The 72,089-nt window shown below is 38.2% G+C and overlaps 1 protein-coding gene and 1 long non-coding RNA gene across 9 annotated transcripts; both read right to left on the reverse strand.

Moving 5' to 3' along the window:
- Positions 1-19,537: 19,537 nt before the first annotated feature.
- On the reverse strand, positions 19,538-38,775 carry LOC147871068 (transcription-associated protein 1-like). 8 transcript variants are annotated; one of them, XM_087341280.1, is made up of 10 exons: positions 38,592-38,775; positions 38,022-38,119; positions 37,437-37,522; positions 36,945-37,166; positions 36,399-36,598; positions 33,431-33,520; positions 29,147-29,279; positions 25,257-25,718; positions 24,976-25,151; positions 19,538-20,462 (listed from the first exon to the last, which is right to left on the reverse strand). In XM_087341280.1, the coding sequence occupies exons 2-5, from the start codon at positions 38,032-38,034 to the stop codon at positions 36,548-36,550; spliced, it is 372 nt and encodes a 123-aa protein (XP_087197406.1). In that variant the 5' UTR covers positions 38,035-38,119; positions 38,592-38,775; the 3' UTR covers positions 19,538-20,462; positions 24,976-25,151; positions 25,257-25,718; positions 29,147-29,279; positions 33,431-33,520; positions 36,399-36,547. The 8 variants fall into 8 exon arrangements, with proteins under 8 accessions (XP_087197406.1, XP_087197408.1, XP_087197407.1 ...); XM_087341282.1 differs by lacking the exon at positions 37,437-37,522 and having other exon boundaries at positions 36,399-36,595; positions 37,017-37,166; positions 38,592-38,774; XM_087341281.1 differs by lacking the exon at positions 37,437-37,522 and having other exon boundaries at positions 37,017-37,166; positions 38,592-38,774.
- A 1,555-nt stretch (positions 38,776-40,330) lies between these two features.
- LOC147871069 (uncharacterized) lies at positions 40,331-42,870 on the reverse strand. Its single transcript, XR_015532824.1, has 2 exons — positions 40,866-42,870; positions 40,331-40,770 (listed from the first exon to the last, which is right to left on the reverse strand). It is a non-coding gene; the product is annotated as an uncharacterized LOC147871069 (long non-coding RNA).
- Positions 42,871-72,089: the final 29,219 nt, after the last annotated feature.

A 72,089-nucleotide genomic window follows, 5' to 3' on the forward strand; every position in this document is an offset into this window, starting at 1 on the left:
TCAGGGTTATTCTAAAGTCAATTATTCAGAGGCATATATCTCTCGATATGTTGGAATCTGAGAGACACCAACTCATGTCACTATGAGGACATTTACATATCAACTTCATGTCAGAGTCACGACAATGTACGAAAAAGGGTTTGAAGGATAGAGACATTTGAATTTTTCGAGATTATTCGAAAGTCAATTTTTGAAAAGGCAAATATCTCCCGATCTGTAGGAATCAGAGAGACAAACCTTATGTCACATTGAGGGAACGTATATGTCAACTTCATGTCAGAATCTCGTCGATGTATGTCCAAGGGTATGGACGATAGAGACATTTAAATTTTTAGAGATTATTCGAAAGTCAATTTTTAAAAGGCAAATATCTCCCGATCTGTAGGAATCTGAGAGACAAAACTTATGTCACTTTGAGGGAACGTTTATGTAAACGTCCTGTCAGAGTCACGTCAATGTATGTCCAAGGGTTTGGTGGATAGAGACATTTATATTTTTAAGATTATTCGAAAGTTAATTATTAAAGGGCAAATATCTCCCGATCTGTAGGAATCTGAGAGACAAAACTTATGTCACTTTGAGGGAACGTATATTTAAATGTCCTGTCAGAGTCACGTCAATGTATGTGGAAGGGTTTGGAGGATAGAGACATATAAATTTTTAGAGATTATTCGAAAGTCAATTTTTAAAAGGCAAATAACTCCCGATCTGTAGGAATCTGAGAGACGAAACTTATGTCACTTTGAGTTAACGTATATGTCAACTTCCTGTAAGAGTCACGTCAATGTATGTCCAAGGGTTTGGAGGATAGAGACATTTAAATTTTTAGAGATTATTCGAAAGTGAATTTTCTAAAAGGCAAATATCTCCCGATCAATAGGAAGCTAAGAGACAAAACTTATGTCACTTTGAGGGAATGTATATGTCAACTTCCTGTCAGAATCTCGTCAATGTATGTCCAAGTGTTTGGAGGATAGAGTCATTTTAATTTTTCGAGATTATTCGCAAGTCAATTTTTTAAAGGCAAATATCTCCCGATCTGTAGGAATCTGAGAGACAAATCTTATGTCACTTTGAGGGGACGTATATGTCAACTTCATGTCAGAATCTCGTCAATGTATGTCCAAGGGTTTGGACGATAGAGACATTTTAATTTCTCGAGATTATTCGAAAATCAATTTTTAAAGGCAAATATCTCCCGATCTGTAGGCATCTGAGAGACAAAACGTATGTCACTTTGAGGGAACGCATATGTCAACTTCATGTCAGAATCTCGTCAATGTATGTCCAAGGGTTTGGATGATAGAGACATTTTAATTTTTCGAGATTATTCGAAAGTCAATTTTTAAAAGGCAAATATCTTCCGATCTGTAGGCATCTGAGAGACAAAGCTTATGTCACTTTGAGGGAACGCAAATGTCAACTTCATGTCAGAGTCTCGTCAATGTATGTCCAAGGGTTTGGAGGATAGAGACATTTTAATTTTTCGAGATTAATCGAAAGTCATTTTTAAAAGGCAAATATCACCCGATCTGTAGGAATCTGAGAGACAAAACTAATGTCACTTTGAGGGAACATATATGTCAACTTCCTGTCAGAGTCACGTCAATGTATGTCCAAGAGTTTGGAGGATAGAGACATTTAAATTTTTAGAGATTATTCGAAAGTCAATTTTTAAAAGGCAAATATCTCCCGATCTGTAGGAATCTGAGAGACAAAACTTATGTCACTTTGAGGGAACGCATACGTCATCGTCATGTCAGAGTCACGTCAATGTATGTCCAAGGGTTTGCAGGATACAGACATTTTAATTTTTCAGGGTTATTCTAAAGTCAATTATACAGAGGCATATATCTCTCGATATGTTGGAATCTGAGAGACACAACTCATGTCACTATGAGGACATTTACATATCAACTTCATGTCAGAGTCACGACAATGTACAAAAAGGGTTTGAAGGATAGAGACATTTGAATTTTTCGAGATTATTCGAAAGTCATTTTATGAAAAGGCAAATATCTCCCGATCTGTAGGAATCTGAGAGACAAACCTTATGTCACATTGAGGGAACGTATATGTCAACTTCATGTCTGAGTCACGTCAATGTATGTGCAAGGGTTTGGAGGATAGAGACATCTTAATTTTTCGAGATTATTCGAAAGACAATTTTTCAAAAGGCAAATATCTCCCGATCTGTAGGAATCTGAGAGACAAAACTTATGTCACTTTGTGGGAACGTATATGTCAACTTCATGTCAGAATCTCGTCAATGTATGTCCAAGGTTTTGGACGATAGAGACATTTAAATTTTTGAGATTATTCGAAAGTCAATTATTAAAAGGCAAATATCTCCCGATCTGTAGGAATCTGAGAGACAAAACTTATGTCACTTTGAGGGAACGTATATTTAAACGTCCTCTCAGAGTCACGTCAATGTATGTCCAAGTGTTTGGAGGATAGAGACATTTATATTTTTAGAGATTATTCGAAAGTCAATTTTTAAAGGCAAGTATCTCCCGATCTGTAGGAATCTGAGAGACAAAACTTATGTCACTTAGAGGGAACGTATATGTTAACTTCATATCAGAATCTCGTCAATGTATGACCAAGGGTTTGGACGATAGAGACATTTTAATATTTCCAGACTATTCGAAAGTCAATTTTTAAAAGGCAAATATCTCCCGATCTGTAGGAATCTGAGAGACAAACCGTAAGTCAATTTGATGGAACGAAAATATCAACCTCATGTCAGAGTCACGTCAATGTATGTCCAAGTGTTTGGAGGATAGAGACATTTAAATTTTTCAGAGATTATTCGAAAGTCAATTTTTAAAAGGCAAATATCTCCCGATCTGAAGGAATCTGAGAGACAAAACTTATGTCACTTAGAGGGAACGTATATGTTAACTTCATATCAGAATCTCGTCAATGTATGACCAAGGGTTTGGACGATAGAGACATTTTAATATTTCCAGACTATTCGAAAGTCAATTTTTAAAAGGCAAATATCTCCCGATCTGTAGGAATCTGAGAGACAAACCGTAAGTCAATTTGATGGAACGAAAATATCAACCTCATGTCAGAGTCACGTCAATGTATGTCCAAGTGTTTGGAGGATAGAGACATTTAAATTTTTCAGAGGTTATTCGAAAGTCAAATTTTAAAAGGCAAATATCTCCCGATCTGTAGGAATCTGAGAGACAAACCTTATGCCACTTTGAGGGAACGTGTATGTCAACTTCATGTCAGAATCTCGTCTATGTATGTCCAAGGCTTTGGAGGATAGAGACATTTTAATTTTTCGAGATTATTCGAAAGTCAATTATTAAAAGGCAAATATCTCCCGATCTGTAGGCATATGAGAGACAAACGTTATGTCACTTTGAGGGAACACATATGTCAACTTCATGTCAGAGTCTCGTCAATGTATGTCCAAGGGTTTGGACGATAGAGACATTTAAATTTTTAGAGATTATTCGAAAGTCAATTATTAAAAGGCAAATATCTCCCGATCTGTAGGAATCTGAGAGACAAAACTTATGTCACTTTGAGGGAACGTATATGTAAATGTCCTGTCAGAGTCACGTCAATGTATGTCCAAGGGTTTGGAGGATAGAGATATATTAATTTTAAGAGATTATTCGAAAGTCAATTATTAAAAGGCAAATATCTCCCGATCTGTAGGAATCTGAGAGACAAAACTTATGTCACTTTGAGGGAACGTATATGTCAACTTCATGTTTAATCTCGACAATGTATGTCCAAGGGTTTGGACGATAGACACATTTTAATTTTTCGAGATTATTTGAAAGTCAATTTTTAAAAGGCAAATATCTCCCGATCTGTAGGAATCTGAGAGACAAATCTTATGTCAATTTGATGGAACGAAAATATCAACCTCATGTCAGAGTCTCGTCAATATATATGCAAGTGTTTGGAGGATAGAGACATTTTAATTTTTCGTGATTATTCGAAAGTCAATTTTTGAAAAGGCAAATATCTCCCGATCTGTAGGAATCTGAGAGACAAAACTTATGTCACTTTGAGGGAACGTGTATGTCAACTTCATGTCACAGTCACGTCAATGTATGTCCAAGGGTTTGGAGGATAGAGACATTTTAATTTTTCGAGATTATTCGAAATTCAAGTTTTGAAAAGGCAAATATCTCCCGATCTGTAGGAATCTGAGAGACAAAACTTATGTCACTTTGAGGGAACGCATACGTCATCGTCATGTCAGAGTCTTGTCAATGTATGTCCAAGGGTTTGGAGGATAGAGACATTTATATTTTTAGAGATTATTCGAAAGTCAATTATTAAAAGGCAAATATCTCCCGATCTGTAGGAATCTGAGAGACAAAACTTATGTCACTTTGAGGGAACGTATATGTAAATGTCCTGTCAGAGTCACGTCAATGTATGTGGAAGGGTTTGGAGGATAGAAACATTTTAATTTTTCTAGATTATTCGAAACTCAATTTTTGAAAAGGCAAATATCTCCCGATCTGTAGGCATCTGAGAGACAAACCTTATGTCACTTTGTTTTAACGTATATGTCAACTTCATGTCAGAATCTCGTCAATGTATGTCCAAGGGTTTGACCGATAGAGACATTTTAATTTTTCGAGATTATTCGCAAGTCGATATTTCAAAAGGCAAATATCTCCCGATCTGTAGGCATCTGAGAGACAAAACTTATGTCACTTTGAGGGAACGCATATGTCAACTTCATGTCAGAGTCTCGTCAATGTATGTCCGAGGGTTTGGAGGATAGAGACATTTTAATTTTTCGAGATTATTCGAAAGTCAATTTTTAAAAGGCAAATATCTCCCGATCTGTAGGCATCTGAGAGACAAAACTTATGTCACTTTGAGGGAACGTATATGTCAACTTCTTGTCAGAATCTCGTCAATGTATGTCCAAGGGTTTGGACGATAGAGACATTTAAATTTTTCGAGATTATTCGAAAGTCAATTTTTAAAAGGCAAATATCTCCCGATCTGTAGGCATCTGAAAGACAAACCTTATGCCACTTAGAGGGAACGCATATGTCAACTTCATGTCAGAGTCTCGTCAATGTATGTCCAAGGGTTTGGAGGATAGAGACATTTAAATTTTACTAGATTATTCGAAAGTCAATTTTTAAAAGGCAAATATCTCCCGATCGGTAGGAATCTGAGAGACAAAACGTATGTCACTTTGAGGGAACGTATATGTCAACTAAATGTCAGAATCTCGTCAAGGTATATCAAAGGGTTTGGACGATAGAGACATTTAAAGTTTTTCGAGATTATTCGAAAGTCAATTTTTAAAAGGCAAATATCTCCCGATCTGTAGGCATCTGAGAGACAAAAATTATGCTACTTTGAGGGAACGCACATGTCAACTTCATGTCAGAGTCTCGTCAATGTATGTCCAAGGGTTTGGAGGATAGAGACATTTTAATTTATCGAGATTATTCGAAAGTCAATTTTTAAAAGCAAATATCTCCCGATCTGTACGAATCTGAGAAACAAAACTTATGTCACTTTGAGGGAACGTATATGTCAACTTGCTGTCAGAGTCACGTCAATGTATGTCCAAGGGTGTGGAGGGTAGAGACATTTAAATTTTTAGAGATTATTCGAAAGTCAATTTTTGAAAAGGCAAATATCTCCCGATCAATAGGAATCTAAGAGACAAAACTTATGTCACTTTGTTTTAACGTATATGTCAACTTCATGTCAGAATCTCGTCAATGTATGTCCAAGGGTTTGGACGATAGAGACATTTATATTTTTAGAGATTATTCGAAAGTCAATTTTTAAAAGACTAATATCTCCCGATCTGTAGGAATCTGAGAGACAAACCTTATGACACTTTGAGGGAACGCATATGTAAACTTCCTGTCAGAGTCACGTCAATGTATGTCCAAGGGTTTGGAGGATAGAGACATTTATATTTTTAGAGATTATTCGAAAGTCAATTTTTAAAAGACTAATATCTCCCGATCTGTAGGAATCTGAGAGACAAACCTTATGACACTTAGAGGGAACGTGTACGTTAACTTCATATCAGAATCTAGTCAATGTATGACCAAGGGTTTGGACGATAGAGACATTTAAATTTTTCAAGACTATTCGAAAGTCAATTTTTAAAGGGCAAATATCTCCCGATCTGTAGGAATCTGAGAGACAAAACTTATGTCACTTTGAGGGAACGTATATGTCAACTTGCTGTCAGAGTCACGTCATTGTATGTCCAAGGGTGTGGAGGATAGAGTCATTTAAATTTTTAGAGATTATTCGAAAGTCAATTTTTGCAAAGGCAAATATCTCCCGATCAATAGGAATCTAAGAGACAAAACTTATGTCACTTTGAGGGAACGTATTTGTCAACATCATGTCAGAATCTCGTCAATGTATGTCCAAGTGTTTGGAGGATAGAGACATTTAAATTTTTAGAGATTATTCGAAAGTAAATTTTTAAAAGGCAAATATCTCCCGATCTGTAGGAATCTGAGAGACAAAACTTATGTCACTTAGAGGGAACGTATATGTCAACTTCGTGTCAGAATCTCGTCAACGTATGTCCAAGGGTTTGGACGATAGAGACATATTAATTTTTCGAGATTATTCGAAAGTCAATTTTTAAAAGGCAAATATCTCCCGATCTGTAAGCATATGAGAGACAAACCTTATATCACTTTGAGGGAACGCATATGTCAACTTCATGTCAGAGTCTCGTCAATGTATGTCCAAGGGTTTGGACGATAGAGACATTTAAATTTTTAGAGATTATTCGAAAGTCAATTATTAAAAGGCAAATATCTCCCGATCTGTAGGAATCTGAGAGACAAAACTAATGTCACTTTGAGGGAACGTATATGTAAATGTCCTGTCAGAGTCACGTCAATGTATGTCCAAGGGTTTGGAGGATAGAGACATTTTAATTTTACGAGATTATTCGAAAGTCAATTATTAAAAGGCAAATATCTCCCGATCTGTAGGAATCTGAGAGACAAACCTTATGTCACTTTGAGGGAACGTGTGTGTCAACTTCATGCCAGAATCTCGTCAATGTAAGTCCAAGGGTTTGGACGATAGACACATTTTAATTTTTCGAGATTATTTGAAAGTCAATTTTTAAAAGGCAAATATCTCCCGATCTGTAGGCATCTGAGAGACAAACCGTATGTCACTTTGATGGAACGAAAATATCAACCTCATGTCAGAGTCTCGTCAATATATATGCAAGTGTTTGGAGGATAGAGACATTTTAATTTTTCGTGATTATTCGAAAGACAATTTTTGAAAAGGCAAATATCTCCCGATCTGTAGGAATCTGAGAGACAAAACTTATGTCACTTTGAGGGAACGTAAATGTCAACCACATGTCAGAGTCACGTCAATGTATGTCCAAGGTTTTGGAGGATAGAGACATTTTAATTTTTCGAGATTATTCGAAAGTCAATTATTCAAAGGCAAATTTCTCCCGATCTGTAGGAATCTGAGAGACAAAACTTATGTCACTTTGAGGTAGAGTATATGTTAACTTCATGACAGAGTCACGTCAATGTATGCCCAAGGGTTTGGAGGATAGAGACATTTTAATTTTTCGAGATTATTCGAAAGTCAATTTTTGAAAAGGCAAATATCTCCCGATCTGTAGGAATCTGAGAGACAAAACTTATGTCACTTTGAGGGAGCGTATATGTCAACTTTATGTCATAGTCACGTCAATGTATGTCGAAGGGTTTGGAGGATAGAGACATTTAAATTTCTAGGGTTTATTCGAAAGTCAATTTTTTAAAGGCAAATATCTCCCGATCTGTAGGAATCTGAGAGGCAAAACTTATGCCACGTAGAGGGAACGTATATGTCAACTTCATGTCAGAATCTCGTCAATGTATGTCCAAGGGATTGGACGATAGAGACATTTAAATTTTTAGAGATTATTCGAAAGTCAATTTTTAAAAGGCAAATATCTCCCGATCTGTAGGAATCTGAGAGACAAAACTTATGTCACCTTGAGGGAACGTATATGTAAATGTCCTGTCGGAGTCACGTCAATGTATGTGAAAGGGTTTGGAGGATAGAGACATTTAAATTTTTCGAGATTATTCGAAAGTCGATTTTTAAAAGGCAAATATCTCCCGATCTGTAGGCATCTGAGAGACAAACCTTATGTCACTTAGAGGGAACGCATATGTCAACTTCATGTCAAAGTCTCGTCAATGTATGTCCAAGGGTTTGGAGGATAGAGACATTTTAATATTTCGAGATCATTCTAAAGTCAATTTTTAAAAGGCAAATATCTCCCGATCTGTAGGAATCTAAGAGACAAAACTAATGTCACTTTGAGGGAACGTATATGTCAACTTCATGTCATAGTCACGTCAATGTATGTCTAAGGGTTTGGAGGATAGAGACATTTAAATTTCTAGGGTTTATTCGAAAGTCAATTTTTTAAAGGCAAATATCTCCCGATCTGTAGGAATCTGAGAGACAAACCTTATGCCACTTAGAGGGAACGTATATGACAACTTCATGTCAGAATCTCGTCAATGTATGTCCAAGGGTTTGGACGATAGAGACATTTTATTTTTTCGAGATTTTTCGAAAGTCAATTATTAAGAGGCAAATATCTCCCGATCTGTAGGAATCTGAGAGACAAAACTAATGTCACTTTGAGGGAACATATATGTCAACTTCCTGTCAGAGTCACGTCAATGTATGTCCAAGGGTTTGGAGGATAGAGACATTTAAATTTTTAGAGATTATTCGAAAGTCAATTTTTAAAAGGCAAATATCTCCCGATCTGTAAGAATCTGAGAGACGAAACTTATGTCACTTTGAGGGAACGTATATGTAAATGTCCTGTCAGAGTCAAGTCAATGTATGTCCAAGGGTTTGGAGGATAGAGAAATTTTAATTTTACGAGATTATTCGAAAGTCAATTATTAAAAGGCAAATATCTCCCGATCTGTAAGAATCTGAGAGACAAACCTTATGTCACTTTGGGGTAACGCATATGTTAACTTCATGTCAGAGTCTCGTCAATGTATGTCCAAGGGTTTGGAGGATAGAGACAGTTTAATTTTTCGAGATAATTCGAAAGTCAATTTTTGAAAAAGCAAATATCTCCCGATCTGTATTAATCTGAGAGACAAAACTTATGTCACTTTGAGGGAACGTATATGTTAACTTCATGTCAGAGTCACGTCAATGTATGTCGAAGGGTTTGGAGGATAGAGACATTTAAATTTTTAGAGATTATTCGAAAGTCAATTTTTAAAAGGGAAATATCTCCCGATCTGTAGGAATCTGAGAGACAAAACTTATGTCACTTTGAGGGAACGTATATGTCAACGTCCTGTCAGGGTCACGTCAATGTATGTCCAAGGGTTTGGAGGATAGAGACATTTAAATTTTTAGAGATTATTCGAAAGTGAATTTTTGAAAAGGCAAATATCTCCCGATCAATAGGAATCTAAGAGACAAAACTTATGTCACTTTGATGGACCGTATATATCAACTTCATGTCAGAATCTCGTCAATGTATGTCCAAGGGTTTGGACGATAGAGACATTTTAATTTTTCGAGATTATTCGCAAGTCAATTTTTCAAAAGGCAAATATCTCCCGATCTGTAGGCATCTGAGAGACAAAACTTATATCACTTTGAGGGAACGCATATGTCAACTTCATGTCAGAGTCTCGTCAATGTATGTCCAAGGGTTTGGACGATAGAGATATTTTAATTTCTCGAGATTATTCGAAAGTCAATTTTTAAAAGGCAAATATCTCCCGATCTGTAGGAATCTGAGAGACAAAACTTATGTCACTTTGAGGGAACGTATATGTCAACTTCCTGTCAGAGGCACGTCAATGTATGTCCAAGGGTTTGGAGGATAGAGACATTTAAATTTTTAGAGATTATTCGAAAGTCAATTTTTGAAAAGGCAAATATCTCCCGATCTGTAGGCATCTGAGAGACAAACGTTATGTCACTTTGAGGGAACGCATATGTCAACTTCATGTCAGAGTCTCGTCAATGTATGTCCAAGGGTTTGGAGGATAAGGACATTTTAATTTTTCGAGATTATTCGAAAGTCAATTCTTGAAAAGGCAAATATCTCCCGATCTGTATTAATCTGAGAGACAAAACCTATGTCACTTTGAGGGAACGTTTATGTCAACTTCATGTCATAGTCACGTCAATGTATGTCAAAGGGTTTGGAGGATAGAGACATTTAAATTTCTGGAGATTATTCGAAAGTCAATTATTAAAAGGCAAATATCTCCCGATCTGTAGGAATCTGATAGTCAAAACTTATGTCACTTTGAGGGAACGTATATGTAAACGTCCTTACAGAGTCACGTCAATGTATGTCCAAGGGTATGGAGGATAAAGACATTTTAATTTGTCGAGATTATTCGAAAGTCAAGATATGAACAGGCAAATATCTCCCGATCTGTAGGAATCTGAGAGACAAAACTATTGTTACTTCGAGGGAACGCATATGTCATCGTCATGTCAGAGTCACGTCAATGTATATCCAAGGGTTTGCAGGATACAGACATTTAAATTTTTCAGGGTTATTCGAAAGTCAATTTTTCAAAGGCATATATCTCGCGATGTGTAGGAATCTGAGAGAAACAACTCATGTCACTAGGAGGTCACATATATGTCAACTTCGTGTCAGAGTCACGACAATGTACGTCCAATTGTTCGGAGGATAGGGACATTTGAATTTTTCGAGATTATTCGAAAGTCAATTTTTGAAAAGGCAAATATCTCGCGATCTGTAGGAATCTGAGAGACAACACTTATGTCACTTTGAGGGAAGGTATATGTCATAGACATGTCAGAGTCGCGACAATGTAAGTCCAAGGGTTTCGAGGATAGAGACATTTTAATTTTTCGAGATTAATCGAAAGTCAATTATTAAAAGGCAAATATCTCCCGATCTGTAGGAATCTGAGAGACTTAACTTATGCCACTTTGAGAGAACGTATATGTCAACTTCACGTCAGAGTCTCGTCAATGTATGTCCAAACGTTTGGAGGATAGAGACATTTGAAATTTTGGAGATTATTCGAAAGTCAATTTTTAAAAGGCAAATATCTCCCTATCTGTAGGAATCTGAGAGACAAAACGTATGTCACTTTGAGGGAACGCATATGTCAACTTCCCGTCAGAGTCACGTTAATGTAGGTCCAAGGGTTTGGAGGATAGAGACATTTAATTTTTCGTGATTATTCGAAAGTCAATTTTTGAAAAGGCAAATATCTCCCGATCTGTAGGAATCTGAGAGACAAAACCTATGTCACTTTGAGGGAACGTATATGTCAACTTCATGTCAGAATCTCGTCAATGTATATCCAAGGGTTTGGATGATAGAGACATTTTAATTTTTAGAGATTATTCGAAAGTGAATTTTTAAAAGGCAAATATCTCCCGATCTGTAGGCATCTGAGAGACAAACCTTATGTCACTTTGAGGGAGCGTATATGTCAACTTCCTGTCAGAGTCACGTCAATGTATGTCCAAGGGTTTGGAGGATAGAGACATTTTAATTTTACGAGATTATTCTAAAGTCAATTTGTAAAATGGCAAATATCTCCCGATCTGTAGGAATCTAAGAGACAAACCTTATGTCACTTTGTGGGACCGTATATGTCAACTTCATGTCAGAATCACGTCAATGTATGTCCGAGGGTTTGGAGGATAGAGACATTTAAATTTTTCGAGATTAGTCGAAAGTCGAGTTTTGAAAAGGCAAATATCTCCCGATCTGTGGGAATCTGAGAGACAACACTTATGTCACTTTGAGGGAAGGTATATGTCATAGACATGTCAGAGTCGCGACAATGTAAGTCCAAGGGTTTGGAGGATAGAGACATTTTAATTTTTCGAGGTTATTCGAAAGTCACTTTTTCAAAGGCATATATCTCGCGATGTGTAGGAACCTGAGAGAAACAACTCATGTCACTAGGAGGTCACGCATATGTCAACTTCATGTCAGAGACACGTCAATGTATGTCCAAGGGTTTGGAGGATAGACACATTTTAATTTTTCGAGATTATTCGAACGTCAATTTTTAAAAGGCAAATATCTCCCGATCTCTAGGAATCTGAGAGACAAAACGTTTGCCACTTTGAGGGAACGTATATGTCAACTTCATGTCAGAATCTCGTCAATGTATGTCCAAGGGTTTGGAGGATAGAGACATTTGAATTTTTCGAGATTATTCGAAAGTCAATTTTTAAAAGGCATATATCTCCCGATCTGTAGGCATCTGAGAGAGAAACCTTATGTCACTTTGAGGGAACGCATATGTCAACTTCATGCCAGAGTCTCGTCAATGTATGTCCAAGGTTTTGGAGGATAGAGACATTTTAATTTCTCGAGATTATTCGAAAATCAATTTTTAAAAGGCAAATATCTCCCGATCTGTAGGAATCTGAGAGACAAACCTTATGTCACTTCGTGGGAACGCATATGTCAACTTCATGTCAGAGTCACGTCAATGTATGTCCGAAGGTTTGGAGGATAGAGACATTTTAATTTTTCGAGATTATTCGAAAGTCAATTTTTAAAAGGCAAATATCTCCCGATCTGTAGGAATCTGAGAGACAAAACTTATGTCACTTTGAGGGAACGTAAATGTCAACTTCATGTCATAGTCACGTCAATGTATATCCAAGGGTTTGGAGGATAGAGACATTTAAATTTTTAGAGATTATTCGAAAGTCAATTTTTAAAAGGCAATTATTTCCCGATCTGTTGGAATCTGAGAGTCAAAACTTATGTCACTTTGAGGGAACGTATATGTCAACTTCCTGTCAGAGGAACGTCAATGTATGTCCAAGGGTTTGGAGGGTAGAGAAATTTAAATTTTTAGAGATTATTCGAAAGTCAACTTTTAAAGACAAATATCTCCCGATCTGTAGGAATCTGAGAGACAAAACTTATGTCACTTTGAGGGAACGTATATGTCAACTTCATATCAGAGTCTCGTCAATGTATGTTGAAGGGTTTGGAGGATAGAGACATTTTAATTTTTCGAGATTATTCGAAAGTCAATTTTTAAAAGGCAAATATCTCCAGATCTGTAGGCATCTGAGAGACAAAACGTATGTCACTTTGAGGGAACGCAAATTTCAACTTAATGTCAGAGTCACGTCAATGTATGTCCAAGGGTTTGGATGATAGAGACATTTTAATTTTTCGAGATTATTCGAAAGTCAATTTTTGAAAAGGCAAATAAGTCCCGATGTGTAGGAATCTGAGATACAAAACTGATGTCACTTTGAGGTAACGTATATGTCAACTTCATGTCAGAGTCACGTCAATGTATGTCCAAGGGTTTGGAGGATAGAGACTTTTTAATTTTTCACTGTTATTCGAAAGTCAATTTTTGAAAGGCATATATCTCGCGATGTGTAGGAATCCGAGAGAAAAAACTTATGTCACTTTGAGGGAACGTATATGTCAACTTCATGTCAGAGTCACGTTAATGTATGTCCAAGGGTTTGGAGGATAGAGACAATTGAATTTTTCGAGATTATTCGAAAGTCAATTTTTGAAAAGGCAAATAAGTCCCGATGTTTAGGAATCTGAGAGACAAAACTGATGTCACTTTGAGGGAACGTATATGTCAACTTCATGTCAGAGTCACGTCAATGTATGTCCAAGGGTTTGAAGGATAGAGACATTTTAATTTTTCACAGTTATTGGAAAGTCAATTTTTCAAAGGCATATATCTCGCGATGTGTTGGAATCTGAGAGAAACAACTCATGTCACTATGAGGTGACGTATATGTAAACTTCGTGTCAGAGTCACGACAATGTACGTCCAAGGGTTTGGAGGATAGGGACATTTGAATTTTTCGAGATTATTCGAAAGTCAATTTTTGAAAAGGCAAATATCTCGCGATCTGTAGGAATCTGTGAGACAACACTTATGTCACTTTGAGGGAAGGTATATGTCATAGACATGTCAGAGTGGCGACAATGTAAGTCCAAGGGTTTGGAGGATAGAGACATTTTAATTTTTCGAGGTTATTCGAAAGTCACTTTTTCAGAGGCATATATCTCGCGATGTGTAGGAATCCGAGAGACAAAACTTATGTCACTTTGAGGGAACGTATATGTCAACTTCATGTCAGAGTCACGTCAAAGTATGTCCAAGGGTTTGGAGGATAGAGACATTTTAATTTTTCGAGATTATTCGAAAGTCAATTTTTGAAAAGGCAAATATCTCCCGATCTGTAGGAATCTTGAGAGACAAAACTTATGTCACTTTGAGGGAACGTATATGTCAACTTCATGTCAGAGTCACGTCAATGTATGTCCAAGGGTTTGGAGGATAGAGACATTTTAATTTTTCACTGTTATTCGAAAGTCAATTTTTGAAAGGCATATATCTCGCGATGTGTAGGAATCCGAGTAACAAAACTTATGTCACTTTGAGGGAACGTATATGTCAACTTCATGTCAGAGTCTCGTCAATGTATGTCCAAGGGTTTGGAGGATAGAGACAATTTAATTTTTCGAGATTATTCGAAAGTCAATTTTTGAAAAGGCAAGTAAGTCCCGATGTGTAGGAATCTGAGAGACAAAACTGATGTCACTTTGAGGGAACGTATATGTCAACTTCATGTCAGAGTCACGTCAATGTATGTCCAAGGGTTTGAAGGATAGAGACATTTTAATTTTTCACAGTTATTCGAAAGTCAATTTTTCAAAGGCATATATCTCGCGATGTGTAGGAATCTGATAGAAACAACTCATGTCACTATGAGGTCACGTATATGTCAACTTCGTGTCAGAGTCACGACAATGTACGTCCAAGAGTTTGGATGATAGGGACATTTGAATTTTTCGAGATTATTCGAAAGTCAATTTTTGAAAAGGCAAATATCTCGCGATCTGTAGGAATCTGTGAGACAACACTTATGTCACTTTGAGGGAAGGTATATGTCATAGACATGTCAGAGTGGCGACAATGTAAGTCCAAGGGTTTGGAGGATAGAGACATTTTAATTTTTCGAGGTTATTCGAAAGTCACTTTTTCAAAGGCATATATCTCGCGATGTCTAGGAATCTGAGAGACAAACCTCATATCAGTGTGAGGACACTTGTATGCCAACTTCTTGTCAGAGTCACGTCAATGTATGTCCAAGGGTTTGCGGGATAGAGGCATTTTAATTTTTCACGGTTATTCGAAAGTCAATTTTTCAAAGGCATTTATCTCGCGATGTGTACGAATCTGAGAGAAAGAACTCATGTCACTATGAGGTCACGTATATGTCAACTTCGTGTCAGAGTCACGACAATGTACGTCCAAGGGTTTGGGGGATAGAGACATTTTAATTTTTCGAGATTATTCGAAAGTCAATTTTTGAGAAGGCAAATATCTCCCGATCTGTAGGCATCTGAGAGACAAACCTTATGTCACTTTGAGGGATTGTATATGTCAACTTCCTGTCAGAGTCACGTCAATGTATGTCCAAGGGTTTGGAGGATAGAGACATTTTAATTTTTCGAGATTATTCGAAAGTCAATTTTTGAGAAGGCAAATATCTCCCGATCTGTAGGCATCTGAGAGACAAACCTTATGTCACTTTGAGGGATTGTATATGTCAACTTCCTGTCAGAGTCACGTCAATGTATGTCCAAGGGTTTGGAGGATAGAGACATTTTAATTTTTCGAGATTATTCGAAAGTCAATTTTTGAAAAGGCAAATATCTCCCGATCTGTAGGAATCTTGAGAGACGAAACTTATGTCACTTTGAGGGAACGTATATGTCAACTTCATGTCAGAGTCACGTCAATGTATGTCCAAGGGTTTGGAGAATAGAGACATTTTAATTTTTCACTGTTATTCGAAAGTCAATTTTTGAAAGGCATATATCTCGCGATGTGTAGGAATCCGAGAGACAAAACTTATGTCACTTTGAGGGAACGTATATGTCAACTTCATGTCAGAGTCACGTCAATGTATGTCCAAGGGTTTGGAGGATAGAGACAATTTAATTTTTCGAGATTATTCGAAAGTCAATTTTTGAAAAGGCAAATATCTCCTGATCTGTAGGAATCTGAGAGACAAACCTTATGTCACTTTGAGGGAACGTATATGTCAACTTCATGTCAGAGTCACGTCAATGTATGTCCAAGGGTTTGGATGATAGAGACATTTTAATTTTTCGAGATTATTCGAAAGTCAATTTTTGAAAAGGCAAATAAGTCCCGATGTGTAGGAATCTGAGAGACAAAACTGATGTCACTTTGAGGGAACGTATATGTCAACTTCATGTCAGAGTCACGTCAATGTATGTCCAAGGGTTTGAAGGATAGAGACATTTAAATTTTTCAGAGTTATTCGAAAGTCAATTTTTCAAAGGCATATATCTCGCGATGTGTAGGAATCTGAGAGAAACAACTCATGTAACTATGAGGTCACGTATATGTCAACTTCGTGTCAGAGTCTCGACAATGTACGTCCAAGGGTTTGGGGGATAGGGACATTTGAATTTTTTGAGATTATTCGAAAGTCAATTTTTGAAAAGGCAAATATCTCGCGATCTGTAGGAATCTGAGAGACAACACTTATGTCACTTTGAGGGAAGGTATATGTCATAGACATGTCAGAGTCGCGACAATGTAAGTCCAAGGGTTTGGAGGATAGAGACATTTTAATTTTTCGAGGTTATTCGAAAGTCACTTTTTCAAAGGCATATATCTCGCGATGTGTAGGATTCTGAGAGACAAACCTCATATCAGTGTGAGGACACTTATATGCCAACTTCATGTCAGAGTCACGTCAATGTATGTTCAAGGGTTTGCAGGATAGAGGCATTTTAATTTTTCACGGTTAATTGAAAGTCAATTTTTCAAAGGCATTTATCTCGCGATGTGTACGAATCTGAGAGAAAGAACTCATGTCACTATGGTGTCACGTACATGTCAACCTCATGTCAGAGTCACGACAATGTACGTCCAAGGGTTTGCAGGATAGAGAACTTTTACTTTTTCGCGGGTATTCGAAAGTAAATTTTTCAAAGGCATATATCTTCCGATCTGTAGGAAACTGAGAGACAAAACTCCTGCCGTGTCTTCAAACTGTTGGTAACGTATCTGAAACACGCATGTCATTGCTAAATGTACCTCTGACTTTTCTTCACGGTGGTACTGTCTTGTCTCAATCTCGTACGTCTTAGGTAAATGTACTATTGTCGTGTCTTATGGAATTCATCGGAATAAAGTATAAATATCACAAAACAACGCACTTGCATACAGCACACCAGCTCAAGGAACACAATACATCATCATACAGTAGCGTATGACACAATAAATTGCCATTTGAAATATTATAAATTCTGTGTGATGTGTGACTAATTTTTGTCTTAACAAACAAAATACGAGCTACAAAACATGCATGATGTGGGTGGGTGCGTGTTTGGGTTAATCTTCTTATGGATACATAGATTGGTAAATACATGAAGGGATGGATAGATATGTAGATGGGTAAATAGATAAATAGGCAGACACATAGACAGGAGACAGAGAAAGAGATACACAGAGAGAGAGAGAGAGATAGAGATATTCAGATAGATAGAATAGATAGGTTATATAGGTAGAGAAACCGAGATATCTAAAGCCGGCCTGATAATCTTTTATACTCGTACTATTCTGTGGCCTGAGTGAACAACCGTCTGTCATCAAATGTTATATGAGTAAGGATCGCCTTTCACTACATCCTCGATGTTAATTCTGAAAATACCTAAACCCCATCTCTAATGAGTATTTGTATTCATAACATATTAATAATATAATTGGCTTCTTTCTCTAACTAACGAAAGTAAAATATTTAATCCAAGAATGTATTCCACACATACTCAAGTGTAACCACTCATGTAGCCAAAAATCTATTATGTCATATGAAAAAAGTAACGCAGTCCTAATACACGCCATGTGGGACGCTTGGCTGGAGAGGCAGTTATTAAGTACAAATTTATTTCTGCAGTAATTTTTAACTAAATTATGATATCAATCTTATACCGCATTGAATCAAAGAAGCTACTCAGGCACCTAGTCTACAAATTATGTCTACCGATGTTCATTCCCATGTTCACAGCACCTGTTACTACTAGACACTATATTATCTTCACATCAAATTTTATGTCTTCCCTTCGGGGTTTTCTTTTTCAGACCCAAAATCCGTATTCACTTGTAATTTCTAAGTCATCCCCGATTTTTACCACGATTAATACTTTATTTCTTGATCCTCTGCAAGTCCGCGGTTCAACTACCGACAGCGACACAATCAAGTTCGGTCCAATTCAATAATATACACAGAAGATACCGTGAATTTTTCCTTCGGGTAAAACCGGCTGGAACGTGATGCTGTCCACGTATCTCCATCTAGCTAGCTGTTAAAGATGCACGTACCTAAACCTTCAATAACCCATACGCCTTCATGCCGTAGTGCGTAATTAAACACGGGCGCAACTTATCTTTAAAAAGAAATTAGTCTATCACGTGTAAGTAATAAGATGAGAAAGAACGAGAAGATGAAGATTTGCAATTAGTTTTCCTTCAAGGATGGAAATAAGGACTTCATTAGATAAAACCTCTCAACTACGGGATACTGGCAAAAACTAAGCTACAAACTACTACGACTACTGCAACATTGAAGAGATAAATTTCACCCACCAGCGATGAACTGGAGGTTTCTCAGATGACGTCGTCGCTGGACATGGCAATCGTCCGTTGTTTCTCGTGTCGTCTGCTACAAGTTCACTCACGTTTCAGAGCTACGCGCTGCCTCCATTCACAAAGCAATGAGCAATTTTAGTTGACTTCTTTTTTTTGGGGGGGGGGGAGGCTCTCTATGATTTCTGTATTATTTGATTTATAAATAATATGAGCGACGTTCTTTGCAAATGACTTGACAATGCGAGATTTCATAACTCTGAAAGAACAAGGGAATTAATAGAAAGTGTCGGATGCAAAGTTGTATTTTTGCCACCAAACTCGCTAGATTTAAATCCAATTGAGAACTTTTGGTTTGTCATCAATGCACACTTTAATTTGCTAGTACGCTACTATATAATTAATAATTATAATGTAACAAGTCATGGAAATTTTAGCTGCTGTTAAAATCTGATCTCATTGAAAGTCAACTCATATGCGAAAATTTAAAGACGAAATAGTGACATGTCGTTCTTCTACCTGTTATAAAGGGAGATGGAAACAGAGGTATACAAGCAAGTGTTACAGTTTTCGATGTTTCTACAATCGGAAAAAATAAAAGTACAAGTTATTTATTTATTTATTTATTTATTAAATAACATCTTGAACATATAACAATCTGAAAACTTCATTTAAAATCTCAGTTTCGGCGTTTCAATTATTTCGGCTTCAAAAAGCCTGTATTATTTTATTCACATGTTATTTGTATGTGATTTCGTTGTCCACTACGTCTCGTCCCTAATTTCAGTGTGAATCTCCCATCAATCCACACTTTAATGTCATAGTACTGATGCCTACGATACTATAAAATCTCAATCACTTTCACTGAATGAACTTTGTCTGCGTCAGAGGTGGTTAAATTTGGACTGTACGTCTGTCCTGCAATATGATTGTAATCTAAGGGCAAAGCTATGTAAATAAACAACGATAATGTAGTTTTCAGCCCCATGAAATTTTCCAAATTTAAAATCTTCCCCGCTTTATAGTTTGTGTTAGCAGACGCTTAAGTCACCTCAAAATTACTTAACTTGAAAAGCTAGCCGTTACTCAGATCATCAAAACAGAAAATCCCCACTTTTTAAAATCCTCAATATCTTCTATATATGCTTTAGCAAATCCCACCACTGCAACTTAACGCATGGTCTGTGACCTCACACCCTCAACATTTCTAATATTGTGGGCAAACTAACTGCGTCTTTGCTGGATTCCGCTGATATTCCGTTGCAGCGCAGCGGCTGGACTGCAGGGTCGATGATGTTGTTAGTGGTTAAGAATGCATGCAGCTACAACTCTACTCTAACCCGTCTATCCTCTGAGGGTAGGAAGAAGGCGAAAAAGAAGAAAAGAAAGAAGAAGACGAGTAAATAGAAAGAATCTGAATTCATTTTGCTCAAGGGATGGAACAAGCAAAACATTAATTGGAGACTCAAAATTAAGGAACATTGGAAGGAGTTTAACCCCTGCACCCCAGGCGTTAGTCGTGTGTTAATTTAAAATTAAAGTAATTCGTTTCACTCGCCAGCAAAGATGGTAGAAACGAAATATGCCGGAGAGATGACCGCCGACACTGGAAACACGACAAGAGTGCAGCGTCCGGGTGGTAGCGGCTGCGGAACTCCGGGTTCCTCGGAGCGTGTAGACGCAACCGCACGGGTGAAAATGCCATGAAGATCCTCCTCTGAGTCTCGGAACCACGAAGATTCACTTGCCTTTCCCCTGAAACGAGACAGAATGTCCCATATAATGACAAGAATTTATATGTAGGGTCTGAAGCTCCATATTATTCATATTAACATTAATTACGATGAGAGCAAACCAAATTTAAACGTAACAGTGTGTTGTTCATTAATATTTACAACTTTTATTTATCAGACTAGAAGACAAAAGATTCTAAATTCATGGTCAACGTTATTTTGATTAGAACATACAAACAGCTTGGTTGGAAGTTATCTCCTAAACACAACACACTCTTTTCTGAAATGCTAGACTAATTATAGAAAAAGCACTCATTAAAAGCAGCTTCGGGGGGGGGATGCGGGTATTATCTGTCCCGACACTACGCCTCGGCCTCGCAAGATAGAAATTTGTGCCTTACATCTTCAATCTGCGCGTAAATTGTTATCTCCTGTTCTCACTGTGGTGATTGTGATGATTAATTTTACCGACGTTTAGGAAATGATATTGCTACCTCCATCATAACAGCGATGATGGTGGGCCCTTATGATGACGCAACATCACAAAAGACATTCATAAAACATTTTTCGGTTATGATTATTTGCTCCCAAGCGATTTTGGACCTTACGGGATAACATTTATAAATAACCGTTGCCATGGTAACGCTGCTAAGAGATGTTGGGTCTAATCGGATAATTCTTATGATTATTATTGTTTACTACTTTACATTTTTGCCGTCATTCTTAGCGGGCAATTTATTAGTCTTAAAATTTTGTCCGTTATACCCCATAAAATGGCATGATTCTTCTAAAATATGAACTTGAAATTACATTGAATAAAGCGATAGCTGTCTACATTTAATGTGTCTTAAAATATGCTTCAGAATACTAAAAAGGACGAGAAAGATCTCTAACGATTGTCTGTCGACGGGGAGAGATTCGAACCCGAAACCTATCGAGTAGGACAACTCAATATTTATTTCTTGTATGTTTACTTACCCACCTCTCCTGATCTGTGGAACTAACCCTGACCGATCAGACTACGTGCATGATGAGGGACCATACATCAAAGGAAGACAGTGATTTCTATCTACACCAAGACATTCCAACAGCACCAGGTTCTAGCCAGTGTGCTCAACGGTTAAACGGGTACGGGGTTACTGCGACCTGCTGTAAACATCTGACCAGTTAACGACGTATTACGGAACAGAGAATGACGTCCACATGTTCATAATCCCATGCTCTGGCAAAACAGATACGGGTGTAATTTGTCAATATTCGATTTAAAAGAAATTGGATAATAATCATTTTATGCGGAAAAGTTTACAAAGATATGAGAGACTCAAACAAGGAACAGAAATGTGATTAGTCCGTGAAACATTAAACAAGAATAATCTCTTTTAAAATTGACATATTGCAGAGGATATAGAGTCTGGATGTAATGACTCATACGACCCGGATTTAAAGAAATCAGATATTATTCGTTCAAGTATCATGTGGAGTAACAAATATTTCCGAGGAATATATTTCTTCCATCCTCAGGGCTAAAGATTGGTGAGCATTAATGTTACATTCTATAACATTAGGTGTAACTGGGAGGATAATATTAAAATTGTTCTTACGGAAGTACTTTTCAAGGTTGCGAAATGGATTAATATAGCTCAGGAAAGACACCAGTGACGGGATTTTGTGAACACTAAGCTGAACTTTCCATTCAAGGCGGATAATTTTACTGGCTGAGCCTATTGTTAGCTTCTAACTCCCACCTCAGAAATTCGCAAGACTACCTTTGATGGTCATATCGATGGCAAAGCATGTAAAATTTAAAAAAGAAAGTTGTATGGCATCTGGTGTCATTTCAATAAAATAAATTCTTTCTAAAATAATTAATAATGCCATACACGCATACGATAAAAATAGAAATTAAAGTCTCACTGATTATTACAGAAATTTGGACATATAATAATAATAATAATATTTGCATTAAAGGGTTATTTTGATCTGGGACCATGCACAGCTACTGTATAACTCACAGTCGAACGCACGTATATGTACGATGGTGTCCGACGCTACCAGAAGCTTGCTGGAATATCGGCTGGATACCGGCCCTGCGATACGACCTTAAGGTCAAAACGTGCCCCCCATTTCCAAACAACCATTCGCAGTCAATACTCTTCGTTTCTAACACGTACTACTAACATTACACAGGCCGATTTTCGTCAAATTCGATATTAACTGTATGTCACTATCTGTTACCTTCCATTGGTACTATCAGCCATGACCCTCGTTATTAATTTATGTATTAAAAGTACAAATCCACGATTAAGAATATCCATAAATTTAAACTTGCATGCATCTAGGACAAAAAATTCTGAATGGATTAGGCATTGGACAAGGCAGGTAGCTCCAAAATTGACTTTCGATATTACGCCCGTGCGCACAGACATGTTTAATTTGTTACCATGCACTTGGGCAAACATTACACGGATCCCTAGGGTCAAATCAACAGGTCACGCCGCCATTGTGCCAATTCTTTCAAGTACTGCATAATTTTTTGAAAGCGTCTCCACGAACAGCGGAGAATTTTATGGAAGTGCATTAAGACGCACTCTTTCAACCAAGGTCAACAGTTCATGACACGAAATAACAGAAAAAGATAATTATTTGTCTGAATTCGATTCCACAAGGAATTTAATCCATGGTTACACGTGATATGAGCAATGCGACAAAGTTGGAGAATGTGTAATATTCCTAAGAATTCCATTCACGCGGTGCATTTATTGAGACTATCTGCTGGTTTCTTCCAGCTTAAAACATGTTTTCAAACACGGCAGCAATTTCTTTCTCGTACTGAACACGTACACGTGTTCAACTTATTAAATGGGACACGAAGTGCTGGAAACAGCGACTTTTTCAAGTTTTGCTATTATTCTCGAGACAATGTTCAATGGCGCAACAAATATTCGAGCTGAGGAACGACTGGATTTTAGAGCAACACACACCTGAACGCGGTCCTAAATTCGTCAGAATCTGTCGAGAATCGATGAACCAATTTACTGTAACCTGAGTGTCAACCCATCCTAATCTTCGGAACTTATTAAAAACACAGACAGACAGACAGAGAGAGAGAGAGATGCTTCAACTAAGTTAACAGTCCTATAATATTTCTTGATGATTTAGACAGGCGTAATACTTCGTTTCTCACTCTGTAAGACAATCCGAACTTGAAAACACTTAGGGAAAGAGATTCAAGAAGATTATTTACAAGCGAGTGGGGCGAAGTAATACTGATAAAGAAAAAGGTATGTAAACGGTACATTAAGCCTTCAACAGAGAATGCTAAATACCAAGTAGTTCAATTCTGAAAGTTTACTTCAACGTATGTACCAAGTGTTTTAATTATGATGCCTTTTATATTTATGGATTTTCTATGATTCTCACTATAAACAACGATCATTTCCTTAAACAGCGTTAACCAGTTGATCTTCGTAATGCTGAAGAGTTGTATTTTCTTCGCGGTACGGACTGAATTCTTTAATATTAATCAGACGAACTATGATTCTCGGAATAAACAGCGATCATTTCCTTAAACAGCGTTAACCAGTTGATCTTCGTAATGGTGAAGTGTTGTGTTTTCTTCGCGGTACGGACTGAATTCTTTAATATTAATCAGACGAACTATGATTCGCGGAATAAACAGCGATCATTTCCTTAAACAGCGTTAACCAGTTGATCTTCGTAATGCTGAAGAGTTGTGTTTTCTTCGCGGTACGAACTGGATTCTTAAATATTATTCAGACGAACTATGATTCTCGGAATAAACAGCGATCATTTCCTTAAACAGCGTTAACCAGTTGATCTTCGTAATGGTGAAGTGTTGTGTTTTCTTCGCGGTACGGACTGAATTCTTTAATATTAATCAGACGAACTATGATTCTCGGAATAAACAGCTCACAAAACTAGTCGCGTCCCTGGCAGACGGCTAATCCATGCAATACAGACTCCGTACGCAATACTCGGTCCACCTAACACCAACAGCATTTCCTTACGAAATTTATCCAACAGAAATGAAGTAAGGACGACCAGTCAGTTTTTAAAATTTCTGTGTTTATACACGAAGAGAACGGCCTTGACCAGTTAAACGACTGTCAGCTACACGATGACTGCCGTACATGTTTACAAGACAGACGCAAGAAACTGGTCTCATACCGCAAGTGTGCGTGTCCATCACCGGACACGCAACGTCTCTGCGATTGTCTGCATTTTCTCCTTTTCCAATCTTTCCCATCAACAATTCTCAAATGATCTGTAACTTTTCCTTTCTGTTTCCAACTCATAAAAGAACTCGATTCCTTACCGTACGTAGGGGGTTTCAAACATTCTTTAATTTTTGACGATATCGGTACCTTCGCGAAATCCCATCCACGTAGACCAGGTTTTACTCAGACACTACATTACCGTCGAGACATACTAATTTCTAATTTCCCACAGAACACTATCTACGAAAGTCATTATAATTTTGAATCAACCTCGAAATAATACATCACCGTACTCACCCGAGTCCATCGCTCACAGGTGCCTCATCGTTTCAGACGTCTCGAGCCAGACGACGTCACAGAGCAGCGTCCAGGAGCGAGACGTGGAAAAATCTTCTGGTTCAGAGGTTCACGACGGCGATGAAGAATGATGATATCATAATCACCGTGAATGTGAAGAGGGCTCCGCCAATCACCTCAAAGCAGACATAATGACAAGAATTTATAATTACGTCGCTTCTGTACGTACGCTCTGAAACTCGATCAGTGGGCATTATCTGACAATTTCTCATTGTACTCACGGGAGTCCTTAGTTCGCTGCTGCTGTAATATAATTTTCGGGTTGTCGTGTTAGCGACCTCACGATGTAAACGGCCGTCATCCTCACCGCTCCGTAAACCTCAAGTCTTGAACGAGTGTCACGTGGTTGTTACCACTGACCTAGAAGGAGACGGAATGCGTGGGCAGAATCACAGAACAATCAAAACGTAAAATAAAATAATATCTCAGAATACTTAGTTCAGTATTGCAACGTCATTTCAGCCATCTTGTCTTGTGTGACGTAGGCCAAGTCACGTTGTATCGGTAACAGCACGCAATATAAGTTTTTCTCTCAACGTACTTTCAGAACTCTCTACTTCAGAGGACGGAATATTTCATGCAACTCACCTTGAATGACTTAAGTAGGCTCGCGTTGTACAGGACGTAGCACCCGAGGACCCACAACAGGACACATGTACTCTCGCATGTGCGTTGTCACAGTCCTAGAGAAAAATATACAGACGATCTTATATCACTCCACTTTCTCCATGGAAAAGCGACGTAATTCACCTGTAAAGCCGCCAGACAGAAATGCCGATAAGTCAGGGTCGTTATCTATCCGACCAGGTTAAATCTGTATTCATTATGATAAGGTCAAATCCAGGAGTCAATTATAATCAATATTACAATTTTCATCGATTTGTGCTTACATTACACGTACAGTGAATGGCAAAAGAGGTGGAAATCCACACAATAAGAATTTATTATTATTATTTTCGCTTCAGATTTCAGGATTACATTTTCAATGGTGCAAGGGTTAATAAAATCTAACTCAAAGACGTTTGTAATTTCTAGAGAAAATCGGTTAGTATTTTCAATATCACGAAATCGCCTGCATTCTTTAGAGCCTCGTACTACCACCACGAAACCTTCAACAACTCTTTGGCTGTCGAATAAATCGAGAATTAAACCAAATACAAGCTGAGACGTAATATCAAAATGGCCGACTGAAGCCCCAACTTACGTAAAGACTGCGTACATACGCGCTGTACCGAAGCAGGAGACAGACAACCGGAAAAAACTCAACTTGTCCGTAGGAAACAAGTTTCGCGGAGCATGCTGGGAAAGGCAAAGATGAAAAACTCATCCAACGCGCGTCGGCAGAGATGACTAAGGGGCAGATAAAATTATACGTCCAGTAATAAAACACTAGAAGCGAAAATACTACGAGCAGCGAAAACTCAATGATTTAATCGAATGAAACTAAATCGCGGGACGGAGGGTCAGCCTCAGACTGTAAATGGTCGTAGAGAATAAAACAAAGCTTAAAAACATAAAATAAACGGCAGCGTCCTCTGTGCGGGAACATCGGGACCCACCACAAGCGCCGTCCCGCACAGAGGGCGCAAGTTATTATTTTGCTTTAAGAGGTTTGTTTTAAGTTCCTATGACCACTTAGCGGCTGCGGTTGAGCCCCCCTGTCGGTATTATTCCATATCAATTACTGCGCTTTCGCTGATGGTACAATTTTCGAATTTTGAGTGGTCCTTTCATTATACCTAATCTTACTATGCTCTTGCTATATCCCCTAGACAAGATCTGTTGCCAGGTCGGTTAGTCGAAAGACTTGGACGACTCGCCTCGCCCACAAGGTTCTGTTTTCCGTAGCGTGCGAGCGCAAAGCCAACGAGTTGGACTCGTCCGACTCGGGCGGTTCGTTGGAACCCGCCACCAGGCGCCCGGCGCCCAGGCCATTGTCCGGATCCGGGTCCGCGCCTCTGCTCGCTCAAGAAACAGCCTGGGCCTCCACCTCCCTTCGTGGGTCGCGGGGGTTAGGGCGCGGGGGTTAGGGCGCGGGGGTTATGGCGCGGGGGTTATGGCGCGGGGGTTAGGGCGCGGGGGTTAGGGCGCGGGGGTTAGGGCGCGGGGGTTAGGGCGCGGGGGTTAGGGCGCGGGGGTTAGGGCGCGGGGGTTATGGCGCGGGGGTTATGGCGCGGGGGTTATGGCGCGGGGGTTATGGCGCGGGGGTTAGGGCGCGGGGGTTAGGGCGCGGGGGTTAGGGCGCGGGGGTTAGGGCGCGGGGGTTAGGGCGCGGGGGTTAGGGCGCGGGGGTTAGGGCGCGGGGGTTAGGGCGCGGGGGTTAGGGCGCGGGGGTTAGGGCGCGGGGGTTAGGGCGCGGGGGTTAGGGCGCGGGGGTTAGGGCGCGGGGGTTAGGGCGCGGTGGTTAGGGCGCGGGGGTTAGGGCGCGGGGGTTAGGGCGCGGGGGTTAGGGCGCGGGGGTTAGGGCGCGGGGGTTAGGGCGCGGGGATTAGGGCGCGGGGGTTAGGGCGCGGGGGTGAAATTTTTTTGGGGTGGCGGCCCCTCGTTTTGAATTCTGGTTGGGGATCCTATGTGGGATAATATGGGAATTTTTGGTGGGGAATCCTGCGGGATCGTGGGTTGCGACCGTGGGAAATTCTGTTGGAAATGTTTGGTGGCAGATTCTGCTAGATCTGGGTAGGGAATCCTTGGTGGGGATCCTAGGAAATCTGTGGGGAATACTAGGATGGTCATGGGGAGTCCTGGTAAATCCGAGGAATCCTGGAGGGGGTTATAGGGGATTCTAGAGGTGATTGTCTTCGGGGATCCTGCCGTGGTCCTAGAGGGCAGTGTCCCTGGAGTTCATCAGGGAATCCTTGGGTCCTAGGGGATGCTGTGGTTCCTGGGATATGGTGATGCTGAAAGGATCCTAAGGGGATGGTCCCGGGGGGGGGGCGATCTTGGGTAGGGGTGATCATGAGGGTTGGCCCAAAGAAGGGGATAGCCCTGGGAAGGGGTGCGACTGGGGTAGTGGCCCTGGGGTAAAGGGTGTGGCCCTAGGGTGGCTGGCTAGCAGAAATATTGGTGAGAAGATATAACCTTGAGATTTTTTAAGACCAGTATCTACGAAACTATTGGGCCGAATTTGTCGTGGCTTCCTTGACCTATACGTGACCTCATTTTGACATGAGTATGGTCAATCAGGTATTCACCGTTTGGCATAAATACGTATGACCTTGAGAATTTTAAAGACCTCTATCTGGCAAACTATTGGGGCGATCTTGTCTTGACTTTGTCATGACCTTGACCTAACAGTGACATCAATGTTACAAGAGAATAATCACTCTGATAACTGATGAAGATGTGAGGGCGAAATAATGTACAACAGTGGTCCCCAACGCGGTGCCCGCGTTGATACGGAAAGAGGTTATACTGAATAATAAAGGCCGTTCAACCATGAACATTATAAAATCAAAGCACAGTTCTCCACGTACTAATGCCCATCTTGACGATTGCGAGCAGCAACATCATCCTACTCTCCCAAATTTGTAAAACTGGCCGCTGAAATGCAGTGCCAAACATCACACTGACTTCCCACTTGGGTAATAATAATTGTACTTATAAAAGTACGTATTTTTGATTGCGTGGTTTCTTGTATCAATAAACGTCGTGTTCTTTTGTGTATTATTTGGTGTCCGTATCTTATTTGTCCAGAGAAAACAAAATTTGGCTTTGTTAATTGGTTGGTGCCCGCCACAATCTCATAAACTCTCAAATGTGCCCTTGGGCAAAAAAAAGGTTGGGGACCACTGACATGCCAAACATGCCAAACATTATCATCAGTGCGTTTGGTGTAATCACGCACGTCTGCTGATATCGAAGTTTCAACGTTCCTACGTGCGGATATCCGTATATCCCATGTACACATAAGATCGAGATTAGATACATTTCTTTTGTACATTCATATTTATTTATGACGGACTTTGCTCGACTGTCTTAACTACCACGCACCGTGGGACATATCCGCAGAGCTCGACCGTCCATGTACGACGCAGTGCGAAGAATGAAACAATAAGAGAAGGGGGGAACTCCAAATTAAAATATAAATAAACATCACGTACAAGCAGCTTACCGTGTCTCGTTTGTGTGCGGTAGTTGGCTGCCTGAGTCAAAGTCACACGGTGCGTAATATCTGACTGGCTAACTTCTTCGGTGCGTGCTACTTTCCGCGTTGCCTGACAGCACAAGTCCCTCGGCGATACCGACTACATAAGAATAAAATTAAGAATATATAAATACGCATGTGTATATAAATATGCATATATATTTTTGAGAGAATAAGAAATTTTGGTAGAATCAAAAAAGAGTAAAAACATAATATAATAAGAAATCACATAAAGTACGTTGCCGTGGCTTCTGTGTGCGCGCGCGAGTGCGGTGCATGCTACTTGGTCGGTCGAGTTCCGAGTCAATGTCCGGCGGTGCGTCGTAGTTTTCTGTAATGCTTGGCACCACAAACCCCTCGGCGATACCGACTTGGTAAGAATAAAAAATAATATATATATGCATACATACGTTTTTATGTACGTATTTATATATATTTTTGCAAATAAGTGTTAGTGAGCTGTCAAGGGGAGGCTGCCCGTGCCTCTGGCGGCAGCCGAGGAGCCGACTGCCGGCCTGCGGACCCCGACGACCGGCGATTGCTGATTTACGGGTGGCTCAGAACGCAGTGCCGCGAGCGAGGCAGGCCTCGAAGAGGGGACAGATACAATGGTCGGCCGGTCGCCGGGAACTCTTTCGCGGGAAAGGCCCCATGGCCAGCCGGGCCGAGACCGTGAGAAGCAGAGATTGGGTGCTGCACAGACGGAGTCTCGCATGGACTGGGTGTCATTCAACGTTTCTGGTAGGTATAGAATGGGAAAAATTTCGACATTTTCATAATTTTTTTAATTTTTTTGAAAAAACTAAAATTGCTGGAAATTGTCAAAAAAAACAACACAAAACCCAAAAATTTTGAAATTTTTCAAAATTTTTTGAAGTTTACATTTTTCAAATTCTTTAAGCTTTCTGCGTCCTTTCGAAGTAAAGAACTATATTGAGGAGACTTTATGGCCTTACAATTTAATGACATTGCACATTAAACAACAAAGGTCCTAATACAGATCCTTGAAAGTTACCAGACAATAAATCAAAAGGAAATGACAAAACTTCAGAATAACGTACTTGCGAATGTCTGCTGGTTAGGTAACTAAGAAATCAATCATATATCCAGCAGACAGTTCATAGTCACCAAGTTTGTGCAAACGTAAGACATGCAAAACAACACTGATAAATGTTTTAATATTTGCCGTCAAATCACAATTTTTAATAAGATGATAAAATATAAAATATTTAAAATATCATTTCACGTTCCGCATCGAATGATCGATTTACAAATTGGAACGTCTCTTACGACATGTTTCGGTTATATTTAACCGTCTTCAGGTATAAATTAGATTGGTAAATTTAAAACTCGAATTACAATCCTTTACAATGTTATGCAGTTTATGAAAGATGTTCTTATCAGATTACTCTTATATATTAGAACGAAGGTATTGTTTTTTATATGGCGTGGTTCATCTGATGTTCAATATTAGTCTGTAAAGCAATGATTTAAAGAAAACATTAATAAATATGGAGTAATATAGAAAACAAAATGATAAAATCAACATAAAAGGCATCATGTACACATAAGATCGAGATTAGATACATTTCTTTTGTACATTCATGTATGTCTGAAGGTTGATATGGGTTGCCATTATCCACACATTGAAGGCAGATTCATATTTATTTATGACGGACTTTGCCACAGTACGTACGTGTTTGCCGTGTGGTATTCTACGTCCATACAGCATCCAGTTGATGTGATGTGTCCAGATGGGGGGGGGGGAGGGAGGAGATCATAAATGCAGAGGGAGTTAAAGAGAGAAAAGTAATGCCGCACCAGCTTGGCCCAAAAGTTATATTCTGAGCAAAAAATTTCGAAAAGGAATTCCCACAGTGGCAAAGCGTGACTTTTTCAAAAGTGTTGGCCAAATCCCACTCCGGGATGGGGGTCAGGGGAGTTAAAACTTTGGTAGTTGAGTTTTTGGATCGTAATTTATCTTCCATGATGAACAATTAAGTGTTAGCAGTCGAGGTTTGGCTAGCATCTTAGCTTCGTAGGTCATGTAATCCTCTACTTACCCCCTCAAACCAGAACTATATTGTAAGATTTGAGGTTTCCACAGCAGATATTGTTTCTGTCATAATTGCGTTTGCGCAAATAGACTGGGAGCTTACGCCTGAATGAGGTACCCATCAACGCTTGTAGGGGAAGGTATTCCCATATGTCATTTCAGATAAATCCATTAAAACAGAACACCCAAGTTACTGCTATTCTTATGGGCACACACTCCAGAAGCATCTATACGTTAATGTGATTAAGTCAAGGTTCTTTACAATGTCTTCCGTGGTTTAATGCGTCACTGGGACATACGATTGTGTGGGTCGTATTAACCCGGCCAGTATCGCACTCCATTGCAGCACGCTGCCACTACAAACAGTCCTACATATCGGGTGGGATATCTAGTTGCTACAGGTTGCAGCGTGAACTTGTAACTTAATCAGTACACGAACTGTAAAGAAGTTCTTGACATAATCTCGCACAGTGCTAGGACAATGGATGTAAAATAAAATGTCGTACCTTTAGTTGTAACGAAGGTAACTGTTGCGAGCAGCGACAACTGGGACAATCATAATTAATAAGGAAGCTGGCCATGTCGTTGACCGATTGACTAACTAACTAGATGGCTTACCGAACCCGAAGGTTCATCACCGAACTAACCAAAGCTCTGTCCTGGGCCAACAAAATCCAGTCTCCTTCAAATCCTATCTCCCATAGATCCCGCCTGACATTATCCTCCCATCTACGTCTAGGTCTCCCCAGCGGTCTCTTCCCTTTAGGCTTCCAAACCAGTACCCGGTGCACACCTCTTGTCCCATCCATGCGCGCTACATGCCCAGCCCATCTCATTCTTCTCGACTTAATCAGCCTGACAATATTGGGGGAGGAGTACAGATTTTTAAGCTCGTCATTGTGCAGTTTTCTCCACGCCCCATCGTCTTCCCTCCTAGGCCCAAATATCCTCCTCAACACCCGATTCTCAAACACCTGCAATCTGTGTTCCTCCCTCTGAGTGAGAGACCATGTTTCGCACCCATACAAAACAACAGGCAGGATTATTGTTTTGTATACTTTAATTTTCAGGTTCTTAGAAATCAGACGGGAAGACAAAATATTTTGGACTGAGAAGTTGCAAGCATTTCCGGAATTTAGTCTCCTCCTAACTTCGTCGTGAGCATCATTTTGAATCGTTTTTGTTGTTCCCAGATATTTGAACTTTGTAACCCTTTCAAAGGATTTATGAGCCACCTTAATGTCTGTCGGGTACATCATCGTGTTCACAAAAGTCCGCCACCGGGGTCTATCCTGAGTCAGTTGCATCCAGTTCACTCCATTGAGACCCCATCTCCGTAAGATTCGTGTTAATGTTATCTTCCCACCTACGCCGAGGTGTTCCCTTCAGGCCTTGTAAACTTTCAACTCGCCCTAAAAACATCGGCTGAGGAGCTCGTCATGCATTTTTCTCTATTATCCGTCCCACCTTCATTTTGGGTCCAGACATCTTCCTCGACACTCTGTTCTCAGAGCTCCTCAGTCTATGTTCCTCCCTCAATGTGAAAGACCACGTTTTGCACCCATAAATACTTTGCACTCAATAATAGCAAGCATTCCCCGGATTTAATCTGCTGATGTAGGAGATAATGAGAGGGAGATTCTTCGATATTTATTCCTCTAAATCCGGAATAAAAATTTCTTTCAGCTCCCTAAAACGCTTTAATAATGTCCATGTATCAAGAGATGTAAAGTGTTAGAATTATTGTTCAGAATATAAACCCCACTTCTTAAGATCCATTAATTTTTATTAAGATTCTGGGATACGAAACACCTTTCATTCCTTTAAAATATTAATTGCCTACTGGAATATTCTTTTATTATCAATGTTGCCGTGAACAAACAGAAGTCAATCTAATGTTACTTGAAATTGTGTTAAAAAAGTTTAATTCTCTTACAAGAGTTCACAAATTCAGACGAAAACATTAAATGTGATGAACATTAATAATAAATAGGAATCCCTTATCTCAAACTTTGTTCAATTGTAAGAGACCATGACGTCCACCGTCAATGATCGATCTAATCAAAACTAAAACGGAGAGAGTGGAGGGCAGGAGCACAGATTTCTTAATAATTCTTTTATTAGATAAGAACTTGTGATATTCTATATTAGTAAGAATTGCCACAAACAACATATTCCCTCCACCTAACATTTACCTGGGCAATACTCGTTACAGCTGAATCTAAACGGTGACAAGCCGCTGCATCCAGTCTGTACAAAAAGTCATTATTTCAAGGTCACCAACTCTGAAATGACAAATGTTCGTGTAAAAGACAGATCAATGAAAATGTCACCTTATATTTTAAACTGCGACAGTAGCTCAGTCTCTTGTGTGGAAGGAAACAATCTTGGATGAAGATAAGTGCAAAATTCCTCTGACAGCATAGCCGAGTTTCCAGGAAATTCCAAAGTGCAATGTCTGTGACATTCCGCATGAAACCAGGTTCATTCAGAATGGAGTTGCCTCTTTCCACATCCTACGTCATTAGGAACCCTGCATATTCCAAACTGCATTACAACACTGATATTTAAACACCGCAACCTATCTGCTGTCACACCACAGCGACCAGAATGGCATATCCAGATCACATCAGGTGTTCCGAGTAAAGGTGACGATTCTGAAGAAAAAGTAACACACACATCGCGAAGACAAGTTTACTGCAATTACTGTCATCATCATTATTGCCATCTTCTTCTTCCAAACATCTAATCTGCCATATGCAACTTCCGTGCTCATTCTTTCCCTTTCTGACTGCCTCACTAGAATCGTAACAAACTGGTAATATTACCAACTACAAAACATCAGTGCCTTCCTGGACAAACACGTAGTAACTAGTTTTAACACTTTTCTTAGTATTCAAATTGAGCTGAGTTGTTTTTTAAAGATTACGAGGACGAACAAGACCTCAAAACAATGTAGAAATACACGAATTCTGTCGGCCAATGTACAAACGTTCTAGGCTACGCTTCAGAAAGTTGTCAAATGTCACTTTCATAAATTACAAAGGGACCCTTTCCCCCCCCCCCCCCCAGTAACGTAACCAACGCAACGAATTATGGTCGTATTACGTAGGAAAATGGTGGGGACAAACGAAGTCAAATCAGACTACAAAACGATGAAGTAAAGCAAACGCGAAAAGCCGTTCAATATGACCTTCGTGACTGTGTGTTCGTAAATAATTTGTTTCGGCTACGGTAAAAAAAATGATCATTTCCTTGTTAACCAAAGCAACGCGCCATTCATTATGCTAAACTACGTTCAATTTTTCTGCTACCCTTTTTAAAACAATCCGCACACCTACGCCCACATCTTGGGGAAGATTTTTATTCGAAGTCTTGGTTACTCGTATGGTCACATTTCCAGCAATTACAGAACCAGCAGACAACTGCCTGCCTTCTCTCTGTCGCTCCACACCCAATTCACATAACATGATGGAAGGATGACTGTAAGTGCTAAAGAAACTGGCAGGGTGCTGGGGCCACCAACCCGGTCGCAAATACTTAGACACTCTGTACTGTGGACATGGGGATTCCCCACTAAGTAAAGGAGAGCCACCAAAAATTTCTTACTTTGAGGAAACATCTCTCCATGACACCAGCAGCAGCACTCTCAATGTAACAACTTTAACAAGTAGAAACACAACAAAATAAAGAAAGCAATTCTACAAAACAATATTTTGCATCTGACATTACGTCAATAAACAGTTTTACGAGATGAGTTTTAGTGCACGCTGATTACTGAATTGCCAGCATGTCTGCATGAGAATTTCTGATTGTGGTCACAATGTTTATTAAGATCCCGGGACCCCTTCAACATCGTCATCGTATGTTGACTGACTACCCAATAACAAGATCAATAAAACGTGCAACAAACAAAGCTACGTTCTGCCTCCAAGAATCATACGCAAAGGAATCTTCACTCACAGACGGCTCGAACATCTAATATTTTAACAAACATCCTGCAAAAGAGCTGTACCACTTAAAGTCCTCTCCCTTCCATTTCAGCACAGATTCTTACAGTAGTAATACGTTTTAGAAATGAAAGGAGGGGAGACACGGGTTTCGTATTGTATGCATTTCCTTCCTGATTTCTGCCCTCTAAAAAAAATAACTGAGGGTTTCGTGGGTGCGATATGGGAGCCCAAGATGAGAGGAAGGAGGGGTTATGTAAAAATATATTTATGAGGGAGCAGCCAAGGTGGTCAACGAACACCAAACAGACATCATATATCATTTCATTTCCAGGTCAACAATCTTTAACCAAACTAAATAGTCAATAACTCTACATTCTTCCTATAAACAATCTGACTGACAAGACTAACAAATTAGTCTTTCCTAAGCCAAGAACTCTTCACAACCATTTTACACACATAATATAACAATCCTGACAACACCAGCACTGGTACATTGTGACCCACATAAGTGGCACTGCCTTTCTATACTTGGTTCCAACCAACCACACCACTCCTCGATCCTAATGCAAATCCCATCCCCACCCCCAACCATGAAATATACCAGAAGTAATACTGAGCCTCATCACATGTCCATGAGACTGACACCTGACAACTCTCAACTTATGGTTAAGTCTCAAATAAATGGAACCTCTGACAGTCATCTCCATTTTTGCAAGCAAATCCAAATTCATAACGAATACCACACCACAAACTTACAAGTTTTGTAACCGATCCCCTTGCTCAACACAGCAAACTCTCAAAATTAACCAAAAGCACAGAAAATATCCCGGCAGCTCCGCTCACTGTGCACAAAACTAAATTACTTACACTGGCAAATGCTCACTTATTAATTAGTAAACAGACCACATTAAAGGCTCCTCAGCACTGCACACATCTCACATGTAACAAAACCTTATCACAAATAGTCACCACCCTCGTCTAAAAAGGATAAATAAACCTCACATTCTGATATCCTATGAACAATATCATGAATGCCTCTAGCGTACCACAGATACTGCAAAAATGCCAATCCCTCACCACATTTACGTCTTTCAACATATCAACTCTCACACTTACAGTCACAACATCTAAAGTACCTAATAAAATTGGACAGACTCATCTCTCTCACACAACAACCACATCAAATACATTCTAATGCTCATGTACTCACACAACGAATGCCTGGTTCAGACCGATATCAGTCTCTTGCGGATACGAGGTTCCTTCTTTGTCCCAGCAGGTTTAATCTTCTGACATCAAGTCGGTCTGCCAACTGTTGCCGCACGTACTTCAACGCTTCTCTGGCTGGCAGTACGCGGATCACGTGGTGCTCAGTAGAATCTGAAGGATCATTCTGTTTCTCGTAATCTGCTACTCCCAGAAAGAGAAAATACATTCACATTCAAGAAATCAAAACATCACACTCTTCTAAGAACACACAGTTTTACTTCACCAAGCAGTTAACACTCCCACCTTAGCCAATGAACAAGGACCTTCCATTTTCAGAAGACAAATTCTGTCAAGTTCATTACAAACCCATTCACAAGTTAACTTTAAATACGGGTCACAACCAGCGACCTGACAAATTCTTAACTCCCTCGCTCACAGATTCATACTGGAGCCTTTCTTTCCTCCTCCCCAGCAAATTTAAAACATTCGCCAAGTGGGCCATTATTCCACACGTCATAATACTGCAACTACAAACTCTACAACTCACACACGTCACGTCAGTCCCACGCAACTTCCCTTGCCACTGATTCAGTGGATATTTAACGAACAGTTCGCTTGCCGTCTGTCTGGAGCCGAGGATGTTGATCGCTGTCTCCAAGATAGGAACAAGTGCCAGGTGTCCCGGCTTACACGGCTCCCTCTCCTCGTGCCCCATTATGACAGCAAGGGAGTCTATAAACACCAGTCGGTCCATGCCCTTCAGGTTCGCCTGTTTTGATGTCATAAAGAAAGGACGTAAATGAAAGATTAAGAAATGGCAAGCCACTACAACACAGCCAACATCTGTAGCACTTCTACTACTAAGGTGAATTCAACCGACAAGGGGCAAGAGGTAGCCGTATCAATTAGATTTATTTTCCATATCACCATCAGTAATGCCACTTTATAATGCCTTCTGGAAGCAAAGGTGGAAACTTCACCAACAGTAATATAAATTGTTTCAATGTTGAACAATCTAAATTTATAAAACTGAACTCACCAGCTTCCTGTGATATCGCCACCATTGTGCAGTGACACACAAGGAACACCGTCGTAACTCTTTCATGGCTGCAGCAACAAACACACCTACCAACATACACAACAGGCCTTACTGGCTGTTCCAGATATGAAGCAGACGCTTTCAACAAGTTCACGTACTAAATGTGGTTTTAAGAGAGATTTCAGGTTCTCACAGTGGTCTTTGGGTTCTAACACCACTTGGACTTACAGAAAACCAACACCGATTATGGTTTTTAAACATTTAATGGTTCGCTATATCAGCTGAAGTTATCCTTGTGACTAAGCGCAATGCCATGAGGCAGTGGGAGCATGGAGGTAAACTCCATGCATTCTCAATTATAGAACTATGTGGAGGTCAGCCTCAAAATGTGGTTCCTTAAACTGGCAAAGAAAAATCACGTTCTTCATTGTTTCTTTGTAGTCTCAATAGAAGAAATAGACAAGTTCTTTATTTCATTAAAACCATTTACTACTTTTCAGGACAAAAGGTCTTCTTCCTTCAATAATGGCATTGTAATTCAGAAAAGAAGTTTATTAAACAATTTACTCAAATGGATGAACTTACCTGTGACTGCCATCTGGTGAGTGGCTCTGTCTTGCTTGTCCTGCAATCTGAACGGAATCCCATGGACTGCGGAGATCTCCACATGTGGATCATCAAAACTGCAACAGCGAATCACAATGAGTACAGATAATTACACTCACATCCTAATGTTCAATGGTCACAGCAGTGGCCAATGCAGTAGCTGCTTCCTAAATCAGCAACTGATGTAAGAGGCACAGAGCAAATGGGAAAACTGGGTTTATGATATGACAAAGAAATACATTACTTGTAGAAGCCTCCTGGTACTGGCAGGATACTAAACACAAACTAATTGTGATACAGCCTCTAACGGGCTCACTGTACCAGTAAATAATGAGTTCTGGGTGCTCAGAGAAAAATCTATATCAGTGCCTCATAGACTGCCTTGGGACTCGCTTACAATTCTGCGAAGAAAAGCCAGTGATTAACAATCTGTTATGTCATGTTAGTACCATCAGGCTGGAAAAACATCTTTTATTTTGTACACTATTTTAATATCAAGAATGAGGTTAGTTTGACAATATTCTTCTGCCTCCAACTGCTCTTATATACCTTGGACAGGAGAAAAGCTGCTGCACTCTATTCTCATCATCATTAAAATTCAGGGATGCCACCAAGAAACAGCAAATTATTTCCCAGCACTGACGACGGTAGAACGGATCCGTCGTGCTTGACTTCTGAGCACTAGATGCTGTCTCCACGACCTGGAAAACACAACCGACAGTTTCAAGTTATAACGAGTAAGGAAAGTCAAATGTTTTAGTTACAGTAACTTCCATGCGGCATTGATATAATACTTTCACGTACTGCACTTACTGTAATACTCTAAACACCTTTTCTCCACATCAGGGCGCATGTCATATTTATTTCCAGAAACTTTGGGTTTCATGGACACCTAGACTTTTATTTTGCAAGTGGAAACAAGTTTGACAAATCTCAACAACACTGAAATAAAAATTAACTACAAGCATATAATTTTTGTATAGTCTATGCTAACCCTAATAAACGTCAAAAAGGAACGTACTATACGCGTACCAAGTTATTTAATAATCTTCCACCAACAATTTAAACTCTAAATGATTTAAAGGTGTTCAAGCGTGCATTGAGAGGTCACCTCATCACTCACACTTTCCATTCTGCAGTTTATTTCACCTCTGCTGAAATTTCTTCAGTTTTATGTATATCTATAATCTATATTTAAAGTGGTTTTGCATTTCTATTTAAAATTCTGAGGTTTATGTATATTAATTTGTAATTTTTTTTAATACCTGTATTGCAGAATCTGAAGGTTATGTACATTCACATATGAAACACGTCCTTGCATTGTGTCAAAAGTACTGAGGTTTACATATATTGAATGAAGTCCTGAAGTTTATGTTTATTGTATGAAATGACTTGTACTGCATCCTTTGGATTACTCCTAAGAAGGATCTATGGAATGCAAAGAAACTCTACTCTCTAACATACCTGAATAATGCAATTCCTTATCACACACACTAATAAGGCTTTTTACATGCAAAAGAAAATAATCACAACAATGGCAGGTGTCAAAAGCTGCTTACCTTATAGAGAATAATTTCGTAAATTTAATATACTTCCACTTGCAAGTGAATTTATATTCTGCTTGCTATCATTTGTGGTGGAAAAGTTGGATAATTTTAAAAGAAATACAGATGTACATAATTTAATTACAAGATGTAAACCCTGCTAAATGTCAAAGAGGAGTGTACTTTACACGTGTCAAGTTATTTAATAATCACCAACCAACAATTAAAACTCTAAATTGTGATATAAATGTATTCAAGCCTGCACTGAAATTAGCTTTCATACTTGAATTGCAAAATCTGAAGGTTATGTACATTCATATGTGAAACACGTTCTTGTAATTGTGTCAAAAGTATATTGAATGAAGTCCTGAAGTTTATGTTTACTGTATGAAATGACTTGCTCTGCATCCCATGGTTTAGTCCTAAGAAAGATCTATGGAATGCAAAGAAACTCTACTCTCTAACATACCTGAATAATGCAATTCCTTATCCAAGTCACAAACACTCCAGGTGCTTCGTTCTGTCTCGTTCTTCACATCTCCAACTCCAAATAAGCTGCTTCCCCATCACGCACACAACTGATCTTCTGAAACACTGATATTCAGACAAATTGGTCCTCCATGTCTTCGTTGATGCCAGTAAACACACACTACAGCTACAGTTCACATGAAAGTTGCTACTCAGCACATCCCCTGATCTCAAACTCCTCTTTGAGACAGACTAGGCACTCCCACTAAATCTATAACAGTACACCTCCTCGGAAAGCAAGGTATATAATCGCACGAGGGCCTGAGGTCTTCCTTGTGGCATTGTGAGGCATGCTACGAACACCCCATACTTGGTCACTAGGAATCAAAAGTGGGCAACTGTGGTGTGGTGTGGTGTGGTGGCCACATAACCAACATTACAACCTGTAACCCTAGCTGCTTACTTCTACCTTCTTCACTGCGATAAGCTCTTGCACAAAGTTAAATCAACAGCTACTGAATTTCCACATGCAAGTCACAAAAACAGAGGCTGCCACCACGAGTCTGTGGGTCATCCCAACCGCATCGACTGATGAATTGTGTCCATCATGCACAGTGGTCATGTCAGCTACCGGAGCAAAGTCTTGCTACCTCCGTAGTAATGATGGACTCGAAACTGCATAACGGCTGAAGTATCCCATATGCTTGCATTCACGCCTACCTGAAACAAAACCATGTACAGAAATAAACATCCGCATTGAGAGACCAGTATTAATTCTTACTACGAAGGCACTCTACACCACATTAATAACCTACTGGCAACTAATCCGGCCTTTCGTGCAACCAAAATATTTCCCACTTTACGTACTTCACACAGGAGAAAGATGACAAACATCAGTTCAAATAAACTTGCAAGCATTGGAAATATAAGAGAGTAAAGCTGCACTCGACTGGCCATGCATCCTACCATCACGCCGTCCGAAGTAAACAATAACAGCAGAGGAGCTGCGCCATTTTCTCGCACGCAGGGACGGCAACGTCTGAAAAACAGCGAACACATCCCGCCACCGGCGGAGCATGAGGGATATTCAATGATCAATATGTGCGCACCCTGACGAACTGTCCTGTCATCTACCGACAATACACCTGAGGTACATGCCCGTCCGCGAACACTACACGGCACTGACGAACCAAATGCTGACTGAAATACCACTCCAAAGACTGTAAAATTATGAAGACCTCAAACTTTATTCCGTGAATACCATTAGTGACACATCTTCTCCTTTAAAAACGACAGGAAGTAAAGAAAAAAATTAAGGCGAAACGAGCTACCAACTTCGCCTATAAGAAACCAACTACCAATCACTTCCATCACCTCAAAAATCATAAAATAATTTATGGATCCAACCACACCCAATAAACTACAGCTCAATCAACTTAGCACGAAGCACTATGAAACAAGTAGCCCACAATTTGCATCTACATCGCCTACATCCTAGGGCACATTTGTCACATAACCTGTCGGTCGCCGTTATGTTACTGCTCAGATTCATACCAGACACAACTCTTGAATACCTGCACGTCTACCTATAAATCACCCAGTGAAATCGTCCACGTCCTTTCCAACACGAACTTATCCTCGTCACATTTCATGTTGGCACTCAAGACATCACGCAAATTCAGCACAGACATTCTCCCTGCGCGATAATTTCTCACAAGTAATTTTGCAGAAGGGCGAAAATGTCTCGCGAGCTGAGTCATTTGAAAAATACGACCAACATCACCTATAAGACACCAACTAATAAACATTTCCATAACCTAAATATCTTCCATCATTTATGAAAACAGGTGGGATTTCGTAAACTACAGCTCAATGAACGAAGCACTATAAACGATTATTGCATATGTCGCCACTACACAGCCCCTCTGCCACCAGGTTGTACTTCACGAGCATCTATAACACACCCAACGACCCAGCCCACTGGTGACCGTACTTCAACAACACCAACTTCACTTCGTCAGACTTCATTTTGGCACATGCAGCAATCAACACTTAATACACTACCAACAAAATTAATGCCGGCAATATTCGCTGAAAACCACTTGCAGAAAAACACACACAATCCATAAAACTCATTGCACTTACCTGACTTACAAAAAGCAATCTCATCACTGGCAAGTCAAACTTTTCGATCATAGGACAACTGCTATTGCGCATCTCCCGTTAAAGACTGTTTGGAAACTCCCTCTCGGTGATGATCACCAAGTATTCCCGTTACCTCCCGCTTTGACATCACTTTACAGATATACATGAAGAAAATACAAACTAAGTAATGCGTGGTCAGCACACTTTTAAAGCCCTCCTGGGTCAGAGAACGGACACCCACTATTATCAAGACTGTCCGGTATAGCTATGCCAGAGATCTTCATCACCGCACTTCCTAAACGAGTGAAACTGCAGAGCCCCCCCCCCCCCCATCTGCTTCCGAACATATTCACAATGACTGACGTTTTGAAGATCTTTCTGTGGTATTAGCTTGAACTGAGAATGTGAAATGGGATGAAGCAGATAAAAGGAAATAACATATTCTTTCCAGGAAGCAGACTCTTATCAACGCAATGTGATTGCGGCCGACATTTCTACTATTTTACTACACTCCGTAGAACACCCCACACACATAACTAGACATCCACACCTTACACGTTCACATAATTCATATCTAAGTTGCTATCACACTTGCAACACAATTACCACAACAGAGCAAGCCCCTGTCAATGGGTTAAATTTTTAGAAATTATTCGAAAGTCAATTTTCAAAAGGCAAATATCTCCCGATCTGTACGAATCTGAGAGACAAACCTTATGTCACTTTGAGGGAAACTATATGTCAACTTCCTGTCAGAGTCACGTCAATGTATGTTCAAGGGTTTGGAGGATAGAGACATTTTAATTTTTCGAGATAATTCGAAAGTCAATTTGTGAAAGTCAAATATCTCCCGATCTGTAGGAATCTGAGAGACAAACCTTATGTCACTTTGAGGAAACGCATATGTCAACTACATGTCAGAGTCACGATAATGTATGTCCAAGGGTTTGGAGGATAGAGACATTTAAATTTTTCGAGATTATTCGAAAGTCAAATTTTAAAAGGCAAATATCTCCCGATCTGTAGGAATCTGATACACAAAACTTATGTCACTTTGAGGGAACGTATATGTCAACTTCATGTCATAGACACGTCAATGTATATCCCAAGGGTTTGGAGGATAGAGACATTTAAATTTTTCGAGATTATTCGAAAGTCAATTTTTAAAAAACAAATATCTAACGATCTGTAATCATCTGAGAGACAAACCTTATGTCACTTTGAGGGAACGCATATGTCAACTTTTTGTCAAAGTCACGTAAAAGTATGTCCAAGGGTTTGGAGGATAGAGACATTTTAATTTTTCGAGATTATTCGAAAGTCAATTTTTAAAAGGCAAATATCTCCCGATCTGTAGGAATCTGAGAGACAAAACTTATGTTTTTTGAGGAAACGTATATGTCAACTTCCTGTCATAGTCACGTCAATGTATGTCCAACGGTTTGGAGGATAGAGACATTTAAATTTTTAGAGATTATTCGAAAGTCAATAATTAAAAGGCAAATATCTCCCGATCTGTAGGCATCTGAGAGACAAACCTGATATCACTTTGAGGGAACGCAAATGTCAACTTCATGTCAGAGTCTCGTCAATGTATGTCCAAGGTTTTGGACGATAGAGACATTTAAATTTTTCGAGATTATTCGAAAGTCAATTTTTAAAAGGCAAATATCTCCCGATCTGTATTAATCTGAGAGACAAAACTTATGTCACTTTGAGGGAACGCATATGTCAACTTCATGTCAGAGTCTCGTCAATGTATGTCCAAGCGTTTGCAGGATAGAGACATTTAAATTTCTCGAGATTATTCGAAAGTCAATTATTGAATAGGCAAATATATCCCGATCTGTATTAATCTGAGAGACAAAACTTATGTCACTTTGAGGGAACGTATATGTGAGCTTCATGTCATAGTCACGTCAATGTATGTCGAAGGGTTTGGAGGATGGAGACATTTAAATTTTTAGAGATTATTCGAAAGTCAATTATTAAAAGGCAAATATCTCCCGATCTGTAGGCATCTGAGAGACAAAACTTATGTCACTTTGAGGGAACGGATTTGTCAACTTCATGACAGAGTCTCGTCAATGTATGTCCAAGGGTTTGGAGGATAGAGACATTTTAATTTTACGAGATTATTCGAAAGTAAATTTTTAAAAGGCAAATATCTCCCGATCTGAGGAATCTGAGAGATAAAACTTATTTTACTTTGAGGGAACGTATATGTAAATGTCCTGTCAGAGTCACGTCAATGTATGTCCAAGGGTTTGGAGGATAGAGACATTTTAATTTTACAAGATTATTCGAAATTCAATTTTTAAAAGGCAAATATCTCCCGATCTGTATTAATCTGAGAGACAAAACTTATGTCACTTTGAGGGAACGTATTTGTCAACTTCATGTCAGATTCTCGTCAATGTATGTCCAAGGGTTTGGACGATAGACACATTTAAATTCTTCGAGATTATTTGAAAGTCAATATGTAAAAGGCAAATATCTTCCGATCTGCAGGCATCTGAGAGACAAACCTTATGTCATTTTGAGGGAACGCATATGTCAACTTCATGTCAGAGTCTCGTCAATGTATGTCCAACGGTTTGGACGATAGAGACATTTTAATTTCTCGAGATTATTCGAAAGTCAATTTTTTAAAGGCAAATATCTCCCGATCTGTAGGAATCTGAGAGACAAACCTAATGTCACTTTGAGGGAACATATATGTCAACTTCCTGTCAGAGTCACGTCAATGTATGTCCAAGGGTTTGGAGGATAGAGACATTTAAATTTTTAGAGATTATTCGAAAGTCAATTTTTAAAAGGCAAATATCTCCCGATCTGTAGGAATCTGAGAGACAGAACTTATGTCACTTTGAGGGAACGTATATGTAAACGTCCTGTGAGAGTCACGTCAATGTATGTCCAAGGGTTTGGAGGATAGAGATATTTTAATTTTACGAGATTATTCGAAAGTCAATTTTTAAAAGGCAAATATCTCCCGAACTGTAGGAATCTGAGAGACAAAACTTATATCAATTTGAGGGAACGTATATGCCAACTACATGTCAGAATCTCGTCAATGTATGTCCAAGGGTTTGGACGATAGAGAAATTTTAATTTTTCGAGATTATTCGAAAGTCAATTTTTAAAAGGCCAATATCTCCCGATCTGTTTGCATCTGAGGGACAAACCTTTTGTCACTTTGAGGGAAAGCATATGTCAACTTCATGTCAGAGTCTCGTCAATGTATGTTCAAGGGTTTGGAGGATAGAGACATTTTAATTTTTCGAGATTATTCGAAAGTCAATTTTTAAAAGGCAAATATCTCCCGATCTTTAGGCATCTGAGAGACAAACCTTATGTCACTTTGAGGGAATTTATATGTCAACTTGCTGTCAGAGTCACGTCAATGTATGTCTAAGGGTTTGGAGGATAGAGACATTTAAATTTTTAGAGATTATTCGAAAGTCAATTTTTGAAAAGGCAAATATCTCCCGATCAATAGGAATCTAAGAGACAAACCTTATGTCACTTTGAGGGAACGCGTATGTCAACTTCATGTCAGAGTCTCGTCAATGTATGTCCAAGGGTTTGGAGGATAGAGACATTTTAATTTTTCGAGATTATTCGAAAGTCAATTTTTGAAAAGGCAAATATCTCCCGATCAATAGGAATCTAAGAGACAAAACTTATGTCACTTTGAGGGAACGTATATGTCAACTTCATGTCATAGTCACGTCAAGGTATGACCAAGGGTTTGGAGGATAGAGACATTTAAATGTTTAGAGATTAATCGAAAGTAAATTTTTAAAAGGCAAATATCTCCCGATCTGTAGGAATCTGAGAGACAAAACTTATGTCACCTTGAGGGAACGTATATGTCAACTTCCTGTCAGAGTCACGTCAATGTATGTAGAAGGGTTTGGAGGATAGAGACATTTAAATTTTAAGAGATTATTCGAAAGTCAATTTTTGAAAAGGCAAATATCTCCCGATCTGTAGGCATCTGAGAGACAAACCTTATGTCACTTTGAGGGAACGCATATGTCAACTTCATGTCAGAGTCTCGTCAATGTATGTAAAAGCGTTTGCAGGATAGAGACCTTTAAATTTTTCGAGATTATTCGAAAGTCAATTATTCAATAGGCAAATATATCCCGATCTGTATTAATCTGAGAGACAAAACTTATGTCACTTTGAGGGAACGTATATGTGAACTTCATGTCATAGTCACGTCAATGTATGTCGAAGGGTTTGGAGGATGGAGACTTTTAAATTTTTAGAGATTATTCGAAAGTCAATTTTTGAAAAGGCAAATATCTCCCGATCAATAGGAATCTAAGAGACAAACCTTATGTCACTTTGAGGGAACGCGTATGTCAACTTCATGTCAGAGTCTCGTCAATGTATGTCCAAGGGTTTGGAGGATAGAGACATTTTAATTTTTCGAGATTATTTGAAAGTCTATTCTTTAAAGGCAAATATCTCCCGATCTGTATTAATCTGAGAGACAAAACTTATGTCACTTTGAGGGAACGTATATGTCAACTTCATGTCATAGTCACGTCAAGGTATGTCCAAGGGTTTGGAGGATAGAGACATTTAAATGTTTAGAGATTAATCGAAAGTAAATTTTTAAAAGGCAAATATCTCCCGATCTGTAGGAATCTGAGAGACAAAACTTATGTCACCTTGAGGGAACGTATATGTCAACTTCCTGTCAGAGTCACGTCAATGTATGTCCAAGGGTTTGGAGGATAGAGACATTTAAATTTTTAGAGATTATTCGAAAGTCAATTTTTAAAAGGCAAATATCTCCCGATCTGTAGGAACCTGAGAGACGAAACATATGTTACTTAGAGGGAACGTATATGTCAACTTCATGTCAGAATCTCGTCAATGTATGTCCAAGGGTTTGGACGATAGAGACATTTTAATTTTTAGAGATTATTCGAAAGTCAATATTTAAAAGGCAAATATCTCCCGATCTGTAGGCATCTGAGAGACAAACATTATGTCACTTTGAGGGAACGCATATGTCAACTTCATGTCGGAGTCTCGCCTATGTATGTCCAAGGGTTTGGACGATAGAGACATTTTAATTTTTCGAGATTATTTGAAAGTCAATTTTTAAAAGGCAAATATCTCCCGATCTGTAGGCATCTGAGAGACAAACCTTATGCCACTTTGTGGGAACGCATATGTCAACTTCATGTCAGAGTCTCGTCAATGTATGTCCAAGGGTTTGGAGGATAGAGTCATTTTAATTTTTCGAGATTATTCGAAAGTCAATTATTGAATAGGCAAATATATCCCGATCTGTATTAATCTGAGAGACAAAACTTATGTCACTTTGAGGGAACGTATATGTGAACTTCATGTCATAGTCACGTCAATGTATGTCGAAGGGTTTGGAGGATGGAGACATTTAAATTTTTAGAGATTATTCGAAAGTCAATTATTAAAAGGCAAATATCTCCCGATCTGTAGGCATCTGAGAGACAAACCTTATGCCACTTTGTGGGAACGCATATGTCAACTTCATGTCAGAGTCTCGTCAATGTATGTCCAAGGGTTTGGAGGATAGAGTCATTTTAATTTTTCGAGATTATTCGAAAGTCAATTATTGAATAGGCAAATATATCCCGATCTGTATTAATCTGAGAGACAAAACTTATGTCACTTTGAGGGAACATATATGTCAACTTCATGTCAGAATCTCGTCAATGTATGTCCAAGGGGTTGGACGATAAAGACATTTATATTTTTAGAGATTATTCGAAAGTCAATATTTAAAAGGCAATATCTCCCGATCTGTAGTCATCTGAGAGACAAAACTTATGTCACTTTGAGGGAACGCATATGTCAACTTCATGACAGAGTCTCGTCAATGTATGTCCAAGGGTTTGGAGGATAGAGACATTTTAATTTTACGAGATTATTCGAAAGTAAATTTTTAAAAGGCAAATATCTCCCGATCTGTAGGAATCTGAGAGACAAACCTTATGTCACTTTGAGGGAACGTATATGTAAATGTCCTGTCAGAGTCACGTCAATGTATGTCCAAGGTTTTGGAGGATAGAGACATTTTAATTTTACAAGATTATTCGAAATTCAATTTTTAAAAGGCAAATATCTCCCGATCTGTATAAATCTGAGAGACAAAACTTATGTCACTTTGAGGGAACGTATATGTCAACTTCATGTCAGATTCTCGTCAATGTATGTCCAACGGTTTGGACGATAGACACATTTAAATTCTTCGAGATTATTTGAAAGTCAATATGTAAAAGGCAAATATCTCCCGATCTGCAGGCATCTGAGAGACAAACCTTATGTCATTTTGACGGAACGCATATGTCAACTTCATGTCAGAGTCTCGTCAATGTATGTCCAACGGTTTGGACGATAGAGACATTTTAATTTCTCGAGATTATTCGAAAGTCAATTTTTTAAAGGCAAATATCTCCCGATCTGTAGGCATCTGAGAGACAAACCTAATGTCACTTTGATGGAACATATATGTCAACTTCCTGTCAGAGTCACGTCAATGTATGTCCAAGGGTTTGGAGGATAGAGATATTTTAATTTTACGAGATTATTCGAAAGTCAATTTTTAAAAGGCAAATATCTCCCGAACTGTAGGAATCTGAGAGACAAAACTTATATCAATTTGAGGGAACGTATATGCCAACTACATGTCAGAATCTCGTCAATGTATGTCCAAGGGTTTGGACGATAGAGAAATTTTAATTTTTCGAGATTATTCGAAAGTCAATTTTTAAAAGGCCAATATCTCCCGATCTGTTTGCATCTGAGAGACAAACCTTTTGTCACTTTGAGGGAAAGCATATGTCAACTTCATGTCAGAGTCTCGTCAATGTATGTTCAAGGGTTTGGAGGATAGAGACATTTTAATTTTTCGAGATTATTCGAAAGTCAATTTTTAAAAGGCAAATATCTCCCGATCTTTAGGCATCTGAGAGACAAACCTTATGTCACTTTGAGGGAATTTATATGTCAACTTGCTGTCAGAGTCACGTCAATGTATGTCTAAGGGTTTGGAGGATAGAGAAATTTAAATTTTTAGAGATTATTCGAAAGTCAATTTTTGAAAAGGCAAATATCTCCCGATCAATAGGAATCTAAGAGACAAACCTTATGTCACTTTGAGGTAACGCGTATGTCAACTTCATGTCACAGTCTCGTCAATGTATGTCCAAGGGTTTGGAGGATAGAGACATTTTAATTTTTCGAGATTATTCGAAAGTCAATTTTTGAAAAGGCAAATATCTCCCGATCTGTATTAATCTGAGAGACAAAACTTATGTCACTTTGAGGGAACGTATATGTCAACTTCATGTCATAGTCACGTCAAGGTATGTCCAAGGGTTTGGAGGATAGAGACATTTAAATGTTTAGAGATTAATCGAAAGTAAATTTTTAAAAGGCAAATATCTCCCGATCTGTAGGAATCTGATAGACAAAACTTATGTCACCTTGAGGGAACGTATATGTCAACTTCCTGTCAGAGTCACGTCAATGTATGTCCAAGGGTTTGGAGGATAGAGACATTTAAATTTTTAGAGATTATTCGAAAGTCAATTATTCAAAGGCAAATATCTCCCGATCTGTAGGAATCTGAGAGACGAAACATATGTTACTTAGAGGGAACGTATATGTCAACTTCATGTCAGAATCTCGTCAATGTATGTCCAAGGGTTTGGACGATAGAGACATTTTAATTTTTAGAGATTATTCGAAAGTCAATTTTTAAAAGGCAAATATCTCCCGATCTGTAGGCATCTGAGAGACAAACATTATGTCACTTTGAGGGAACGCATATGTCAACATCATGTCAGAGTCTCGTCAATGTATGCCCAAGGGTTTGGACGATAGAGACATTTTAATTTTTCGAGATTATTTGAAAGTCAATTTTTAAAAGGCAAATATCTCCCGATCTGTAGGCATCTGAGAGACAAACCTTATGCCACTTTGTGGGAACGCATATGTCAACTTCATGTCAGAGTCTCGTCAATGTATGTCCAAGGGTTTGGAGGATAGAGACATTTTAATTTTTCCAGATTATTCGAAAGTGAATTATTAAAAGGCAAATATCTCCCGATCTGTAGGAATCTGAGAGACAAAACTAATGTCACATTGAGGGAACATATATGTCAACTTCCTGTCAGAGTCACGTCAATGAATGTCCAAGGGTTTGGAGGATAGAGACATTTAAATTTTTAGAGATTATTCGAAAGTCAATTTTTAAAAGGCAAATATCTCCCGATCTGTAGGAATCTGAGAGACGAAACTTATGTCACTTAGAGGGAACGTATATGTCAACTTCATGTCAGAATCTCGTCAATGTATATCCAAGGGTTTGGAGAATAGATACATTTAAATTTTTAGAGATTATTTGAAAGTCAATTCTTAAAAGGCAAATATCTCCCGAACAGTAGGCATCTGAGAGACAAAACCTGATGTCACTTTGAGGGAACGCATCTGTCAACTTCATGTCACAGTCTCGTCAATGTATGTCCAAGGTTATGGACGATAGAGACATTTTAATTTTTCGAGATTATTCGAAAGTCAATTTTTAAAAGGCAAATATCTCCCGATCTATAGGCATCTGAGAGACAAACCTTATGTCACTTTGAGGGAACGCGTATGTCAACTTCATGTCACAGTCTCGTCAATGTATGTCCAAGGGTTTGGAGGATAGAGACATTTTAATTTTTCGAAATTATTCGAAAGTCAATTTTTAAAAGGCAAATATCTCCCGATCAATAGGAATCTAAGAGACAAACCTTATGTCACTTTGAGGGAACGCGTATGTCAACTTCATGTCACAGTCTCGTCAATGTATGTCCAAGGGTTTGGACGATAGAGACATTTTAATTTTTAGAGATTATTCGAAAGTCAATTTTTCAAAGGCAAATATCTCCCGATCTGTAGGAATCTGAGAGACGAAACATATGTTACTTAGAGGGAACGTATATGTCAACTTCATGTCAGAATCTCGTCAATGTATGTCCAAGGGTTTGGACGATAGAGACATTTTAATTTTTAGAGATTATTCGAAAGTCAATTTTTAGAAGGCAAATATCTCCCGATCTGTAGGAATCTGAGAGACAAACCTTATGTCACTTTGAGGGAACGCATATGTCAACTTCATGTCAGAGTCTCGTCAATGCATGTCCAAGGGTTTGGAGGATAGAGAAAATTTAAATTTTTCGAGATTATTCGAAAGTCAATTTTTGAAAAGGCAAATATCTCCCGATCTGTATTAATCTGAGAGACAAAACTTATGTCACTTTGAGGGAACGTATACGTCAACATCATGTCATAGTCACGTCAATGTATGTCGAAGAATTTGGAGGAAAGAGACATTTAAATTTTTAGAGATTATTCTAAAGTCAATTTTTAAAAGGCAAATATCTCCCGATCTGCAATAATCTGAGAGACAAAACTTATGTCACTTTGAGGGAACGTAAATGTCAACTTCATGTCAGAATCTCGTCAATGTATGTCCAAGGGTTTGGACGATAGAGACATTTTAATTTTTAGAGATTATTCGAAAGTCAATTTTTAAAAGGCAAATATCTCCCGATCTGTAGGCATCTGAGAGAAACCTTATGTCACTTTGAGGGAACGCATATGTCAACTTAATGTCAGAATCTCGTCAATGTATGTCCAACGGTTTGGACGATAGAGACATTTTAATTTCTCGAGATTATTCGAAAGTCAATTTTTTAAAGGCAAATATCTCCCGATCTGTAGGAATCTGAGAGACAAACCTAATGTCACTTTGAGGGAACGTATATGTCAACTTCCTGTCAGAGTCACGTCAATGTATGTCCAAGGGTTTGGAGGATAGAGACATTTAAATTTTTAGAGATTATTCGAAAGTCAATTTTTAAAAGGCAAATATCTCCCGATCTGTAGGAATCTGAGAGACAGAACTTATGTCACTTTGAGGGAACGTATATGTAAACGTCCTGTCAGAGTCACGTCAATGTATGTCCAAGGGTTTGGAGGATAGAGATATTTTAATTTTACGAGATTATTCGAAAGTCAATTTTTAAAAGGCAAATATCTCCCGATCTGTAGGAATCTGTGAGACAAAACTTATATCACTTTGAGGGAACGTATATGCCAACTACATGTCAGAATCTCGTTAATGTATGTCCAAGGGTTTGGACGATAGAGAAATTTTAATTTTTAGAGATTATTCGAAAGTCAATTTTTAAAAGGCAAATATCTCCCGATCTGTGGGCATCTGAGAGACAAACCTTTTGTCACTTTGAGGGAAAGCATATGTCAACTTGCTGTCAGAGTCACGTCAATGTATGTCTAAGGGTTTGGAGGATAGAGATATTTAAATGTTTAGAGATTAATCGAAAGTAAATTTTTAAAAGGCAAATATCTCCCGATCTGTAGGAATCTGAGAGACAAAACTTATGTCACCTTGAGGGAACGTATATGTCTACTTCCTGTCAGAGTCACGTCAATGTATGTCCAAGGGTTTGGAGGATAGAGACATTTAAATTTTTAGAGATTATTCGAAAGTCAATTTTTAAAAGGCAAATATCTCCTGATCTGTAGGAATCTGAGAGACGAACCATATGTTACTTAGAGGGAACGTATATGTCAACTTCATGTCGGAATCTCGTCAATGTATGTCCAAGGGTTTGGACGATAGAGACATTTTAATTTTTAGAGATTATTCGAAAGTCAATTTTTAAAAGGCAAATATCTCCCGATCTGTAGGCATCTGAGAGACAAACATTATGTCACTTTGAGGGAACGCATATGTCAACTTCATGTCAGAGTCTCGTGAATGCATGTCCAAGGGTTTGGACGATAGAGACATTTTAATTTTTCGAGATTATTTGAAAGTCAATTTTTAAAAGGCAAATATCTCCCGATCTGTAGGCATCTGAGAGACAAACCTTATGCCACTTTGTGGGAACGCATATGTCAACTTCATGTCAGAGTCTCGTCAATGTATGTCCAAGGGTTTGGAGGATAGAGACATTTTATTTTTTCGAGATTATTCGAAAGTGAATTATTAAAAGGCAAATATCTCCCGATCTGTAGGAATCTGAGAGACAAAACTAATGTCACTTTGAGGGAACATGTATGTCAACTTCCAGTCAGAGTCACGTCAATGTATGTCCAAGGGTTTGGAGGATAGAGACATTTAAATTTTTAGAGATTATTCGAAAGTCAATTTTTAATAGGCAAATATCTCCCGATCTGTAGGAATCTGAGAGACAAAACTTATGTCACTTTGAGGGAACGTATATGTAAATGTCCTGTCAGAGTCACGTCAATGTATGTCCAAGGTTTTGGAGGATAGGGACATTTAAATTTTTAGAGATTATTCGAAGGTCAATTTTTAAAGGCAAATGTCTCCCGATCTGTAGGAATCTGAGAGACGAAACTTATGTCACTTAGAGGGAACGCATATGTCAACTTCATGTCAGAGTCTCGTCAATGTATCTCCAAGGTTTTGGACGATAGAAACATTTTAATTTTTCGAGATTATTCGAAAGTCAATTATTAAAAGGCAAATATCTTCCGATCTATAGGCATCTGAGAGACAAACCTTATGTCACCTTGAGGGCACGCATATGTCAACTTCATGTCAGAGTCTCGTCAATGCATGTCCAAGGGTTTGGAGGATAGAGACATTTTAATTTTTCGAGATTATTCGAAAGTCAATTTTTGAAAAGGCAAATATCTCCCGATCTGTATTAATCTGAGAGACAAAACTTATGTCACTTTGAGGGAACGTATATGTCAACTTCTTGTCATAGTCACGTCAATGTATGTCGAAGTGTTTGGAGGAAAGAGACATTTTAATTTTTCGAGATTATTCGAAAGTCAATTTTTAAAAGGAAAATATCTCAAGATCTGTAGGAATCTGAGAGACAAAACTTATGTCACATTGAGGGAACGTATATGTCAACTTCCTGTCAGAGTCATGTCAGTGTATGTCCAAGGGTTTGGAGGATAGAGACATTTAAATTATTAGAGATTATTCGAAAGTCAATTTTTAAAAGGCAAATATCTCCCGATCTGTAGGAATCTGAGAGACAAAACTTATGTCACTTTGAGGGAACGTATATGTCAACTACATGTCAGAATCTCGTCAATGTATGTCTAAGGGTTTGGACGATAGAGATATTTTAATTTTTCGAGATTATTCGAAAGTCAATTTTTAAAAGGCAAATATCTCCCGATCTGTAGGCATCTGAGAGACAAACCTTATGTCACTTTGAGGGAACCCATATGCCAACTACATGTCAGAGTCTCGACAATGTATGTTCAAGGGTTTGGAGGATAGAGACATTTTAATTTTTCGAGATTATTCGATAGTCAATTTTTAAAAGGCAAATATCTCCCGATCTGTAGGAATCTGAGAGACAAAACTTATGTCACTTTGAGGGAACGTATATGTCAACTTGCTGTCAGAGGCACGTCAATGTATGTCCAAGGGTTTGGAGGATAGAAACATTTAAATTTTTAGAGATTATTTGAAAGTCAATTTTTAAAAGGCAAATATCTCCCGATCTGTAGGCATCTGAGAGACAAACCTTATGTCACTTTGAGGGAACGTATATGTCAACTACATGTCAGGATCTCGTCAATGTCTGTCCAAGGGTTTGGACGATAGAGATATTTAAATTTTTCGAGATTTTTTGAAAGTCATTTTTTAAAAGGAAAATATCTCCCGATCTGTAGGCATCTGAGAGACAAGCCTTATGTCACTTTGAGAGAACGCATATGTCAACTTCATGTCAGAGTCTCGTCAATGTATGTTCAAGGGTTTGGAGGATAGAGACATTTAAATTTTTAGAGATTATTTGAAAGTCAATTTTTAAAAGGCAAATATCTCCCGATCTGTAGGAATCTGAGAGACAGAACTTATGTCACTTTGAGGGAACGTATATGTAAACGTCCTGTCAGAGTCACGTCAATGTATGTCCAAGGGTTTGGAGGATAGAGATATTTTAATTTTACGAGATTATTCGAAAGTCAATTTTTAAAAGGCAAATATCTCCCGATCTGTAGGAATCTGTGAGACAAAACTTATATCACTTTGAGGGAACGTATATGCCAACTACATGTCAGAATCTCGTTAATGTATGTCCAAGGGTTTGGACGATAGAGAAATTTTAATTTTTAGAGATTATTCGAAAGTCAATTTTTAAAAGGCAAATATCTCCCGATCTGTGGGCATCTGAGAGACAAACATTTGTCACTTTGAGGGAAAGCATATGTCAACTTGCTGTCAGAGTCACGTCAATGTATGTCTAAGGGTTTGGAGGATAGAGATATTTAAATGTTTAGAGATTAATCGAAAGTAAATTTTTAAAAGGCAAATATCTCCCGATCTGTAGGAATCTGAGAGACAAAACTTATGTCACCTTGAGGGAACGTATATGTCTACTTCCTGTCAGAGTCACGTCAATGTATGTCCAAGGGTTTGGAGGATAGAGACATTTAAATTTTTAGAGATTATTCGAAAGTCAATTTTTAAAAGGCAAATATCTCCCGATCTGTAGGAATCTGAGAGACGAACCATATGTTACTTAGAGGGAACGTATATGTCAACTTCATGTCAGAATCTCGTCAATGTATGTCCAAGGGTTTGGACGATAGAGACATTTTAATTTTTAGAGATTATTCGAAAGTCAATTTTTAAAAGGCAAATATCTCCCGATCTGTAGGCATCTGAGAGACAAACATTATGTCACTTTGAGGGAACGCATATGTCAACTTCATGTCAGAGTCTCGTGAATGCATGTCCAAGGGTTTGGACGATAGAGACATTTTAATTTTTCGAGATTATTTGAAAGTCAATTTTTAAAAGGCAAATATCTCCCGATCTGTAGGCATCTGAGAGACAAACCTTATGCCACTTTGTGGGAACGCATATGTCAACTTCATGTCAGAGTCTCGTCAATGTATGTCCAAGGGTTTGGAGGATAGAGACATTTTATTTTTTCGAGATTATTCGAAAGTGAATTATTAAAAGGCAAATATCTCCCGATCTGTAGGAATCTGAGAGACAAAACTAATGTCACTTTGAGGGAACATGTATGTCAACTTCCAGTCAGAGTCACGTCAATGTATGTCCAAGGGTTTGGAGGATAGAGACATTTAAATTTTTAGAGATTATTCGAAAGTCAATTTTTAATAGGCAAATATCTCCCGATCTGTAGGAATCTGAGAGACAAAACTTATGTCACTTTGAGGGAACGTATATGTAAATGTCCTGTCAGAGTCACGTCAATGTATGTCCAAGGTTTTGGAGGATAGGGACATTTAAATTTTTAGAGATTATTCGAAGGTCAATTTTTAAAGGCAAATGTCTCCCGATCTGTAGGAATCTGAGAGACGAAACTTATGTCACATAGAGGGAACGCATATGTCAACTTCATGTCAGAGTCTCGTCAATGTATCTCCAAGGTTTTGGACGATAGAGACATTTTAATTTTTCGAGATTATTCGAAAGTCAATTATTAAAAGGCAAATATCTTCCGATCTATAGGCATCTGAGAGACAAACCTTATGTCACCTTGAGGGCACGCATATGTCAACTTCATGTCAGAGTCTCGTCAATGCATGTCCAAGGGTTTGGAGGATAGAGACATTTTAATTTTTCGAGATTATTCGAAAGTCAATTTTTGAAAAGGCAAATATCTCCCGATCTGTATTAATCTGAGAGACAAAACTTATGTCACTTTGAGGGAACGTATATGTCAACTTCTTGTCATAGTCACGTCAATGTATGTCGAAGTGTTTGGAGGAAAGAGACATTTTAATTTTTCGAGATTATTCGAAAGTCAATTTTTAAAAGGAAAATATCTCAAGATCTGTAGGAATCTGAGAGACAAAACTTATGTCACATTGAGGGAACGTATATGTCAACTTCCTGTCAGAGTCATGTCAGTGTATGTCCAAGGGTTTGGAGGATAGAGACATTTAAATTATTAGAGATTATTCGAAAGTCAATTTTTAAAAGGCAAATATCTCCCGATCTGTAGGAATCTGAGAGACAAAACTTATGTCACTTTGAGGGAACGTATATGTCAACTACATGTCAGAATCTCGTCAATGTATGTCCAAGGGTTTGGACGATAGAGATATTTTAATTTTTCGAGATTATTCGAAAGTCAATTTTTAAAAGGCAAATATCTCCCGATCTGTAGGCATCTGAGAGACAAACCTTATGTCACTTTGAGGGAACCCATATGCCAACTACATGTCAGAGTCTCGACAATGTATGTTCAAGGGTTTGGAGGATAGAGACATTTTAATTTTTCGAGATTATTCGATAGTCAATTTTTAAAAGGCAAATATCTCCCGATCTGTAGGAATCTGAGAGACAAAACTTATGTCACTTTGAGGGAACGTATATGTCAACTTGCTGTCAGAGGCACGTCAATGTATGTCCAAGGGTTTGGAGGATAGAAACATTTAAATTTTTAGAGATTATTTGAAAGTCAATTTTTAAAAGGCAAATATCTCCCGATCTGTAGGCATCTGAGAGACAAACCTTATGTCACTTTGAGGGAACGTATATGTCAACTACATGTCAGGATCTCGTCAATGTCTGTCCAAGGGTTTGGACGATAGAGATATTTAAATTTTTCGAGATTTTTCGAAAGTCATTTTTTAAAAGGAAAATATCTCCCGATCTGTAGGCATCTGAGAGACAAGCCTTATGTCACTTTGAGAGAACGCATATGTCAACTTCATGTCAGAGTCTCGTCAATGTATGTTCAAGGGTTTGGAGGATAGAGACATTTAAATTTTTAGAGATTATTTGAAAGTCAATTTTTAAAAGGCAAATATCTCCCGATCTGTAGGCATCTGAGAGACAAACCTTATGTCACTTTGAGGGAACATATATGTCAACTTCATGTCAGAATCTCGTCAATGAATGTCCAAGGGTTTGGACGATAGACACATTTAAATTTTTCGAGATTATTTGAAAGTCAATTTTTAAAATGCAAATATCTCCCGATCTGTAGGCATCTGAGAGACAAACCTTATTTCACTTTAGGGAACGGATATGTCAACTTCGTGTCAGAGGCTCGTCAGTGTATGTATAAGGGTTTGGACGATAGAGACATTTTAATTTTTCGAGATTATTTGAAAGTCAATTTTTAAAATGCAAATATCTCCCGATCTGTAGGCATCTGAGAGACAAACCTTATGCCACTTTGTGGGAACGCATATGTCAACTTCATGTCAGAGTCTCGTCAATGTATGTCAAAGGGTTTGGAGAATAGAGACTTTTAAATTTTTCGAGATTATTCGAAAGTGAATTATTTAAAGGTAAATATCTCCTGATCTGTAGGAATCTGAGAGACAAAACTAATGTCACTTGGAGGGAACATATATGTCAACTTCCTGTCAGAGTCACGTCAATGTATGTCCAAGGGTTTGGAGGATAGAGACATTTATATTTTTAGGGATTATTTGAAAGTCAATATTTAAAAGGCAAATATCTCCCGATCTGTTGGCATCTGAGAGACAAACCTTATGTCACTTTGAGGGAACGCACATGTCAACTTCATGTCAGAGTCTCGTCAATGTATGTCCAAGGTTTTGGACGATAGAGACATTTTAATTTTTCGAGATTATTCGAAAGTCAATATTTAAATGGCAAATATCTCCCGATCTATAGGCATCTGAGAGACAAACCTTATGTCACATTGAGGGAACGTATATGTCAACTTCCTGTCAGAGTCACGTCAATGTATGTCCAAGGGTTTGGAGGATAGAGACATTTAAATTTTTAGAGATTATTCGAAAGTCAATTTTTAAAAGGCAAATATCTCCCGATCTGTAGGAATCTGAGAGAAAACACTTATGTCACTTTGAGGGAACGTATATGTCAACTACATATCAGAATCTCGTCAATGTATGTCGAAGGGTTTGGACGATAGAGATATTTTAATTTTTCGAGATTATTCGAAAGTCAATTTTTAAAAGGCAAAGATCTCCCGATCTGTAGGCATCTGAGAGACAAACCTTATGTCACTTTGAGGGAACGCATATGTCAACTTCATGTCAGAGTCACGTCAAAGTATGTCCAAGGGTTTGGAGGATAGAGACATTTAAATTTTTTGAGATTATTCGAAAGTCAATTTTTAAAAGGCAAATATCTCCCGATCTGTAGGAATCTGAGAGACGAAACTTATGTCACTTTGAGGGAACGTATATGTAAATGTCTTGTCAGAGTCACGTCAATGTATGTCCAAGGGTTTGGAGGATAGAGACATTTTCATTTTTCGAGATTTTTCGAAAGTCAATTTTTAAAAGACAAATATCTCCCGATCTGTATTAATCTGAGAGACAAAACTTATGTCACTTTGAGGGAACGTATATGTCAACTTCATGTCATAGTCACGTCAATGTATGTCCAAGGGTTTGGAGGATAGAGACATTTAAATTTTTAGAGATTATTTGAAAGTCAATTTTTAAAAGGCAAATATCTCCCAATCTGTAGGCATCTGAGAGACAAACCTTATGTCACTTTGAGGGAACGCGTATGTCAACTTCATGTCAGAGTCTCGTCAAAGTATGTCCAAGGTTTTGGACGATAGAGACATTTTAATTTTTCGAGATTATTCAAAAGTCAATTTTTAAAAGGCAAATATCTCCCGATCTATAGGCATCTGAGAGACAAACCTTATGTCACCTTGAGGGAACGCATATGTCAACTTCATGTCAGAGTCTCGTCAATGCATGTCCAAGGGTTTGGAGGATAGAGACATTTTAATTTTTCGAGATTATTCGAAAGTCAATTTTTGAAAAGGCAAATATCTCCCGATCTGTATTAATCTGAGAGACAAAACTAATGTCACTTTGAGGGAACGTATATGTCAACTTCTTGTCATAGTCACTTCAATGTATGTCGAAGGGTTTGGAGGAAAGAGACATTTCAATTTTTCGAGATTATTCGAAAGTCAATTTTTAAAAGGCAAATATCTCCCGATCTGTAGGAATCTGAGAGACAAAACATATGTCACTTTGAGGGAACGCATACGTCAACTTCATGTCAGAGTCTCGTCAATGTATGTCCAAGGTTTTGGACGATAGAGACAGTTAAATTTTTCGAGATTATTCGAAAGTCAATTATTAAAAGGCAAATATCTCCCGATTTATAGGTATCTGAGAGACAAACCTTATGTCACTTTGAGGAAACGCATATGTCAACTTCATGACAGAGTCTCGTCAATGCATGTCCAAGGGTTTGGAGGATAGAGACATTTTAATTTTTCGAGATTATTCGAAAGTCAATTTTTGAAAAGGCAAATATCTCCCGATCTGTATTAATCTGAGAGACAAAACTTATGTCACCTTGAGGGAACGTATATGTCAACATCATGTCATAGTCACGTCAATGTATGTCGAAGAATTTGGAGGAAAGAGACATTTTAATTTTTCGAGATTATTCGAAAGTCAATTTTTAAAAGGCAAATATCTCCCGATCTGTAGGAATCTGAGAGACAAACCTTATGTCACTTTGAGGGAACGCGTATGTCAACTTCCTGTCAGAGTCACGTCAATGTATGTCCAAGGGTTTGGAGGATACAGACATTTAAATTTTTAGAGATTATTCTAAAGTCAATTTTTAAAAGGCAAATATCTCCCGATCTGCAATAATCTGAGAGACAAAACTTATGTCACTTTGAGGGAACGTAAATGTCAACTTCATGTCAGAATCTCGTCAATGTATGTCCAAGGGTTTGGACGATAGAGACATTTTAATTTTTAGAGATTATTCGAAAGTCAATTTTTAAAAGGCAAATATCTCCCGATCTGTAGGCATCTGAGAGAAACCTTATGTCACTTTGAGGGAACGCATATGTCAACTTCATGTCAGAGTCTCGTCAATGTATGTCCAAGGGTTTGGACGAAAGAGACATTTTAATTTTTCGAGATTATTTGAAAGTCAATTATTAAAAGGCAAATATCTCCCGATCTGTAGGCATCTGAGAGACAAACCTTATGTCACTTTGAGGGAACGCATATGTCAACTTAATGTCAGAGTCTCGTCAATGTATGTTCAAGGGTTTGGAGGATAGAGACATTTTAATTTTTCGAGATTATTCGAAAGTCAATTTTTAAAAAGCAAATATCTCCCGATCTGTAGGACTCTGAGAGACAAAACTTATGTCACTTTGAGGGAACGTATATGTCAACTTGCTGTCAGAGGCACACCAATGAATGTACAAGGTTTTTGACGATAGAGACTTTTTAATTTTTCGAGATTATTCGAAAGTCAATTTTTAAAAGGCAAATATCTCCCGATCTATTGGCATCTGAGAGACAAACCTTATGTCACTTTGAGGGAACGCATATGTCAACTTCATGTCAGAGTCCTGTCATTGCATGTCCAAGGGTTTGGAGGATAAAGACATTTTAATTTTTCGAGATTATTCGAAAGTCAATTTTTGAAAAGGCAAATATCTCCCGATCTGTATTAATCTGAGAGAAAACTAATGTCACTTTGAAGGAACGTATATGTCAACTTCTTGTCATAGTCACGTCAATGTATGTCGAAGGGTTTGGAGGAAAGAGACATTTTAATTTTTCGAGATTATTCGAAAGTCAATTTTTAAAAGGCAAATATCTCCCGATCTGTATTAATCTGAGAGACAAAACTTATGTCACTTTGAGGGAACGCATATGTCAACTTCATGTCACAGTCTCGTCAATGTATGTCCAAGGTTTTGGACGATAGAGACATTTAAATTTTTCGAGATTATTCGAAAGTCAATTTTTAAGAGGCAAATATCTCCCGATCTGTAGGAATCTGAGAGACAAAACTTATGTCACTTTGAGGGAACATATATGTAAATGTCCTGTCAGAGTCACGTCAAAGTATGTCCAAAGGTTTGGAGGATAGAGACATTTAAATTTTTAGAGATTATTCGAAAGTCAATTTTTAAAAGGCAAATATCACCCGATCTGTAGGAATCTGAGAGACGAAATTTATGCCACTTTGAGGGAACGTATATGTAAATGTCCTGTCAGAGTCACGTCAATGTATGTCCAAGGGTTTGGAGGATAGAGACATTTTCATTTTTCGAGATTTTTCGAAAGTCAATTTTTAAAAGACAAATATCTCCCGATCTGTATTAATATGAGAGACAAAACTTATGTCACGTTGAGGGAACGTATATGTCAACGTCATGTCATAGTCACGTCAATATATGTCCAAGGGTTTGGAGGATAGAGACATTTAAATTTTTAGAGATTATTTGAAAGTCAATTATTAAAAGGCAATTATCTCCCGATCTGTAGGCATCTGAGAGACAAACCTTATGTCACTTTGAGGGAACGCGTATGTCAACTTCATGTCAGAGTCTCGTCAATGTATGTCCGAGGTTTTGGACGATAGAGATATTTTAATTTTTCGAGATTATTCGAAAGTCAATTTTTAAAAGTCAAATATCTCCCGTTCTATATTCATCTGAGAGACAAACCTTATGTCACCTTGAGGGAACGCATATGTCAACTTCATGTCAGAGTCTCGTCAATGCATGTCCAAGGGTTTGGAGGATAGAGACATTTTAATTTTTCGAGATTATTCGAAAGTCAATTATTGAAAAGGCAAATATCTCCCGATCTGTATTAATCTGAGAGACAAAACTAATGTCACTTTGAGGGAACGTAGATGTCAACTTCTTGTCATAGTCACGTCAATGTATGTCAAAGGGTTTGGAGGATAGAGACATTTTAATTTTTCGAGATTATTCGAAAGTCAATTTTTAAAAGGCAAATATCTCCCGATCTGTAGGAATCTGAGAGTCAAAACTTATGTCACGTTGAGGGAACGCTTATATCAACTTCATGTCAGAGTCTCGTCAATGTATGTCCAGGGTTTTAGACGATAGAGACATTTAAATTTTTCGAGATTATTCGAAAGTCAATTTTTTAAAGGCAAATACTGCCCGATCTATAGGTATCTGAGAGACAAACCTTATGTCACTTTGAGGGAACATATATGTCAACTTCCTGTCAGAGTCACGTCAATGTATGTCCAAGGGTTTGGAGGATAGAGACATTTAAATTTTTAGAGATTATTCGAAAGTCAATTTTTAAAAGGCAAATATCTCCCGATCTGTAGGAATCTGAGAGAAAACACTTATGTCACTTTGAGGGAACGTATATGTCAACTACATGTCAGAATCTCGTCAATGTATGTCGAAGGGTTTGGACGATAGAGATATTTTAATTTTTCGAGATTATTCGAAAGTCAATTTTTAAAAGGTAAAGATCTCCCGATCTGTAGGCATCTGAGAGACAAACCTTATGTCACTTTGAGGGAACGCATATGTCAACTTCATGTCAGAGTCACGTCAAAGTATGTCCAAGGGTTTGGAGGATAGAGACATTTAAATTTTTAGAGATTATTGGAAAGTCAATTTTTAAAAGGCAAATATCTCCCGATCTGTAGGAATCTGAGAGACGAAACTTATGTCACTTTGAGGGAACGTATATGTAAATGTCTTGTCAGAGTCACGTCAATGTATGTCCAAGGGTTTGGAGGATACAGACATTTAAATTTTTAGAGATTATTCTAAAGTCAATTTTTAAAAGGCAAATATCTCCCGATCTGCAATAATCTGAGAGACAAAACTTATGTCACTTTGAGGGAACGTAAATGTCAACTTCATGTCAGAATCTCGTCAATGTATGTCCAAGGGTTTGAACGATAGAGACATTTTAATTTTTAGAGATTATTCGAAAGTCAATTTTTAAAAGGCAAATATCTCCCGATCTGTAGGCATCTGAGAGAAACCTTATGTCACTTTGAGGGAACGCATATGTCAACTTCATGTCAGAGTCTCGTCAATGTATGTCCAAGGGTTTGGACGATAGAGACATTTTAATTTTTCGAGATTATTTGAAAGTCAATTTTTAAAAGGCAAATATCTCCCGATCTGTAGGCATCTGAGAGAAAAACATTATGCCACTTTGTGGGAATACATATGTCAACTTCATGTCAGAGTCTCGTCTATGTATGTCCAAGGGTTTGGAGGATAGAGACATTTAAATTTTTAGAGATTATTTGAAAGTCATTTTTTAAAAGGCAAATATCTCCCGATCTGTAGGCATCTGAGAGACAAACCTTATGTCACTTTGAGGGAACGTATATGTCAACTACATGTCAGAATCTCGTCAATGTATGTAAAAGGGTTTGGACGATAGAGATATTTTAATTTTTCGAGATTATTCGAAAGTCAATTTTTAAAAGGAAAATATCTCCCGATCTGTAGGCATCTGAGAGACAAACCTTATGTCACTTTGAGGGAACGCATATGTCAACTTAATGTCAGAGTCTCGTCAATGTATGTTCAAGGGTTTGGAGGATAGAGACATTTTAATTTTTCGAGATTATTCGAAAGTCAATTTTTAAAAAGCAAATATCTCCCGATCTGTAGGACTCTGAGAGACAAAACTTATGTCACTTTGAGGGAACGTATATGTCAACTTGCTGTCAGAGGCACACCAATGAATGTACAAGGTTTTTGACGATAGAGACTTTTTAATTTTTCGAGATTATTCGAAAGTCAATTTTTAAAAGGCAAATATCTCCCGATCTATTGGCATCTGAGAGACAAACCTTATGTCACTTTGAGGGAACGCATATGTCAACTTCATGTCAGAGTCCTGTCAATGCATGTCCAAGGGTTTGGAGGATAGAGACATTTTAATTTTTCGAGATTATTCGAAAGTCAATTTTTGAAAAGGCAAATATCTCCCGATCTGTATTAATCTGAGAGAAAACTAATGTCACTTTGAAGGAACGTATATGTCAACTTCTTGTCATAGTCACGTCAATGTATGTCGAAGGGTTTGGAGGAAAGAGACATTTTAATTTTTCGAGATTATTCGAAAGTCAATTATTAAAAGGCAAATATCTCCCGATCTGTATTAATCTGAGAGACAAAACTTATGTCACTTTGAGGGAACGCATATGTCAACTTCATGTCACAGTCTCGTCAATGTATGTCCAAGGTTTTGGACGATAGAGACATTTAAATTTTTCGAGATTATTCGAAAGTCAATTTTTAAGAGGCAAATATCTCCCGATCTGTAGGAATCTGAGAGACAAAACTTATGTCACTTTGAGGGAACATATATGTAAATGTCCTGTCAGAGTCACGTCAATGTATGTCCAAGGGTTTGGAGGATAGAGACATTTTCATTTTTCGAGATTTTTCGAAAGTCAATTTTTAAAAGACAAATATCTCCCGATCTGTATTAATCTGAGAGACAAAACTTATGTCACGTTGAGGGAACGTATATGTCAACTTCATGTCATAGTCACGTCAATATATGTCCAAGGGTTTGGAGGATAGAGACATTTAAATTTTTAGAGATTATTTGAAAGTCAATTTTTAAAAGGCAATTATCTCCCGATCTGTAGGCATCTGAGAGACAAACCTTATGTCACTTTGAGGGAACGCGTATGTCAACTTCATGTCAGAGTCTCGTCAATGTATGTCCGAGGTTTTGGACGATAGAGACATTTTAATTTTTCGAGATTATTCGAAAGTCAATTTTTAAAAGTCAAATATCTCCCGATCTATAGTCATCTGAGAGACAAACCTTATGTCACCTTGAGGGAACGCATATGTCAACTTCATGTCAGAGTCTCGTCAATGCATGTCCAAGGGTTTGGAGGATAGAGACATTTTAATTTTTCGAGATTATTCGAAAGTCAATTATTGAAAAGGCAAATATCTCCCGATCTGTATTAATATGAGAGACAAAACTAATGTCACTTTGAGGGAACGTAGATGTCAACTTCTTGTCATAGTCACGTCAATGTATGTCAAAGGGTTTGGAGGAAAGAGACATTTTAATTTTTCGAGATTATTCGAAAGTCAATTTTTAAAAGGCAAATATCTCCCGATCTGTAGGAATCTGAGAGTCAAAACTTATGTCACGTTGAGGGAACGCTTATGTCAACTACATGTCAGAGTCTCGTCAATGTATGTCCAGGGTTTTGGACGATAGAGACATTTAAATTTTTCGAGATTATTCGAAAGTCAATTTTTTAAAGGCAAATATCTCCCGATCTGTAGGAATCTGAGTGAAAACACTTATGTCACTTTGAGGGAACGTATATGTCAACTACATGTCAGAATCTCGTCAATGTATGTCGAAGGGTTTGGACGATAGAGATATTTTAATTTTTCGAGATTATTTGAAAGTCAATTATTAAAAGGTAAAGATCTCCCGATCTGTAGGAATCTGAGAGACAAAACATATGTCACTTTGAGGGAACGCATATGTCAACTTCATGTCAGAGTCTCGTCAATGTATGTCCAAGGTTTTGGACGATAGAGACATTTAAATTTTTCGAGATTATTCGAAAGTCAATTATTAAAAGGCAAATATCTACCGATTTATAGGTATCTGAGAGACAAACCTTATGTCACTTTGAGGGAACGCATATGTCAACTTCATGTCAGAGTCTCGTCAATGCATGTCCAAGGGATTGGAGGATAGAGACATTTTAATTATTCGAGATTATTCGAAAGTCAATTTTTGAAAAGGCAAATATCTCCCGATCTGTATTAATCTGAGAGACAAAACTTATGTCACTTTGAGGGAACGTAAATGTCAACTTCCTGTCAGAGTCACGTCAATGTATGTCCAAGGGTTTGGAGGATACAGACATTTAAATTTTTAGAGATTATTCTAAAGTCAATTTTTAAAAGGCAAATATCTCCCGATCTGCAATAATCTGAGAGACAAAACTTATGTCACTTTGAGGGAACGTAAATGTCAACTTCATGTCAGAATCTCGTCAATGTATGTCCAAGGGTTTGGACGATAGAGACATTTTAATTTTTAGAGATTATTCGAAAGTCAATTTTTAAAAGGCAAATATCTCCCGATCTGTAGGCATCTGAGAGAAACCTTATGTCACTTTGAGGGAACGCATATGTCAACTTCATGTCAGAGTCTCGTCAATGTATGTCCAAGGGTTTGGAGGATAGAGACATTTAAATTTTTAGAGATTATTTGAAAGTCAATTTTTAAAAGGCAAATATCTCCCGATCTGTAGGCATCTGAGAAACAAACCTTATGTCACTTTGAGGGAACGTATATGTCAACTACATGTCAGAATCTCGTCAATGTATGTAAAAGGGTTTGGACGATAGAGATATTTTAATTTTTCGAGATTATTCGAAAGTCAATTTTTAAAAGGAAAATATCTCCCGATCTGTAGGCATCTGAGAGACAAACCTTATGTCACTTTGAGGGAACGCATATGTCAACTTAATGTCAGAGTCTCGTCAATGTATGTTCAAGGGTTTGGAGGATAGAGACATTTTAATTTTTCGAGATTATTCGAAAGTCAATTTTTAAAAAGCAAATATCTCCCGATCTGTAGGAATCTGAGCGACAAAACTTATGTCACTTTGAGGGAACGTATATGTCAACTTGCTGTCAGAGGCACACCAATGAATGTACAAGGTTTTTGACGATAGAGACTTTTTAATTTTTCGAGATTATTCGAAAGTCAATTTTTAAAAGGCAAATATCTCCCGATCTATTGGCATCTGAGAGACAAACCTTATGTCACTTTGAGCGAACGCATATGTCAACTTCATGTCAGAGTCCTGTCAATGCTTGTCCAAGGGTTTGGAGGATAGAGACATTTTAATTTTTCGAGATTATTCGAAAGTCAATTTTTGAAAAGGCAAATATCTCCCGATCTGTATTAATCTGAGAGAAAACTAATGTCACTTTGAAGGAACGTATATGTCAACTTCTTGTCATAGTCACGTCAATGTATGTCGAAGGGTTTGGAGGAAAGAGACATTTTAATTTTTCGGGATTATTCGAAAGTTAATTTTTAAAAGGCAAATATCTCCCGATCTGTATTAATCTGAGAGACAAAACTTATGTCACTTTGAGGGAACGCATATGTCAACTTCATGTCACAGTCTCGTCAATGTATGTCCAAGGTTTTGGACGATAGAGACATTTAAATTTTTCGAGATTATTCGAAAGTCAATTTTTAAGAGGCAAATATCTCCCGATCTGTAGGAATCTGAGAGACAAAACTTACGTCACTTTGAGGGAACATATATGTAAATGTCCTGTCAGAGTCACGTCAAAGTATGTCCAAGGGTTTGGAGGATAGAGACATTTAAATTTTTAGAGATTATTCGAAAGTCAATTTTTAAAAGGCAAATATCACCCGATCTGTAGGAATCTGAGAGACGAAATTTATGTCACTTTGAGGGAACGTATATGTAAATGTCCTGTCAGAGTCACGTCAATGTATGTCCAAGGGTTTGGAGGATAGAGGCATTTTCATTTTTCGAGATTTTTCGAAAGTCAATTTTTAAAAGACAAATATCTCCCGATCTGTATTAATCTGAGAGACAAAACTTATGTCACGTTGAGGGAACGTATATGTCAACTTCATGTCATAGTCACGTCAATATATGTCCAAGGGTTTGGAGGATAGAGACATTTAAATTTTTAGAGATTATTTGAAAGTCAATTTTTAAAAGGCAATTATCTCCCGATCTGTAGGCATCTGAGAGACAAACCTTATGTCACCTTGAGGGAACGCATATGTCAACTTCATGTCAGAGTCTCGTCAATGCATGTCCAAGGGTTTGGAGGATAGAGACACTTTAATTTTTCGAGATTATTCGAAAGTCAATTATTGAAAAGGCAAATATCTCCCGATCTGTATTAATCTGAGAGACAAAACTAATGTCACTTTGAGGGAACGTATATGTCAACTTCTTGTCATAGTCACGTCAATGTATGTCAAAGGGTTTGGAGGAAAGAGACATTTTAATTTTTCGAGATTATTCGAAAGTCAATTTTTAAAAGGCAAATATCTCCCGATCTGTAGGAATCTGAGAGTCAAAACTTATGTCACGTTGAGGGAACGCATATGTCAACTTCATGTCAGAGTCTCGTCAATGTATGTCCAGGGTTTTGGACGATAGAGACATTTAAATTTTTCGAGATTATTCGAAAGTCAATTTTTAAAAGGCAAATACCTCCCGATCTATAGGTATCTGAGAGACAAACCTTATGTCACTTTGAGGGAACATATATGTGAAATTCCTGTCAGAGTCACGTCAATGTATGTCCAAGGGTTTGGAGGATAGAGACATTTAAATTTCTAGAGATTATTCGAAAGTCAATTTTTAAAATGCAAATATCTCCCGATCTGTAGGAATCTGAGAGACAAAACTTAAGTCACTTTGAGGGAACGTATATGTAAATGTCCTGTCAGAGTCACGTCAATGTATGTCCAAGGGTTTGGAGGAAAGAGACATTTTAATTTTTCGAGATTATTCGAAAGTCAATTTTTAAAAGGCAAATATCTCCCGATCTGTAGGAATCTGAGAGTCAAAACTTATGTCACGTTGAGGGAACGCATATGTCAACTTCATGTCAGAGTCTCGTCAATGTATGTCCAGGGTTTTGGACGATAGAGACATTTAAATTTTTCGAGATTATTCGAAAGTCAATTTTTAAAAGGCAAATACCTCCCGATCTATAGGTATCTGAGAGACAAACCTTATGTCACTTTGAGGGAATATATATGTCAACTTCCTGTCAGAGTCACGTCAATGTATGTCCAAGGGTTTGGAGGATAGAGACATTTAAATTTCTAGAGATTATTCGAAAGTCAATTTTTAAAAGGCAAATATCTCCCGATCTGTAGGAATCTGAGAGACAAAACTTAAGTCACTTTGAGGGAACGTATATGTAAATGTCCTGTCAGAGTCACGTCAATGTATGTCCAACGGTTTGGAGGATAGAGACATTTTCATTTTTCGAGATTTTTCGAAAGTCAATTTTTAAAAGACAAATATCTCCCGATCTATATTAATCTGAGAAACAAAACTTATGTCACTTTGAGGGAACGTATATGTCAACTTCATGTCATAGTCACGTCAATGTATGTCCAAGGGTGTGGAGGATAGAGACATTTAAATTTTTAGAGATTATTTGAAAGTCAATTTTTAAAAGGCAAATATCTCCCGATCTGTAGGAATCTGAGAGACAAACCTTATGTCACTTTGAGGGAACGCATATGTCAACTTCATGTCAGAGTCTCGTCAATGCATGTCCAAGGTTTTGGACGATAGAGACATTTTAATTTTTCGAGATTATTCGAAAGTCAATTTTTAAAAGGCAAATATCTCCCGATCTATAGGCATCTGAGAGACAAACCTTATGTCACCTTGAGGGAACGCATATGTCAACTTCATGTCAGAGTCTCGTCAATGCATGTCAAAGGGTTTGGAGGATAGAGACATTTTAATTTTTCGAGATTATTCGAAAGTCAAATTTTGAAAAGGCAAATATCTCCCGATCTGTATTAATCTGAGAGACAAAACTTATGTCACATTGAGGGAACGTATATGTCAACTTCCTGTCAGAGTCACGTCAATGTATGTCCAAGGGTTTGGAGGATAGAGACATTTAAATTTTTTGAGATTATTCGAAAGTCAATTTTTAAAAGGCAAATATCTTCCGATCTGTAGGGATCTGAGAGACAAAACTTATGTCACTTTGAGGGAACGCATATGTCAACTTGCTGTCAGAGGCACGTCAATGTATGTCTTAGGAATTGGAGGATAGAGACATTTAAATTTTTAGAGATTATTCGAAAGTAAATTTTTGAGAAGGCAAATATCTCCCGATCTGTAGGAATCTGAGAGACAAAACTTATGTCACTTTGAGGGAACGTATATGTCAACTTCATGTCAGAGTCACGTCAATGTATGTCCAAGGGTTTGGAGGATAGAGACATTTTAATTTTTCGAGATTTTTCGAAAGTCAATTTCTGAAAAGGGAAATATCTCCCGATCTATTGGAATCTGAGAGACAAACCTTATGTCACTTTGAGGGAACTTATATGTCAACTTGATGTCAGAGTCTCGTCAATGTATGTCTAAGGGTTTGGAGGATAGAGACATTTTAATTTTTCGAGATTATTCGAAAGTCAATTTCTGAAAAGCAAATATCTCCCGATCCGTAGGAATCTGAGAGACAAAACTTATGTCACTTTGAGGGAACGTATATGTCAACTTCATGTCAGAGTCACGTCAAAGTATGTCCAAGGGTTTGAAGGATAGAGACATTTAAATTCTTCTAGATTATTCGACAGAAAATTTTTGAGAAGGCAAATATCTGCCGATCTGTAGGAATCTGAGAGACAAAACTTATGTCACTTTGAGGGAACGTATATGTCAACTTCATGTCAGAGTCTAGTCAATGTATGTCCAAGGGTTTGGAGGATAGAGACATTTTAATTTTTCGAGATTATTCGAAAGTCAATTTTTGAAAAGACAAATACCTCCCGATCTATAGGAATCTGAGAGACAAACCTTATGTCACTTTGAGGGAACGTATATGTCAACTTGATGTCAGAGTCACGTCAATATATGTCCAAGTGTTTGGAGGACGGAGGCATTTTAATTTTTTGAGATTATTCGAAAGTCAATTTTTGAAAAGGCAAATATCTCCCGATCTGTAGCAATCTGAGAGACAAAACTTATGTCACTTTGAGGGAACGTATATGTCAACGTCATGTCAGAGTCACGTCAATGTATGTCCAAGGGTTTGGAGGATAGAGACATTTAAATTTTTCGAGATTATTCGAAAGTCAATTTCTGAAAAGGGAAATATCTCCCGATCTATTGGAATCTGAGAGACAAACCTTATGTCACTTTGAGGGAACGTATATGTCAACTTCATGTCAGATTCACTTCAATGTATGTCCAAGGGTTCGGACGATAGAGATATTTTAATTTTTCGAGTTTATTCGAAAGTCAATTTCTGAAAT

This window comes from Zootermopsis nevadensis, unplaced genomic scaffold (assembly GCF_977971745.1).
Source record: "Zootermopsis nevadensis isolate Lab colony 2312 unplaced genomic scaffold, Znev_1.0 Znev_ptg000068l, whole genome shotgun sequence".
NCBI classification, from domain to species: Eukaryota; Metazoa; Arthropoda; class Insecta; order Blattodea; family Termopsidae; genus Zootermopsis; species Zootermopsis nevadensis.

Coding starts and splice junctions, on each gene's coding strand:
- LOC147871068 (XM_087341276.1), bottom strand. CDS start 38,634: ATGATGATGAGAATAGAGTGCAGCAGCTTTTCTCCTGTCCAAG. Junction 38,120..38,591: donor CAGCTTTTCTCCTGTCCAAG/GTATATAAGAGC, acceptor TCGCTGTTGCAG/TTTTGATGATCCACATGTGG. Junction 36,599..36,944: donor GTGGGACTGACGTGACGTGT/GTGAGTTGTAGA, acceptor TTCTGGGAGTAG/CAGATTACGAGAAACAGAAT.